Source organism: Corvus kubaryi, unplaced genomic scaffold, assembly GCF_017639235.1.
Source record: "Corvus kubaryi isolate FWS band 111438036 unplaced genomic scaffold, C.kubaryi_AGA036_p1.0 71, whole genome shotgun sequence".
Taxonomy (NCBI): domain Eukaryota; kingdom Metazoa; phylum Chordata; class Aves; order Passeriformes; family Corvidae; genus Corvus; species Corvus kubaryi.
In genome coordinates this window covers 2,545,624-2,617,712 of record NW_024582059.1, presented here as the reverse complement: position 1 = coordinate 2,617,712, position 72,089 = coordinate 2,545,624, and the positions used below count along the sequence as shown (strand labels likewise).

General features: G+C 40.0%; 1 protein-coding gene across 1 annotated transcript; it reads left to right on the top strand.

Annotated features, from left to right (window-relative positions):
* Nucleotides 1–26,579: 26,579 nt before the first annotated feature.
* On the top strand, nucleotides 26,580–67,758 carry DKK2 (dickkopf WNT signaling pathway inhibitor 2). Its single transcript, XM_042049874.1, has 4 exons — nucleotides 26,580–27,445; nucleotides 61,701–61,851; nucleotides 62,520–62,669; nucleotides 63,145–67,758. The coding sequence occupies exons 1-4, from the start codon at nucleotides 27,188–27,190 to the stop codon at nucleotides 63,393–63,395; spliced, it is 810 nt and encodes a 269-aa protein (XP_041905808.1). The 5' UTR covers nucleotides 26,580–27,187; the 3' UTR covers nucleotides 63,396–67,758.
* Nucleotides 67,759–72,089: the final 4,331 nt, after the last annotated feature.

The following is a 72,089-nucleotide window of genomic DNA, read 5'->3' as shown; positions in this document are numbered from 1 at the left end:
TGTAAATTAGTAGAAGTTAAAGGTCCACAGGTTCTTGATCCAACCAGACACTTACTGGTTTCTTATCTCTGAGCATGCAGCCTGGGCAAGCCACACACTCCCTTGCAGCCCCATTGACATCCCTGGGATTCAGCACTGGTGCGTATCTCCAAAGTTTATTGGTGCTTTCAGGAGGTGTAAATTAAAACCAGCCATTCAAACAAGCTGTGCTCAATTCCAGTTTCATGAGCCACATCTCGTCTTTATTCCCTGTGAGTGTTTCTTCCTGTGTGTTGCCTGTATCTCCTGATAGCGATGAACTGTAATTCACTTTGAGAGAGTTGGGAGTATAATTTCATCTCTTGGGCATACTATTTCCCTTGAATGCCATGCTAGGAATGTATTAATATCTCTTTTATATACCAAAGGAATGTGGAATATGCATACTGGCAGTGTGTTTGGAGCCCAGGGGAGGGCAAGTGAGGAGAGAAGCTGGGCTGATGGAAATGCTGTTCCCTGCGGGAGGTAGGAGTGGTGGAATTTGCTGTGCCACGCTTTCATACTGAGCCTCTTCTCTGTTTTGCTAGTAGCATCCCTACGCAATGTTACATCAGCTGTTCCCAGCCCTTCACCAACACCACCCTCTTTGGTGTGACCTTGGGTCAACCCTGGGCGAAATGCAAGGAAATGGATGATGCAGTTTCTTCCTGAGCTTACACGACATAACAACAAGCGTGAAAACAAGGAGGCAAGAAAGACAACACAGATATGTTTCATGCCTTTTTATTTCTTTAATTTCAGCTGTCATTTATGCGTTCACATTTGTGTTTCTCTGGTATTGCTTGAAGCCCCATGGGTTGTTACAAGTTCTCACTAATTAAGAAGATGATATATTTTTCTGGCAATTTTTTTAGGCTCCTTGCTTTGTGTGTCTAACTGAGGGTAGACTTTATCTAGCTGTATGTTCTCTCATGTGCTTTATATTTATGCTCAATAAAAAAAAGCATATTAATATGCCTTTTGCACTCTTTATTCACAACCCTGGGTAGATGTTGGTTTTTTTTTTTAAACAGGAGTATTTCTCAACATTATCAGTGCTATTATGAAAACTAATTGTTGTCTTCATTGTCCTTCTAGCCCTTTTCCACTCAGAGCATTTATTTAATTCACTGAATAAAGTTATAAATCAAGCCATTAGTAAAAATACTGGAAATACCTAACTGAGGACAGGTTCCTTGGCTACATCTATACACACACACACATATATATACACATATATATGTGTGTGCATATATCCAGTTAGTGAGCCATTAATAAGAACTCCTTGAATACAGTGTTTCCTCTAGTCCTCTGGTGGCTTATGAAAATGTCAAGGAAGACAGTATTAAAAGACTTGCTCTGCTCAAACTGTATGACATCTACTGCATCTCCACTAGGCATGGATGCTGTTACGGGAGAGAAGATGGGTTTATATGATGTGTACTTTTGTCTAACTTAATCTATATCTGTAAAATACTAACATTTACATTTAGTAGAATTACACCCTTCCTTTCTCGAGCTTAAACCTTCTGCTTCAAACTTCCTGTCTCACAGTAGTTATTTTAGCTCTCAGTGCTTGCTTTTCATTCCTGTTGAAGTATTGTGATGAGGTAATGCTCTATCTTTCCTGTTTCTGGGTTGTGGTGTTTGTTTGTTTGGTAGGAATTGAATTTGTCACATAGAATTTAAATCTGTACTCGTGATACTTGATGTTGTTGGAAATTATGCCTGTTATTTTTTGAATGTTTTTATCAGTAATAATCAGTAATAATTCAGAGCCTGAAGTCCTTGCTAACATAGGCAAAATCCCACTGGGGTTTTTGGGAATTTTCCCTTCAAAAATGAACAAGCAATTACTGTCAGGATTTCTGTCTTCAGACAGTAGCTGAATGGGCATTTGGACAGAGTGCTATTCAGGTTGCCAATCCCAAGTTTCTCTCCCCACCCAAGTTAGAGAACTGTCTGCAATTACTGCTCCATAAAGGGCTGTGGGATGCTGAACACTCAAAAATCCCATTAATTTGAGAGGGAATTGTTGATCTTGCCCTTTCTCTGGATGAGGCTGTATATGTTTCTAGCTAGATTGCTCCAGAGACCTGGCAGTGAGTCTGGAGGGCATTTTCCTAGGTTGTTACTCAAACTTCTGCATGAAAATATGCAGAATATTCCCAAAGGACAAAATGTTGTTGGTAACATGACACACCCTCCCACCCACCCCAGAGAATAATGTCTATTAAACCCTTTTTAATTAGTTATGGTATTATAGATCCTGAACAGTGCATATTCACAAAACTGTTGTGAAGCCACTGTCCTGTCCCATTTCTCCCAAAGAGGCCTTTGATGCTCTTGGTCCTGTTCCGTGGCTCACCAGTGCTATTCAAGTCATTATTTAGGCTTTGCAAAACCTGCCCTCAGGCTCTCAGCTTCTTTGAACATGCCTCAGCTTTTCCAGTCTCTGAGTCCTTTCTTCATACTCTGTACCATGGAAGACTGTTGTGAAACACATTTTCTGCATTCTTACTCCTTCGAGGGCTTCCATATTGAAATGTTCTCCAAACAGCTACATTTGAGATCTGAAAGCTCTGATTTTATAGACTTGAGGGGAAAACCAAGTAGGACCTTAAAGGGGATCATCTGCAGAGTTTTTTGAACAGCAGGCTTTTGGAATGGTTTAGTAAAAAATAAGATTTTCAGTTAAATATTTGTTTTAAATGAAGACTATGCCTCTTGCAACAATTGCAATAACTCAGTGAAAAATAGTCTGTTTCCATTGTCATCTTACTGTGGGCTTTTAGAAAAATACATTGAAGATATTTTTTCTGGAAAACTGACATTCTGAACAGCTTCTAGTTACTTGATTAGCCCTAGTATTGAGGTGTTGGCAAGAGTCAGAAGAGGAGAGTGGCATTTTAGAGAAGAAAAAAGTTGGGTAGCTGAAACTTTTTTATAATTTTAGTGGGAAAGGAGGTGAGGCAATGGATGGTTAGGAAGAAGAGCTTGCAATTTGACTTGTTTCAGCCACAGAAGGCTGAAATGAGAGGGAGCTGTCTTCAGCTGGAATGCTTGTTAGAAAGGCAAGGATTTAGCTTAACTGAAACAAAGAATTGAGGACTCAGTTAGCTCTTCAGTAGTAAAATTAAAGTATGTTTCATGTTTATACTTAGTGTTTATTTTCTTCTTGACATTTCCCTCCCTTCACAAAACAAAATGAAATACAGTGGAGGAAAGCAGAATTTACCTTAAAATCTGATTTGATGGATCTTCTGAATGAAAAGCATTTGGGTTGCTGGTCCCTTTCTCTCTACATTTGTAGCAGTACAGGATGCATGTGTATAAATGTCAGGCAGCTGGGAGATGTTTGTTTTTAGAGAACTGGAAGCTCTTTGAAACCTGCAGGAGTAGATATGTTTCTGAAGTTTTATTTCATTGTTTAGCTTTCTGTCATCCAGAAGTGCAGTGTTTACTTAAACGTTATACAAGCTCAGTGTTGTAAATTAACAAGTACTGTTGTAAATTAGGAGTCTTGGCTTTAAACTGCTGGACTTAATGTTATAATTGAAAACATCTCTACAAACACTCAGCTGTTGAGTCCTAACTTTATAGAAATACCTTGGTTTCAGAATGTGACATTCCCAGGCAGGTCTGAAAGTATGCTGAACTAAACCTGAGGCGTACATTTGAATTTTTTTGACCAAATGAAATCTGCCACGCAAATCTGAGAAATCAATGCAATCTAGGCTTTGATGCCCTCTTCTTGTGGCTGAGCTCCTGTATAGCTCTGGTGTGTCTTGTTATTAAATGTGTGCACAGTCCCAAGAGTTAGATTTTAATCTACATGGTTTAATTAAGAGTTTCTGAAGGAAAGTTTGTCACATCGGCCTTCATGTTTCAGGTCATGTTTCTCCATCATGCTGCATGTAAACACAGTCACATTAAGACATGGAAGCTCAGAGCAAGACAGAGGAAAATGTTCAAGGTAAGGTAGCTCTAACTCTAAATAAGAGTTAAGCAGTCCCAGAGAGATGTGTTTTGCAGTTGAAATGTGATGGAATAAAAGGAACACAAACGAGTCAGGACATTAACACTGTTTCAAAGAGTACAACTGTGGGAAGAATCAAATAGGTAAGAAAAGACAAAGCAAAGCTGGGAATGTCTTAATAGGTAGGAGAGACTTCAATGTGTACTTTTCATGCTGTGATCTCTGTTCTGACTTCCCTTTAAAAAAGAATGTATACATTTTATCCATATGTGATGGAACTATTTATTTAAGAGGGTAGCAGAGCATGAACAATGGGAGTGGAAATGATTGAGCAGTAACAGGATAAACATTTACCAGACGGAGATCTTACTTCCAAATAGGCCGTGTGTGTTCTGAAAAAAAAAAAAAGATTTCACACAATCACAGAGTTGTTAGGAAGGGATCTCTGGATATCATCTAGTCTAACCCCCTGCCAAGGCAGGGTCACCTAGAGCAGGTGTGTGGTGGCTTTAACAGTTTGGAGGGTGGAGGTGACACAGGAACATGTCCAGGTGGGTTTTGAATGTCTCCAGAGAGGGACTCCACGACCTCCCTTGGGTAGCCTGTTCCAGTGCTTTGCCATACTCAATGTAAAGAAGTTTGTCCTCACATTGCGGTGAGCATTTTAGTTTATGGCCACTGCTCTTCATCCTGTCACTGTGAACCACCAAAAAGAGTCTGGCACCATCCTCTTGGCACCTGCCCTTGAGATATTTATAAGCACTGAAGATCCCCTCTCAGTCTTCTCTTCTACAGACTAAACAGGCCCAGCTCCCACAGTCTCTCCTCATAAGAGAGATGCTCCAGACCCCAGATCTCTTTGTGGACCTCCACTGGACCTGGTCCAGGAGCTCCTTGCCTCCCTTGTACTCAGGAGCCCAGAACTGGACTCAGCACTCCAGATGTGCCTCACCAGGGCTGAGTAGAGGAGAAGGATCACCTCCATCAACCTGCTGGCCACACTCTTCCCAATGCACCCCAGGACAGCATTGGCCCTCCTGGCCAGAAGGGCACTGCTGGCTCATTTCCAGTGAGAGATATAAGTGAGAGGTTTCTTCAAATGATGCTGCCTCAGGGATGGTTTTCCTTGTCTCAGGTATTAAACATGAGGCATCACTTGAAACGTAGGACGTTTCAGAGAGCAAAAACCAGTCTTTCTTGTTTCCCTCCCCATGATGCTAGAGTGTGGGACTTTGAGGTTGCTGCATTTTGGGAAGCAATTGTAGGAAGGGAACATGCCATGTGTTGCTTTATTTGTTTAAAGTGATGGCTCATGCATTTTGCCTCCAGTTCCTGAAGGGATGACCTCCCACAGTTGTGTACATCCCTGCATAAGCTGGGGTAAGCTCTGGGCAAAATTGTTGGTATTGCAAGTGTTGCAATACCCCAAATCATGAGACAAATACTCAGTTTTCATTACTTTTCTGGTATTTGAAATTACAGGGGCAGCTGCTGTCCTGTTTTTCTGTTTGTATGTTAAAACCTCACCAGTTTACCTAAATGTAGGCTGAAACATGCCACGTGACGTCCCTGCTGGTATTCTTCCTCGCTGTGAGCAAAGATGGCATGTTCCCCAGCTGTCTCCTGCTTCCCTCACTACAAGAGCACTCAACTCCCATCCTATACCTTGGAGCAGGATGTGGCTGAGGCTAAAACCGCCAAGGGTGATCTTGCAGCTTGGAATTTCACCGTGGCTGTTGTGTCCATCTTCTAAGTACAGAAGCAGAAAAACATTCAATTCAGCAATTGCTTTTGTTAAGACCTGATTTTAAATGCTGAACACTGCTGCTGTGAACTCAGCTTCATGTCATTGCAATGATGTACCATGATTTGGTTAAGCACCAGGCCTGAGTTCACGAAGCATTTGGACAAGGCATTTAGAAACATGCTGTGATTTTTGGGGCTGTGCTGTGCAGTGTTGGACTCTATGATCCTTGTGGGTCCCCTCCAACTCAGGAAATTCTGTGATTCTATAATAACTGCTCTCTTCATTGGCTTTTGCTGAGAGGTTTTTTGTGTCACATGTGTATTCAGGAGACTAAAACACTCTGTGTGAGCTGCCATACACTATTTTTCAATTTTTCATGGCAAATAAAATGCTTGTTAAACCACAAGTGCCTTCATTAGGATGAAGTTACATGTGGCAATACAAGGCAGTATTTACATGAGTTTTTCATGTGAGTGAATATATTGGTAACTTTATTCCAATAACAAATAAAGTCAAGACCTCTCAAGTGTTAGCCATAAACATAAAACCAGACTTTTTACATCAGGTTGCAGAGGTTTCAGAGTTAAATTCTTGCAAGTCAAAAGGGAAAAGCATTTTAAAGAATATTAGAAGAAACCTGCACCTTTTTTCAAGCCTCTGTTTAAGTATGCTTCTTACTAAAAGAGGTTACGTAATTCTTGGCCTCATTAGATGTCTAGTCAAGCAATTTTAATTTAGCAGCCAATTGAAAAAAAAAATTATTGTGCTTTCTGCTGGCAAATTATAGCACTCAGGTATGGTCAGTTCCAGCAGTTCTAGTCTAACACATCTTAAGAAATGAACTTAAACCTTTTTTTCTTCAACTTCTTTATTTTTTTTTCTTTTTATTTTTTTTTGTTTGTACATGCAACTATGCGTGGCAGCTGACATAGCAAAGCATGTAATCAGGTGTAGTCAAAATTGCTACCAGGGTGAGGAACCGTCATTTCTTACAGCTAGAGATATGATTTTTCATCTTGATTTTTTCCTAAGCAGTGCTAAACATCTTCACAGCCCTCCCAGCTCTGCTTTCAGTGGTGTTAATGGGACTTGATTTATCAATGGAAACAAGCATTAATCTGGCTGAGAGCCTGTGATCACAGCCAGCCTTCCCTGTACCATCCATTGCTTGACCTTCTGACTTCAGCAATTTCTTCTACTCCCGTGCTGGCCCCCAGAACTGCGGATGCTGCTGTCATGTGGCCTAAAATAACCCTTTTTCTGCTGTCATTTGTGTAAGATTGTTTTTGTAAACATTCCTAACTGTTCATGTAAAATTATTTTCTGCTCCTGGTTTTTCACATGGTCCTATGGAAAGCTGAACCAGCTCAGCTGAAAGATGGCATGGGAAGAAGGAAGTATGAGGAAGGAGTTTCCTAAACTGGCTCTGATGCTATCAGTTGAAAAGCTGGAACTGGAGCTTCAGTGTATAGGTCTATAGCATGTTGGCTTAGCTGGCAAAACCAATTTCCTTGTTCCTGCTTTGCCCCACCAGCATTCAGTGACTTGTTCTATCTCATGTGCCCCCTGAGCTAGCTTCCTAGGGTTAGTAATGACCTTGCTACTGTGCTTCTAGACTTTAATAAAGAACATGTAAAACATGAAATTGGTCTGCATTCTTATGAGTTTTTATGTGTGAATTCTTTGTCTTAAATGAGACTTTTCTAAGTATAGGTATTGAAGGGTAGAAGTACCTGAGCTTGCTGGATGTTGTATCTGGTGATCATCCATCCAGCTCTATTTTACATATCAATGATTTTACATAAGAAACTATGAAACAAATGCAAGCTTTGTGTGCACTAAGGACAGCAGCAGACTGGACCTCAGCTATAAGAAGTGGTCCAACCATTGCTGCATGGAGCCCTCTGGGAACTCATTTATCCTGCAATGCTGCACGAAATTTGCACTCTTTTGCCTACATCCTATGCTTTGCTTGTACTACAGGACTAAATATTGACCTTCTTAATTTCCTCTCTTTGTCAGACTTTGTTTATGGCTCAGAAGCAGCACATGGAGGGTGGAGAAGCTCACATTTTTTCCTGCTTGTATTAGCCATTGGGTCTAGATCAAGAAATATGTGATCAACATTTATTAAACATGATCAATTGCAGACATGTAAGTTCATGTCACTTCCACTAACATTTTTCCATTTAAGCTCTTAATTCTCCCTCTTGTGACCTCAAAATGGGAATTTATCCCAATCTGCTAGCATTTGAACATTTCTGACATTATAGACAGAGATTTGTGAGTGTCCAGGGTCTAGAAGATCTCAAGCCAGACCAGCAGATCCCAGATCCTTTAATGTGAACTTCAGGGACTGTTTTTACAAAAAGAAACATTAATTTCCGTGAAAGCTGACTGTATTTTCAGGGTTACAGGCTAAAATGTGTGCCTGTACTGAGCTGTGTAACAAGCAGAGCATGTGGAAACTCCCACTGAAAAAGCCAGAGCAGGGCGACCTCTGCTCCAGTACCGTGATTATTTTATAAGAACCTGAATCATATTATGCCTGGTGATTTGTTAAATTTGCATTCAAATTTGAGTTCAAAGCTGAAACTGTGGCCAGACTAAAGTCACCTGGAGTTTTGCCTTTGACTTCAAAGGGCCACACTTTTTATCCAGTTCTACAATTGCTGAGTGATTTGAAGGAGCTCTTTTTCAGCTCCTCTGCAGAGACAGGTCTATTTGATGTACAGCTCTCTGCCATGGCAGCAAAATCCTTTTTCTATGAGGTTTCTGTGCTCCTCTCACTTATTCCTTCTCCTGAAGTTATAAATCTCTGTTTAGGGCACCAAAATCCTTCTCTGAAACAGCTGGTACTGATTTCAAGGATGCTCCAGGTAAAGAAGAAACATCAGCGGAACAATATAATTCCTGTTGGCAGGCATTTTCCCCATAATATTAAAAAAGAAGAAATGGATCTTTTCTCTCTGTCATGCTTATTTCTTAGAAGAAAAAGCATGCAAGAAATATCAAGTCCGTCCCCAAAGCAGTGACCAGAGACACTTGCCATCACACTCCATCCTGTCCTGGGAAATGTAGGACAGGTAGAACTGCAGAAAATGGTGGTGGGAAGGGGTGCAGGATTTCCCTGTGGAGTGATATTGATGGATAGGATAGTGGGTTTTAAAAGTCACCTACAGTAACTCTTAGAACAATGCTGTCCCACTGCAGTCCTCATGGCTGAAATACCTAACTATGCTAATAGGCAGGATACTTAACAACTTTCGTTCTTCCTTCCTCCCCATCCCAAAACTGTTATGGAGGCCCTAGCTGTTCTCTTAGCTCAAATAATGTTTGACAGTTCAGTAACAAGACAAAAGACAACCTCCTTTTTTTTTTTTCTTTTTAAAATCCAGATAATTTAATACAATAAAGAAGCAAAGACATCAAAGCAAAGAAACCATATACATTGTACAAAGCGTTGCAAATCTGTTCTCTTTTCAGAATTTTGACATGTGCTATGTACTGTGGTTACAGCTATTAAGAAAATACAGACATCTTTCCGTGCAGTCCTCTTGCTATTTAAAACAATAATGTGAAATCTGTTTTGATGCTGCACAGAGACACACACACAGCTTTATTACTGGCTTTAGTGAAGGTGGGTACAATACGTTGGCCTTGTACTTCATTAGAGCAAGAGCGTGGCAGTTCAGTCGGAATGAGAGACATGCATTAGATTTATGACACAGTGCAAGTTTTGTGTATGCAGACTGCTTTCTTGTTCCGTCTTCAGAGCTCTGCTTAACTTCTTTTGAAGCACGTTTCATTATCCTTTATTGCCTGGGAGGGTGTTTTCAGAGACTTTCCTGCCCTACACCATAAGACTTAGGCAGGAATGCTATTGGGACATAACATAGAAATGCACAGGATCTGCTCTTATGATCTCTCATACCTAGAGATCACCACCTGTAAGCCTGTGCCAGCATCATCTCTAATCAGCACAACAGTTCCTGAAACAGTTGGTAGAGAGGACAAATGTTCTAACATTGCTCACAATTTTTCAGAAAATGTCTCTTTTATGGACCAGGTGATGTCCGTAAGACCCCCCAAGCTCCTATTTACCTTCAAGCAGTTAAATTATACACAGACTTGAACACAGGGAGTAACATAATTTAGTCCTCTTGGGAGGAGAGGATGAGCTGTAAGTTATGTCTTCTATTGGGATTCCAAATACAACTGCCTGGCTTGTTTATTTTAGAAGTTGAGACTGAGTTATCTTAGTTACCAAGTTGATTATGCTTAATAGGCTCAGGTTGTTTTAATTATCATCCCCATAAGTGTTTTACAACAGTGGGGAGATGGTTCTAGAAGATTACTAAACATTGAATTAATGAGAAGGGGTGGGGTTTGAGGTTTCAGATGGGGAGGGCTGAATGGTAGTTGCTGTGCTGTATTATTTAGCAGTTTATAAATTAATTGTTTTGCCATATTATGTTGCCTGTCTGCAGGTTTAGGTGAACTTTTAAGTGTGAAAATAACATTTTCAAACAAATTTAATAGGCAGGCAGTGTAAAATTCCAAAATCCCGCTTCTTGCTTAGGTAGGAAGGTGAGACAACAAGACTGATATTAAAAATAAATAGGTATTTTTGAAAATGATGTGTGCAAGCACCAGGTCAAGGCTCCCTCGAGAAGCTTTCCAAGTGCCTGGGTTATCTCAGGACCATGAGCTTTCTAGTTTAGTAGGGATATATGGTAGATAGGAAAATTTAACAGACCATTTTCAATACAGGAGAGAAGTTCTTTCCTATCAAGTATAAACGTAGTTGTACTTCCCCCTGAACACATTCTGATCTCTACTTCTGGGTGAAAGCTCTGGAAATAAACATTCATCTCTTATGAAGGCTTCTAATGTGAACAGTAAAACTTTGTGGGTTTTTTTCCCTTTGATTATGAACCATGATGGGCTACACAAAGAAAGGAGACCATATTTGGTGAGGATCAGACTTTGTTTCTAGCAAATTTTATTAATATAAATAATGTGTCTTATTGCTATAAAGTATTGGCTAAAACAACAGGCTAGACATTGACTAAAGAGATAGGCATCCATCAACAACAAAACTGTGAACCAGACCAAGGAAATATAAGCAAAGGAATGGGGTTGTTTTCGTCTTGAATCTTTAGATGGATTCCTGAGATTATTTAGTGCTCTTTTAGTTGCTTAAGTTCCCATTGAACTTGGATTTGTCTTGATCTAGTCCATTCCAGACATTGTTACTTAATCTTTTACATATTCCAAGATGTTGCTTGGATTACTAACCAGACTTTTTTTATGCTGTCAGCCATAATTTCCCCTGGAATAGCTGCCTTGCTGCATCCAGATAAACATCTTCATATGAATAATATTTATTGTTGCCCAACATGGAGAAATTCCGGCTCCTACTCCAGTTGGAATGACAAGATTTTCAGACAGCAGTAGTAACTTCTAAGTAAACTCTTACATAGAGGATATAGACTCATATGAAAATCATATTTATAATCTGCAGATATTCCCTGTGGAAAGGGGATTTTAGGACTGATGCTTCTCTTTAGTTTGGTGAGCCCATAATGTCAGGCTGAAATACATTCAAGTCACCTGCTAAGTGCACAGCTGAACCTAACACAGCTGAAGGAGGACTTCTTGGAAATGTATGGCTAACAAGTTAATAGCTGGAAAATATGCCATAGTCTAACCATTAGAAAATATATTTGCTATGCTGCTTTTTGGTATGGAGCTGGTAACATGGCAAAGGAGGGAGTGACAGTTACATGTGTTGCATAACTGAATATAACAGTTTCTCATTTGTCACAAGAAAAATTCAATTAACATTTCAAAAAGGCATTTTATACTTTTCAGATGAGACTGGGATTCCAAATGTAATATATGATCTGTAAGTCAGAAGTTCATTTTCCTGATATGTCATTTTTGAGCATATCTAGAGAAATAGGATTAATACTAAACTTTCCTCCCTCTTTTTATTTGTTGCTTCTTTTGGAATAACTGTACTGCAATTTTTATTAATTATGGAGAATAATAATCATTATCATAAAACAGGAACCCCATGTTCTGTGCATCTCTAATTTGTATCATGTGAATAGGATACTTCATTATTACCATTGGCAGTAGCAACAGCAGTTCTTATTCTTTTCATATGAATCAGGCTTTATTAGCATCAGGCCAAATATTATGGATTATGACAGAGTAAGACTCTTTAAGCATGTGGGTAATGATGCATTGCAGGGGCACAAATGAGCAAAAAAGAAACTGCGGTAAACTTTGGGTAACCCCGTGTTTTAATGCAATCCTGTAGAGTTTCAAGCACATGTTAAACTTTGCTCATGTGAATGGTGAAGCTGCTGGCCAAGAGTTGAATTATCTATCTAGAACAAGAGCATGGCTTTAAAGGGGAGCTGCCAGTCTGTGGCATAGGAGGCACATGTGACCTGTGAAATATCTCCATGTATCTAAGGAGAGCCCCCTGAAGGAAGTCACTGAGTATCCTCCAGTCAAGTGTTAGCATGGGACAAACCTGCTTGCTGCAAGCACAATTTCCTGAACACCAGCAGGGCTCCACTTCCAAATAGCTACTGCTTAAATGGAGAAAGATGAGCTCTCCTAAAAGGACATGATGCAGAAGATCCTTGCCCAGGTCCCCATGCTAGAAGACATTCAGAGACATGTGTTGGTCCAGTTCACTCAGTGGTGTGTAAAGAGGGAGAGGTTCTTTCCAAAACAGGGAAGAGCATGTCCAAACCGTGATGGTACTGTGTATATTACTACATTTCTTAAAGCTTCTGGGCATTTATTTATTGGGTTGGAAATCTCTTTTTTCCCCCAAAGAAATATGAAAACTCTTATGAAAATGTTCTTGATACACTGTGTCTTTGATACTTAGCTGAAGCAACAGGGCCTCAGTAACTTCCAAGTCTAGTTTTGCTTTAAATGCTGCTCACTGGACTAGGTATTTCTATTCCCTAATTCAGAACATTTCGTTTCCTGGACTCAGAAAAAAGGAACTCTCAGAAAACAGAAAACTAGAAGATTCAGAAGGCTTGAGCATGAAACACAAGGAATACCATTGAGAGGAAAATAGCACATGGTAGTGCAAAGAAGCTTCTCTTAAATGAGGTGACCACTCTCCACCTACAGAGATGCAGTTGTTATGTAGCTCACTAGAGGGCATGTGGCCGTGCTTTATAATCCTGAAGACAAATTCTTATTAAATTGGGAGGGGGAGGGTGGGGGGAGAAAAAAAATGTATGAACCAGATATAGCTGCATTGCAAACAGAATATGTTAGAATTGCACCCACTTATTTCAATTGCTCATTGGAGTACATGGTTTGGAAAAGAAGTTTATATTAGCCTTGCAGTATGCATATAAGGGCTTTTCTTTACCAGGGAATGGAAGCAGAGGTATGTTCTGCAATTTACTCTGAATTCATTTTATCCTATTCTTTTTTCCTACTGTTTTTTCCTGCTGTTTCTCTGGGAGAAAAATGTAGATACCATAATGATCCCTTCTTATGGAAGCTGCCAGAATAAGCAACTGAGATATTTGCCATAAGGATTTCAGAATATCTAGCATTTTTATTTGTAACCACTTAATCTTGTACACATGTTAAAGGAAATCAATTTTTAAAAACAATTATTTTAGATTTAAGTTTTCTTTAGGCAATAGAAACTAGAGGACCTGGTTATTTTTAATATGCCCCTACCTTGGAGCTTTAAAATATAGAGGCATTTGGGTCAGTTGTTTTCATTTGCTGTATAAACAACCCCTAATCTCCTGAATTTCCTAAGTATTTCCAGTTGTTTTCAATTTTGGGGGTAAAAAAAGGCATAATCCAAATAAGTCTAGCAAAACCAGTTTCCCCCTCATTTTTCTGTTGTGTCTTGTATTAAGCCTGAGTGCAAAGCATTTTGTCCAAGTGTAGTGAGTTTGCATCTGCTGAAGTAAGTGGACACAGGTATAGCACCTTTCAGTTAAGTATGGATGCAGAATGAAATACAGAAGAGGACATTGCTTTGGGACTCCTGGGCCAAATTCTGGGCTTCTTCACTCAGCTTTTGTTTTAGCTCAAACTCTTACTAGTACAAACAGAACTTCATTGAGCAGTGGCCTGTGTTTTTCCAAAACATTGTTCCTCATCATATGCTGACTCTTAAGACCTATATCTGAAAAGGAGCAAACAAAGAAAAAAAGTCCAGCAATTCTTTAGGACTAGGCAGTGAAGAGCATTGCAGAGGGACTCTAGCTTTATTGTTTGCTGAGGTTCTTTGTTGCATCTCCCATCTATGTCTAAAGAGGCATGTGGTGAAATGTTTGTGTGGTCCATGAGTGGCTGCTGGAACCTGTCAGCTCCCCTCTGAAATTCAATTCAGTTGAAACACAGCTGCTAATTTTTTCTCCCTGACCCATGTCACTTATCATGGCACTGCTCTCTGTTTTTCATTTGTGTGCTCTGGGTACCAGTGTCTGGTCAGCATCCAGCCCCACCTAGGCTTCCAAAGCTCTTTAATTTGCCTTCTACCTCTGATGTATGCACTGTTATTTTTCTGAGCTCACTCCTCTGCTCAGCCACTGCATCACCCCGGATCTGCCTTCGCACAGCTCACATGGCTTTTGTCTCCTGCACTGTTACTGTAGCCTTTTTGAAGTGATAGCTCTGAGTTTCATGGGGAAAAACCATAGTGCATCTGAACAGAGAATGTTTAAAACAGAAGGGAGAAAAAAAGCTAAAAACTAGAATACATTACCTTCCTTTATCATTCCTTGAGGTTCTCTTTTGCAACAGTGCCTACAGAAAGAGCTTGAAAGATGCTATGGCTGAGTCAGAGGAGAGTAGATCACACTGTGGCTTTAATTATAGTGTAAAAAGATGTACAGCATAAACATATGAAAACCAGATATCAGTGGCTATGTATTCCTCTCATCATATGCCATTTTGATTGGTCTCCTGTTTGGGCCACAACCCGTGGTGACCCCTGGACTGCAGGCTGGTGGCTTTGAAACAGTGAGTGTGAGGGTCACACTGGTGCTGGTAGCAACTGAGATGGAGCAGCTTTTAGGGCAAAGCACAGAGCCTCTTGGCTAGCAGGGCAGGTTCATCTGCTTTCTGCTGCAGCCAGCACCAGCCAGCCAGCTCACAAATAGCTCTTATTGCTCAATGAAGCACTGCCCTATGCTCACCTTGTCACATCTACCATCTGGAGAAGGGATGTGAAGCTGGGAGGTGGCTTGGCAACAGCAACATCAAATAAAAATCTGCTCTGGGAGATGGGGCGGTCATGTAACAAAAGTCCCTGGGTACATGAGTCTCCATCTCATCTGCATTAAGACAGAAAACAGCTGGGGTGAAGCTGAGGCACTTCAAAATTGCATGTAGAATCAGCTAGTTACACTAATGAAGGGCTGACACCAACCATCTCCCGACATTACATTCTGACTCTGAGAATACAACAAACCTGATGCTGTTCAGCCGTAACTAAGAAAAAAGGAGTAAAAAATAAGAGCAGTCTCTTTGCTGAAGAAAATAAATTTGATGTATCAAAGTAGCAACAAAATTTTTTTTTCCTACATTGTTTCCCTTACTAAAGAGCCCCGTTCTGCATCTGCCATGAAGATTTGGATGGTGGGTTGAGATCACACTGAAAGTCAGGGTGGCCTAGATCACAAAAGTTGCATTTCACAGAACATTTGCTATTGATATGTTGGGAAAGTGTCAGACTTGTGGGAGGACTGGAGAGTATTTGCATGATACATTAATAAGAAACAGTTTAGTATACTAGATTACTAAAGCATGGTTAATTTTGAAGCCAAAGCCCACACATTCTTAACTTTGTTTCCCAGCTGAAGAGCCAGTGTGCTCTCATGCATTGTACAGTAACCGGAGTGTTATTCTTTGAAAGCGAAGCCAGTGTTTAGAAAATCCCAAACTGAGCTAACAGCACAGCATATAGGCATCACACAGGATGTTATTTTAAGTTGTAATGGAAAAATGTCAGTACACTCAGTATCTGTGTTTGCAGCATGTGTGTTTTGAAAAAGCAGGTTACATACATTCTTGCTTTACAAGTCTTGTGAAACTGAGATAGTTGCATTTGTCTTGGGAAGTTCAGTACCTGACAAACTGATGGGAGGTCTGCTCAACAGTTCCTAGAGTCTTTAAAAGATGTAGGGACATATGCACCAGTTTTGATGGGGATCTGCTTTTTGAGATGCATTCCTCCTCCCAGGAGCATTTTGAAACAAAATTTTTTGAACAGCAGTTTAACTGAGTTTAACCGAGTTTGCTGTACAACATCAAGTTTGCTGTACAACATCTGTACTTGTCTTCTGGAAGCATTACTCATCTTTCCCACCTTGAGAAAAGCTGCTGTGATTAGCTGGTCACCTGTAAATTCAATGTTTAGGACCTGAGAGGTAATAATGTTAAAGTCAGAGAGAGACAGCATGTGAGTAAGATTTTAATCATCTTGATTATTTTTTTATTATTATTTTTTGGGAGGGATTTTTCTCTCTTTGATAACAAATGCATGGCTGCAGACAGTGGTTTTTGCTGATGCAGCAGAGCTCCACCACCCAGACACTTCGTGCTGAGCTCTTGCCGTACAGTTAATGTCATTGTTACTCTTGAGTTGTAAATGGTGTCCTCTCAAAAGTGCCTTAGATTCTCACTCCTTTTGTTTGGTTATTTATACCCCTTTCTGAAAAATACCTAGCTCTGAGAGTAGCCATCTGGATGGCTTTGCTGGTTTGTTGCTGACTATGTGGGTTGTGTGTGATAGCAAATGAAAAGAACAGTCTCTTAGCCATTAATTAATAAATAGTACTATGCGATTTAGAAGGGTATTTCCATAGAGAAGCTCCCCACTCCTACCCTGGAGATACTGATTTGATGGTCATCTGTAAACTGGTGGGGACAGAGATAACCAAAAAACATAGTAAAACCATATGCATGTTAAAAAAATTAATAAAACAGATAGATATATCAGTAAACCCAAATTATTATTTCTTTGATTATTCACAGAATCCCTGTGAAGAACCTTCTCTTGCTCAGTTTTAGATAAAGTATTATGATTTTATCCCAGTAGTGTTCTTGTGATGTATGGAGGCATGGATATGAAAGAGTTTTTCAGTAAACCTATACAGAATTTAAATATTTATGTCAGAATTGATGCTTTGCTTTAATAGGACCTATAAATAGAAGTTAGCACTTTCTGTTTCTTTATTCATCATTCCCCTTATTTCAATATTGTGGGCTACTTACTGTTGTTTTGTGAAAAATTCCTCACCAAGAAAGGCTAAGATTTAGCATGTATCAGTACCATATTGTTTTTCATTTGGTATGTAAAACTGGGAAGATTGCATAACCCAGGCATAAAGTACAGGGTAGAAGTGAGATATTCTTTCTCACTAGCAATCAGAGCCAAGTCTAGGTAGATACATAGAAGTAAAAAATTGAAAATTTTGAAAATATAAGTGAAACATCCAAAATTGTTCAGACTGGTGAAGAAAACCAGAGTCAATGTATTCAGCTGCAGGTTTGAAACCCTGGGGGTGCCGTCTGCAGTGCCGTGTCCATCTCTGGGGTCCCCACCACAGGAAGGACAAGGTTGGAGTGAGTCCAAAGGAGGGGCCACCAAATTGATCAGAGGAATGGAGCACTCTCCTATGAGGAAAGAATGAGAGAATTGGGATTGTTCAGCTCAAACCAGTCTGTGATTCTGTGATTCTATGTAAACTCTTCTCACCCCCCGTAAATTGTACCTAGATTATTATCCAGTTTACTTTTTCATGTTGACTGTCTTAATATTTATTCCATTTCTGTAATAGATTTTGCTCTCTTCCTAATAATTTGAATTCCATTGCTTTAATAATTTAATAATTCATTTTTCATTACTGATACATTATACAAAATTGAGATGGCTAGTAGCACCTTTTGTTACAGTCAATCTTTTTGTGGGGATTCCAAAGCTATTGTTATTGAACTGGGCAATATGAATGATTTTAGTACCTTCTGTTTTAGGACACAAGTTTATATTTTAGACTATGAACTAATGTTTCAAACCTCTAGGGAAGAATAAAGGATCAAGTCTGGGCTGAAAGAATCAGAAACATGAAATGAGAATCATTCTAAAACCTAACATTTCCATGTTTCCATTAATTTATTATGTTTTGTTCTGAAAAAAAAAAAAAAGGAAAGTCAAATTCAAAGACCAAAGTCCACATGGCTTTCTACACACAAACTAGCATTTCATCTAGATTATACATGTAAATAAAGTTGCAGCTTGCTCCTAAGACATAAAAAGCAAAGGTCAGATGATGGAAATAAAGGGAAAAACATGTAAGTCTGTTTATTCTGCATTTCTTGGCAGCTAATATATTCAGTATTCTGGTACTTGTTATGTAGAAAAATAGAGCTGCCTATTGTGGATAACAGGAAAAAAGGCAAAGGACCAGTTCTGTTCCTCTTGTAACTCCATCAGTGTCAATGTACTTAAACCAGGAGTTCATTTAGCAGGGGGCTCTGAGTCACCAGTTGAGGTTCAAGTGCTAACATCTTCTAAGACCCAGAAAAGTTATGCTGAGTAAGGCTGGCAAAAATGTTCGATTAACTCCTTCAGCTGGAAAACTCTGGGACAAAGCAGGCCCTGGAGCACAGTGACAGAAGGAGCCAAGCCTTGGGAAGGAAGCTAAGGCTGAGGTTTACATAGTCATTGTCTTTGAATTGCCAAAGGCCGGAGTGAGGCTGGCTTACCAAATGCCAGAATGGGAGTAAATTTAGATGCTCACAGGATTATTTGTGCTTTGAGCAATGAAGCAAGGCCCCTTCTATCAAACTGAGTGGCACACCAAACAGGAGAGCCTCCCTTTTCTTCCCCTTTCTCACCTTTATTTTTCATTTTCTTACACCAAGAGAAAAATGGGGAAACAACTGCAGCCAGGGAGCTGAATATAAATATACATTGGCAAGAGTAAAACTGCCACACATTGTTCTGACCTTCACAGGTCTGAGCTTCACAGTTGCTCTCCATAACCTGTGCATTAACCCAGGAATGAAGCCTGCCTAGTTCACTAAATGGCTATCCTAATTTTACCTTCTTCAAAGGTTGTAGGGAGAAAAAAAAAAAGCTTTTTAAAAAATATTTATCTCTTAATCTTTTAGTTATTTTCTTAAATTGCTTTCTGTAAATTGAACGGTCATACAGAGCAGGAAGCCACCTCCCTTTTTTACAAAGCAGAGGCTCTGCTGTTACTCCGAGAGTGGGATATTTATTACAGCCTCTGATACACCGTCCTAGCTCCAAAACCATTTATTTAAGGTAGGTTTGAAAGCCAAAGGATATGAACGAAAATATTTTTATATTTGGTCTTTAATACAATCTTCAGCTGTGACTGCATTTATCAGAGAACATGAAATAAATGTAATAAACAACAATCAGTTTTTTCAATCCTTATTATAGCTAAGGTTGCACAATGGTTTCCATTCTAACCCTTTTCAACCTCATAATTTTCTACTGCTTTCATGCTAGAGAAGGGAATTTTCCTTACGGTTGTTTTTCTTTGGAAAGTCTGAGTAACTTGGCTCAATATTGCCAAAAATATTGCAAAGAAAATGGGTGTATGTAGGCTTGCTAATTATAGATATTTTTCTTGTTTTAATAACTCTTCAACATATGCAGCTGGGGGAGGGAGAGAGGCTGAAATTTCATCTAGTTCCATATCAAGCCAGCCGTCTTTCTGGGCTACTGTGGATTCATGTTTTGGTTTGTGAGTTGTGATCCTCTGGAAAACCACGTGCTGAGCGTTCCCAGCGTAGCTTTCATACATCCTCCACACGGCGCTTGGTGCTGGGGAGAGCTCTGGTGGGGCCAGCAGCATTCCTGCTCACACACACGGCAGGAAGACAGGGAAATACTGCCTGGCCATTGCTGCTCCTCTTGCTCTGCACATGTGGCCGGCCCCTGTCAGCTCTTGTCAGGGAGATTGGGGGGTTTCGCTTGTAGTCTACCAGGTGTGGGACCTGCACCTTCATTGTGTTCCGCTGAAACTTTCCTTTTGGAAAGTACTTCTTTGTCTGATCAGTGCTAAGATACATACGGATTTGGGACTGTGGTCAGGTGACGTTTATTTCACTGACATGGTGAAGGTGTTTTAGAGAAAATAATGAAATGGCTTGAAATAATTTAAGATGACCTATTATTGCATTGGCTTTTGAAGCAATGTTTATCAATGGTTATTGATTCTGACGGGCTGGGAGTGCTTCCCTTTGTTTTGTCATCCTTCCAAGAAGTTGGTTATTCCCGCTCCAAAGGGTTAATTGTTGTCAGAGAGGCTGACTGAAATCCTGGACTATGAGCAACCAAGCTAGTCACAGCACAGTGTTGTGAATAAACTCTGACACCATCCTGGACTGTTTTAATCAGGAAAATGAGTTATTTATGAGGAATAACTGTAACATTCAGTACTCATCTTTTTCAAAAAGTATCAGCCGGAGAAAAAATATAAATAAGGATTTCAAAACAGTTTTATTGCATCATTTGCCTTCCTGGTCACAAGGAGCATGGCGTTAGGAATTAGACCCAAAAATACAGAAATCAAAGGATGTGCTATTTCTCCTCCTGTTTCCGTGCCCGGGGTTGCACGCTGTGAGCCTGCCTCTCTCCAGGCTGCGGTTGTGCCTCCTGCTCGGGCTGCAGCTGGAGCCACCCGTCGTGACTCAGCCGGGTCAGGCGGCAATTACACCAGTGGCTGTGCTTCCTGACAGTTTTGGGGCGAGGGGAACCTTTGGAGAGGAAGAGGTGAGCTGGGACTGCTTGATGTGGCCGGGCACGACGTCAGCGGGGGGATGCTCTGCAGCCGGCATCAAGCCCCTGCCAGGAGTGTTGCGGTGGCAGCGCAGAGAGTGCTGGCTGGCCTGCTCTGCGTGCTGGGAGTGCCACCGCTGCCAGCACCTCCCTGCGCCCCCCCTGCAGGGCACCGACAGCGTGTCCCACCACACAGAGTCGTAGGAGATGAAGGCAGAGGAGGAGGAGGAGTTTTACTTGTCTGGCACTCTGTCCCAGCACCTGCAGCAGGGTCTCCACGGCACTCTTGGGTCACAGGGTTATGCTGCGGCTTTCACACACCATCTGTCGAGAGGGAAAGAGAAGGAGGAGCAGGGGGACAGTTCCTGGGGCAGGAGTCCCACCTATGGACTTCAGTGCAACAAGGCATGAGCGCTAATGAGGGGATTCGCTGACGGTAATATAGAAGTATTACCTGTGGAGGAGGGATTTGTGGAGGCCACGGGCTGCATTACCGTGGATTCCTGGATACCTGTGTCAGGGCTTCAGGCTCCAGCTTGTCCTCTGAGTGCTTTGCTGGGGCCACAGTCCCAGGCACGAGACATTCAGTGTCAATGCTGGAGTGAGAGCATCCCCTTGCCCTTGGTCCCCATTCTACCACCAGTGTCTGCACACTCTTGCCCTTCTACTGCTATGCAAAGCCTTTCCTGTTGGGAGGGTTTGGTTGTGAGATAAAAATAAAAATGGCAAAGAAAGGGCATCAATGAACCCAAAAGTCGTCCCCAAGGAGAGAGGGACGACAGAGGTGAAAGGAGGAGATCCTTAAATGTACTTTTTTTTTTTTAAAAAAAAATATTGTTGAGCTTATTGTAGCCTTAGCAAAAACTAAGTTATTGTTTGATGGTCCTGATTGAATTTTTTATTTAGAAATTAAATAAAATGGCCCCAGGAGCAATGCTAAGAGAGATTTGGCCATATCCAAATTGTTAAAGCTTATGTGAGGGGCAATGGAAATTCAGTGCAGCTGGTAAACCCGAAAAATAATAACAAAAAACAATACACCTCTGTGTAATAGAATGCCTTTCATATGACAAGTATTCCTAAATGCTTTATATAGAATTAAAAACAGATTTAATTTGAAGAACAGGTAATTTTGTTTGTTTAAGGGAAAGAAAAACATAGGACATTAAACTGAACTAAAGCTGGTGTAAATCAAAAAATGTTCAACTAAAGTCACGTGGCTTAAAATATAGATACTGTAAAATACTCAGGATTGTAATGTGGCCCATAGTATTTTACATTTACAGTGTGTAATTTGGACCCTTTGGAGGAGGTCAGGTAAAGGATCTCCTCACTACATCCTATTTCCCTTTTGTCTTTAAATTGAATATATTCATTTCTTGTGTTCCTTCATTTCTTGCTTTTGTCTCGACTTCTGCTAAATTCTGCTCATTCCAAATATTTCCTCTTTTAAAACTTTCATAGTCAAAGGAGGGGGAAGCAAGAGGAAAAAAGTTACTTGTCTCTTCCATGTCTTTCCTGACACACTCCCCCCCCCCCCGCGCCCCGCCAAATCCTATTCTCCTCCCAAGAAAAATGAAAAAAGGCCTCCAATTAATTTAATGGAACTCCCTGGCAAAGAAAAATAAAGAGACAGTAGAAAAGGAATTAAAATATTGATATTTTTCAAAGAAAATACCCCAAATTTAAATAAATTTTATGCATTTTTTTGTCAAGAATAAATGGTAGAACTGGAAAAATTCTATAAAACCTTTGTTTGCTTAAGGCCACTCAATTTTCTCATTAAATTTAGAAACAAATTTAATTAAAAGAAACACCAAAGCATTTTTGAAATAGAAGTGTGTGTTTGAACCATTTAAACCTCCAACATTTGCTCAGGGTATGAATACCTAGTTTAGAAATTAAGAGAATCTCTGTGGTGTGTCTTCTCTGCATAGGTGCAAATTAGACAAATGAAAAAAACCCTATGTTTCTTACAGAAAGCATGCTAATTTAGCTCCAAAGAGATACAAATACACATTTCTGTATTGAAATAAATATGCCTTTTATCATGAAAGGAGAACTGACCACTTGTGGCCCATTGATGTAGTTCTCAGTGTTTGCACTGGAGGTCTCACTAGCGTTTAATGAGCGTGGCTCTCTTGGCTGTCAAGCTTCTGTGCCCGGGTTGTAACCAGCACAGCCCCTCCTTCTGCCTACTGGAATTCTTCAGGAAGAAATAGCAGTTAATGTGGAACATATCCTGAGTTGAGGGATAAGTCCCACCTCTGTAGGATCCCAGGAAAATTTGTGGTTATGTATGAAATGTTGAGGAGCAGGTTCAGTCCCTGCAGGATGGTACTTGGTGAGAGATTTCTCGTGACCTTCCCACATGTGATGTAGCACATTGACTGTGGTTTTTTGGAGTAGTGCCACTTCCATTATTCTCTATGGTCACCTGCAAAGTGTCCTTTTGGGCACAATGTACTGTATTGCTCTGGGACGTTCGACTAAACACACACAAAGTATGTGGGCCTTAGCTTTTCCAGGACAGGCATCCAAACTTAGTGGAGAGCTTAGAGGTAAACTGTGTTTCTGTGTGGTCTGTAGAGTGACAACCTCTGCTTCGTGCACTCCATGCACTTGGCCACAGTTTTTTGTGGCTGGTTCTCTGGTAGGGGAGCCCCATGGAGAAACAGGATGTGCATTTTAATATTTTAGAAGTTCTTGATGTTTCTCAAAACCTTGACTGTAATGTCACAGTCATAATGAAAAGCAGAGATGCTTCTTGATTTTTTTGCCTCCATACTGTCTATTTAAGTGGATATTGTGAAACAGACTCTGAGGTACATCAGGGTTTGCTGCAATGAGGACCATAGGAAATGTACACCTCCATTTGTAAGTCCGTATTTGACCAGTTTGAGGTAGAAAAGGCATGGGTTGAATGCTAGTTAAAAGTTGGGGGGGGGGGCGGGAACAAAACAAAAAAACTCCCATCAAACTACCTAATAGTTTGTTTCTCTACAAGTATACCTATGTATCATGCTTTTGTTAAAGGGAGAAAAATAAAAGCTCCTCCCCAACACAGATTTAGTGTCCTGCCCATCTACTTCTGCTTTCTGTGGTCTTGACTACCCTGTTGGTATCGCTGCCCTGCAGTGAAGTGGGTTGTTGCTTCCTCTGGAGGGAAATGTCTCTCAGGGTAATAAAGCAAAACCTGTTTCTGTTTCCCCAGAGATGCTGTGAAATATCTTCCCTTCAGAGCAATGAGTCACAAGATAGGTCTTGCCCTGTTGGAAAGTTACCCATTTCTATTCCCACTATATTTAAATTAATGCCTGGAAACTCAGTTGAATACAACTGACTGAGGAACTTCATACTTCACTGAATCTGGACTGATTGACAAAATGAAGTTGGGGTACCTCTTCTGAGATAGCTGAAAAGTTTTGATCATTCCTCCCCAGTTTTCGTCAAATTTCTAGACGTTATGAATATACAGGATCTTTTTCATTTACATCTAAGGACTGGTAATGTGGCTTGCATTTTACATTCATTAACGTAAGTAAAAATTTTAATAAGGTATTAATAGACATACATATAATTAATTTAGAGTCTTCTTACTATCTGATCCTTTAAGTGCTGTGTGCCTCTTTTAGTACCACCCATGTCCATTTATTTCAAGAAGAGCTGTATGATATTTGCATGAGGTCATCGTATTGTGTTTTTATTGTCATGAATTTTCTTTGCATGTCTCATCAAATTATTTTGTTCGCTTTGTCATCTTCCCTTATTCCAAGAAACTCTGGTGGATAATACTCTACCACTGACTTAAAAACTTGTCTTCCTTCCTGGGTAAGAGAAACACAGGTGAGATAACAACTTTCCATGACATTACGTATTAGAGCTTTTCCTGTGAGCACGGATAGCTGTTTGCTTTTGGGTTTAGCAAGGCTGAGGCACCATGAGGGCTGGGTGTCAAAAGCCAAGTCAAAAACAATCAAAGAACACTGGCTTAAATCTCTTTCCTGTGAAACTGCAAATTGCTTTCTGGTTTCTTGGAAACATTTCCATAAAAATGTCTTCAAGCATTACCAAGGATGAAGTCAGAAAGGTAATTTTAGTTTATTTAAGGCTGCACAAAGATAGAAAAAAAAAGGAAATGCTGTGAAGAAGGCAAACTTGGGGATTTTTTTTCATTCTTCGCTCTTTGCCAAGCTGAGTACAGAAAAAAAGTCAAATTTTAATTCTGAACCTAAGTTTTTGAAATTGAGTGCAATAAAATTTCTTCCAGTTTCAAACCCAGTAAACATGAACTCATTTGAAGCCTGAGTCAGAACAAGTGCCATACTCTTTAGCAAAGAGTTTAGAAGTCCGTCTTGGGGCTGACATGTCATTTCAATTGTTACTTAAGAAAAAAAATAATAGTGATCCCCTAAAGTAAGAGATCGTTTGATAAGGAAGATATAAAAACCAAAAGCTGCCACAGGAGATGGGTTTAAATCCTCTCAAACAATTCTAAGGTTTGAGCTGTGGAAAAAGACACAAATGACTCCACTCTTCACAAGATGCTCTGTTTGATATAATACAACCCATAACGTCATGACACATTGCTAGCAGTCACATGACACTAGCTAGACAACATTTGAAATACCTTATCCAAGGTGGTGTGGTTCCTGGAGCATTCCTGCAGAGAGCTCCCACGTCCTCAGGAGGGCTTCCGCTCACTGTGCGGGAGCAGCAACACGGGAGGCCAAAACAGTGCCTGGCTCCTTTCTGGTTTTTCTTGCCTTGGCAGCTGCCGTTTGCACGGCAATTGATTTAGAATAAATGGCATTTCAAGTGCACATTTCTTCTTCCACCCCTTCTAGTGTGCAAAAGGGGTAGAGTAACAGGAAATGATTGATAGATTAGAGGAAGGACCCTTCAGAAGAGGGGAAAAGCATGAAAATTCTCTTCGCTGTTCCCAGACAAGGTAATGTTCATACAAGAACACGTGGGACAGCAAGAACGCTGCTCCCCTCACCATCTTTTGTTCCCTCCGCCCCACTTCACATGTCCAGGAGAAAGACACGGGCTTGTAGCTTCTTCACTGCAGTAACCAAGAGCCGCATGGTGATGTTCTCTGCTTTGTTCTAGATCTTTTGCGGGGAAAAGTTAAGAGCTGTACAGTTCTGTTAAATTTATGCTCTGTGTCCCTGTTTACCTTCCTTTTTCTGAAACGCACCGTTTTGGTGCTGCAGCAAGGTGATGCCTTGGCTGGTGTGGGTGTAGTTCATAGCACTTGGGGATTTTGTGACAATCGGAGTGTGCTTATGCCAAAGAAAGAAGGAGGAGACAAAGTAAATATCTTGCGTTAACGGTGTCTCTGTGGCACTGAAAAGGGTCAGGTGCGGGAGCAGTGCAGCACAGCCTTCTAGGCTGGACATGCCCTTATTTCGGGCAGCGGACTCCGCTGGCTCCGGCACCAGGTTTGGCAGGATTCACCTGCCGGCCCCACGCCCTCCCAGCTCTGCGGGAATGACGGGTTTTGCGCGTCCTGGCGTTTCGGGGAGCTGGAGCACCCCGACACACGTCCCAGTGTGGCAGCCCGGTGCCGAGGAGGGGGCACGGCGGGCCTGAGCCTCCGAGCGGGGCTGGGCAAGGCAGGAGCCGCAGCCGGGAGCGGGGCACGCCTGGCCCGGGCTGACCCCGCCGGAGAGAGGGAGAACCCCCCAGGCGGGGGGGAAGGTGGGACGGAGGGGATGGAAGTCGCTGCGCGGCGTGTCCCGCCCGGGGAGGGAGGCTGCGGAGGGGCACCCGCTGCTGTAATAATAAGGGGGCCAGCGGGAGACTGCGAGACCACCGAGTGCGAGGGGCAGCAGCGCAGGAAGCCCGAAGGGGGCTCTGCCTCCCCTGCCGGGTCCCGGCGCTCCCGCCGCGGGTGGGGCCGGTCCCGGGGCTCTCCCGCCGCCAGATGCCCAGAACCCTTCACCCCGCACCGGCCGGGCTGCAGGAGGAGGAGGAGAGGAGGAGGAGGAGGAAGAGTAGGAGGAGACGGGGCGCTTTCACTCCTGCTGACTGCAGAGGCTGAGGCAAAAGACAGAAAAAGGAGGAGGGGAATAAAAAGTAAAGAGGGGGGAGAGAGAATGAAAGAAAACTAAGCCCAGCTTTTGCCGGTGCTGCTTGGATTGGATCTGGTTTGAGTTTCCTCTCTGCTGGCTTGAGGAGCAAGAGAAGGAGGAGTGGGGGGAAGTAACTCGCTCACTCTTCCTCTGAAGCTTTAGCAAACGTGCTGGTGCCTGCGCTGGCGGGGAGCTGCCCGGGTGCAGTTTCCTCGCAGCTTATTGCTCTCAGTTTCTAAAGAACTGCCTGGACTTCTCGAGGACCTGGAGGAAAAAGACATCACAGACCTGACTGTTGCTCAGTGCCTATAGACTTGACACTTTTTTTTTTCTTTTCCTAGGGGATTCTTTTTTAAAATTATTTTTCTCCCGTGTCTCTCAAAACAGCAGTTCCTTGAGTGGCTTTGAAATCCGTTGCTTCCGTAACAACTTCAGGAGATATTTTTAAAAACTTTCCCCCCACTCCTGTTTTCATTGCCAAAAAAAAAAAAAAAAGGAGAAAAAAAAATAATCCTTTTGGGGGAGGGGAGATGATCGTGCTGATGTGGAATAAGTGCTCCTGCTGTCTCCTCTTACTAGCCGCGGTCCTGATTGTGGAGAGCTCCCAGCTAGACAGCTCCAGCTCCAAGGTGAACTCCATCAAGTCCACCCTGATGGGGGAGGCTCCAACTCAGGCAACCAACAGATCTACAGGCATCCACCAGGGACTGATGCTTGCTAGCAGTAAGAAGGGCAAAATGCTAGAGCAGATGGGAAAACCTCCCAAGCACTATCACCGGCAAGGAGAGGTAGGACATCACTTCATTGCTCGAGTGTCTGTCCATCTGTGTACTGTATGTAAATAATTGCTAGTCTTTCCCCCACATTGTTTCCAGAGCTTTAATGTGCTAAATTAATTAATTTACTACATTGGGCTTTCCTGGGACAATATCATCTCATAATTGGTGTTAAGAACTGTGCAAGTGGGAGTTGGGAGGTTTAAACCATTCATTTCTCTCTAATGGTTAATAACTGATGGAAGAAAGAGCAATCTAAAAAACTGTCATCTTCAGCATTTCTTTGTTTGACTCCTTCAAAAGGCTGCCAGAAGCAAAGGAAGAAATTTCTTGTTGACCCTCAAGACAATAAATGAGTTGAATTTGAATAGGTGAGGAAAATTTGAACGTGAAGTAAAACTTCACGGCAGTGAAACAAACTTGGTTTTAGAAATCACACCTGGCTAGTTGATCTTTGGTATCTTGATCCTTGGTGAGAATAAAAAAGCATGATATGCTAGTGGTATAGTTTAAGGTATAGTCATTTGTTTAGTAAGACAGAAAACAAATTCTAGGTTTCTTGTACACAATATGCTTGTCCACAATATAGTGGTTGTGGAAATTTTATTTGGTTATGAGACTTTGAATGTAAAGAAGAGAGAAAAGGTTATAGAAAAAAAAGATTATGGGGGGGGGGAAAAAAAAAAAGACCCTGACTTGCTTGTGCAGTCTTCTTTCCTCTCTACACTGCCTGGAAACTGAAAGTCTGGTAGAAAATAATCTTCATTCAACTATCTTTGTGCTAAGGTATAAAGCAACATTTTAAGCCATCAGTCCTGTACTTCCCTCTCAAGTCTTAACTTGGATGGTATGAATGTTGCAGGTTGTGATGTGGAAGGAGGTAGACTTCTTCAGAAAATACAGATTTTATTGGGTCTTATTAGTATCTCTAAATGCAGCTGCTTTTCATAAGCAAGAGTGTAACAGCAACAGAGCTGCCAACATTCAGCACTAAAAAGGCAAAATGCTCAATGCCTGAAGGGTCTGTACTTGCTTAAATTTTCCTTATAGCAGCAGAGAAGCTGAAAATTCAAGTAATCCACTGAATTTGCCAAAGTGTTTCACATCAGCTTCCTAATAATTGAATGTTATCATTTGGTTTTGTGTGCAGGCTTAATAACAGTAGTGGTAGTTTTATTTTTTTGCGTGTGAGAAATTTGTTTTTAAACTCCTCCAAGCTTTCTTTCCCTAGCCACTCAACTGTTTTATAATTTACCCAGAATTTGGTTGCCTCTCCTTACCTCTAAGCAAAGTTTAGCAAGAGATGCTGTGATGATGTTTCGTATTACTAAAGTACTGTGCTCTTTTCTAGTTCACGTTGTACTAATTACTCTGTTGAATCACCTTGAGGAGATATATATGTTCTCCTTGGATTTTCTTTTGTTTTCAATGTGTTCACAAAATGTCAAAATACAGGTCCTATTTTCCCACTGAGTGTTAGCAGTCTCGTGAGTTTTGTGAGTCTGTGCTGCACAGCCTTTGCCTTTTGGGGAGGTCTTGCCACCTTCCGCTGTGTACAGCATCCTCAGTGCTTCACTGTGCATTCAGCGCAATGTTGACAAGAATTGATTGTAATTCACCCAGTTCCTGAAAAACAATTTGTGCTGCCCACCGGTTGTATTTGCAAGATTTACCCCTAACTTGCCAGCCTGGACTGGGATTTTCTGGGCACTTTTAGTTGCTGGCTTGAACTCACAAGGCACACTTCAAGTGAAAGACAGCACTGTAAGTATCTGTAGTGGTAGAAGAGACGTCATGCATGTTAAGATTTCATGTTTGTAGCATAAGCAAAGACCCCCAGAGAATTGGTGGCTGTGACTCCCAGGGAGCGAAACCTGACCTCCCATCAAGGGCTGTCAGCACTGAATTTACCCTCTCTCCCTGACATTCTGTCCCCAGATCCTGTGTGGCCTCACAAAGATGTATGTGAAAATGACACAGATTTGCTCCCAATAATTCTAGATGCTACTTTTGGCCATCTGCCTGAAGCAACGCAGTTAACTCAGAATTGCAATAAAAAGAAGAAAAGAATGGAAAAGACAAGGAAAACAAAATGAAAGAGAGGAAAAGAGAGGAAAATAAAAGAGAGGAGAAAAAAGAGAAGAAAGGAAAAGAGAGGGAAGAGAGGAGAAGAAATGAAAAGGAAAGAAAAGAGAGGGAAGAAAGAGAAGGAAAGGAAAGGAAAGGAAAGGAAAGGAAAGGAAAGGAAAGGAAAGGAAAGGAAAGGAAAGGAAAGGAAAGGAAAGGAAAGGAAAGGAAAGGAAAGGAAAGGAAAGGAAAGGAAAGGAAAGGAAAGGGAAAAGGAAAGGAAAGGGAAAAGGAAAGGAAAGGGAAAAGAAAAGAAAAGAAAAGAAAAGAAAAGAAAAGAAAAGAAAAGAAAAGAAAAGAAAAGAGAAAAGAGAAAAAGGAGTATCTTTTGTGAAAATGTTTTCTCTTTGGTGATACTTCCAGCTGTAGGGCTGGTAAGCCGCTGCGTTTTTTAACAGTGGTGTCACGCATATCAACCATTTGACATGACATTTTCATAATCTTTTTTAAAGTACTCTCTTATTATGTTAGTGCTTAATTTGTTTAGATTATGGGACTTTGCACTGAGGTTTACCATGCCACTTGCAAAATAGCAGGCCTATGCTTTTCTTTCTAAAACAATCTGTTGAATTAGTGGAATTTGTAATGTCTCAAAAGTAAGTGTCTTTTGTACCTTGGCAACATTAGATGGTGAGTTGAGTGTCTTGTTTACCACTAGGAAATAGTTTTAGTAAGGACCAAGGATGTGCAAGTTAAAGAAAAATTAATAGAATTTTGCTGTTGTGATGACTCTGAGCTGTGCTTTCAGCTCTGCACATACACGTGGTGGAAATCACCAAAACTGATGAAAGGACCATCAGCCTACAACCTATTTGCTTTCCAATTATGTTAATTCTCGGGACTAGGAACAACTTGGGAGTGTTTAATCAGCAATAAATCAACTGATACAATAGTCCATGGCTTATCTGAAGTGTTGATGTTTTTCAGCTGGTAGTTACAGTGCTTCTGCCCAGAAAGGGAAGATCCAGCGCTCTCTCGTCAGGCAAAGTTCCAGTTCAAATTAATGAAAATACTCACATGAGCAAAGCAAGCTGATCCAGCTTGCAGAGAGACTGGCGGGGCGAATGTGGATTTTAGTAAGACTTAACATTTTTATGTCTTTCTGAGGAATATTATTTATTTTCTGTTCTTATTCCCTTTACTGCCTTGGATCAGCAGAGAATGAGAGGCACTGATGTGTTAAATCAGTGAGATTTCATTCTCTTCACTGTTCTTTACTGTCATTCCTCCTTTTCCTTTTCTGTAAACTGTTAATGTTTCCTCAATTTCCCAGAGAATCAGAAAGTATCTACAGCATTTGCACAAGGGAAAAATATGCTCAGAAATAGTACTGTACTGTGCATGCTAATCTAGGTTACTTTGGGGGGGTCAGGATTATATACTGTCAGCTATTTATTTTCTTTCAAAACTTGATTTAGAGAAATGCTTCTAGGGACATCCAACACGTCAGTTCTCTGACCTCTCTGTGAGAGTGTTCTGGATATATTCCCTCTCTAGATAAATATGATACAGTGAATAGGGTCATAATTGACAGTGAAGATAGATTAATTTTTCTGTGTGTTAGCTATAGCTTCCACTGTGATTGGGCAAACTCTCCCATGTGAGTGCTTTAGCTCAACTACAGAGATGCAACTGGAAAGGAAAAATAGAACATATTGTATGGTGATTGAAAAGCATAGCCATTCCGCAGATTCCTGGTTGATGACTTTGTAGCCTCTTTAATTCACTTCACCATCTTTTGGACTTTTTGCCTCTGGGCTGTAGTGCCCTCTATCCTCTGAGACTTGTCCCCTCTATCAATGCTGGGGTTTGCATGCCTTCACACTCAACCACCTTTAAAGATCTGGTGAGCTGTGACTTTATTTCCAGCTGTTTTCCTTCTTTAATCCATGGGTGCTATTATCTTCTCCCCTTCTCACCTCCTGGCTACAAGCCGTTTTTTTAGCTCATTCCCCAGCAAGATGTATCTCTCATTCCCTTTGTCCCTTTGCTGGTCCATAGCTGTTTGGGTCTGTGCTTCCCATTGAGACAGTCCCTTCCCCATGCACATGCTGGGAGCAGTGGCAATGAGGGGAAGAACTGGGACATCCAGGAGAGGGAACTGGAACATCCATGGGGCTGACTAAGACATAATGATGTCTGGAAAAGGGAGAGAGGAGTGGAAATCCGGGACAAGTTTTGGTGCAGCAGAGACACAACAGACAGCTATCAGATAAGCCTTAGTATTCCAAACGCACTTGGTTTAATGTTAAAGACGTGTTTATTTTTTTTAAACTCTATTGCAGCTTGAGCTAAGAAGTTTGAGACCACAGAAACCAAACCAAAGAGGCATTTATTCAAATGACTAATTTGATACTGATCTCATACCTATTAACACATGGACATACACGCGTTTCTTGGACAGGACATAGTTACCCACAAGGATTTGCTAGAAAATGTTTGGATGATGCTTTGTAGCGAGTAAAACAGCATGAGATGTAGTAATTGAATGCAGCGCCCTGACAATGTTACAATAAACTGTACCAAAGACACCAAAAATGTAACCACATATCTTAAATAGCTGGCAACCAAGACAGTAAAAAATTATTTCTTCATGGGATTAAAAATAAATTAATTAAAATAACTAGAAATTACATCCAGCAATAGCTGCCTTTTGTTCTTTTTTTTTAAATTTAAAAAAAATACAGAATTGCTAAATCTGCAGAGGTCACCAGAGAACTAATTCTTTGCTCTTGCCATTTGGTGTTAGAAATCTGGGTGACATACTGGTTTACTGGCAGCAGTCTTGCTAAATAACCTACTGGCTTCTCTCTTAATTGCAAAAAATGGGATGCAGAGTATTATCTCCTTCCTGGGTCATCCTTGGTGTCCCCTTCAAATTGTTATTATTAACTGACTTCATAATATAGAGCAAAAGCTCCTATAAAGTAGCTTTACTACAAGTATTTCCTATTAGCTTTGCAACAATGCCTAGAAAATTTCTGGAACTTCATATGCTGCTGGGTGTGCAAGTACTTGGAAAGAGTCAGTTTCTATATGGAAAGTCTGTCAGAGCTTAATGACAACATGGAAGATGATGAAGCATGATTAAATTTTCCCCTCAGAAAAGTAAGTCTGATTAACTCATTATGTTTGATTAACTGATGCTTTGCAGATGCAAATATCGCACAAGTTTAATTTTGATCTTAATTATCTCAACACCGGATGTATCTTGCAAGCACTTCGTATCTCATGGCTTGTCAGTAGAGCCTTTGGTCCTTTTACACTTGTACTTACAAATGCCTCACCCTGGAAATGTAGTTCAGGAGGAATTTAACTCTGCAAAGGAGGAGCACCATGAAGCTTCTGCTTCTGTTTGTTTTTCCAGCACTGCTTTCTTCTCCAGGTTTTGTATCTCTGCTGATTTTTTTAAGTATATCCAAACAAGTTTTGTACATATGTAAAAATGTTAATTTGGAGAACACCTTCAAAGCAGAGAACTTTCCCTCCTGCATGTGCTCACCAAAGTCCCTACCGAGTTCATGCTACTGCCCACGTGCACACACTGGTTGTGGCCAGCAGGAATCAGGGTGTGGTGGAACACACTCAGAGCCAGCAGCCCCTGCTTGGCCCATCATTGCCACGGGGCTTGTCACCATGTCCTGTCTGATGCTGTGGAGCTTTGTGTTGGTTTTGGCACCACAGTCATGAAACATTTATGATGGGTTTGAGGAGCTGAAGTTTGTATGACACCACAGACATGGTGGAGAATGCTAGAAGCCACTGTTCTGCTTTTCCTGCATTGGTAAAACTCCAAGTGTATTAAGAATTTTATATTTACTCTTTTTTTTAGTGAACTGACGATGATTCTATTTAAACCTCTGTCTTTTACTGCTGTGTTCTAGGCTGTGTTTCTGGTACTCTTAGGTTGAAACCTATAGCAAGCTTCTATGAGCTTCATATCCATGGATATGAAAGGCAATACAAAAGCCAGGAAGATCAGAAGGTTTGTTTTCCTACTCTTTTAAAATTATGTTTTCCTGCAAAAATTTTTATTTTCATTAGAGACCATGAACCTTCGTCTCTTCTCTATTCATCAAGTATAGGATGTACAATGGCAGTGTGTGTCCCCAAACCATCACTTTTCTTTAGTGTAATTTTTTTCCTTTTTTGGTTGAAGGTCAAATTTATTCTAAAGGAAATTTTAGTGAACATCAAGCAATTTTCAAATTATAATGAAATGTGAAAATAGATGGATTTATGATACTTCCAAGCTAATTGCAGAATCCTTTGCTCTAGAATGGGCTACAGAAAGTAGTGTTAGAGTAGAGAGAGAGACACGGCTTAAAAGGATACATATGTTCATACTAAAGGACAGCATAATACTAAATCACAGCAATCTTCAAATAAAATAATGAGGTTTGTTCATCTTAGTTACAGTTTTCTTGGGATCAACCTTAAATCCATCTATGATTTATACATTTGTGTCCACACAAACAGAACTTGAGTTATGAAAATAAATGGATACAAACACACAATGGGAACATGGAGTTCACTCATTCAGCAGCTATGTTGTTCTTTCTAACGGAAAGAGCAGAGCAATGCTATGAAAAAGAAAAAAAAATGCTTAAAAGTTGTTGGGTTTTCCCCCCTCAAAGCACATAAGCACACAGTTCAGCCCCTTGGGACTTTCTTAAAGCTAAGCTTTGATATGATTGAATTTTCATATGCATAGTAATGAATCTTTGAGACATGCATGTTGCACATGTGTAGTGCAAATGGCACTGGTTTAGCATTTTTAGCAGTAAGCAAAGGCAGACTGCTCTGCACATGCTTGGGAATGAGGTGTTGCTTCACTCTGCAAGCCCTCTGCCTCATTCTCTGTGCATCATGTAAGTGTGAACCAGGCTGTGCATGCTTTTAAAAGCATATTTATCGGTCCAGTGAATGAGAGGACAGGGTTCAGTTCTACGTGTTTTGGCAGCTTGCCTTGAGAAAAGCAGTGACTTGCTGTCAGCATGATCTCCTCTCTGCAATCTGAAATTACTATATTGGAGATCTCTTAAAGGAACTGCGAACACAATACATTTATGTTGCAGTAGGAAACTTCTATTATTGGAATCTCATTCTTAACTAGAACGACATTAGGGAAAGTAATGCATCTGATGGGGGAAGATCTCCTTTATTTTTCCTTTTGCACAGAGCAAGGTAGCTTCCAGAATTGTTCGGTTGTTGGTTTGGTTTTTGGTTTTTTTGCTATATGTTCCAACAGAAAATGGTGCACCCCTTCTTGACAGTCTGAAAAGATACTAAACTGGACATTCTGCTGTGGCCTGACTTGTCAGGGTTAGTATATACTGCAGGGTACTTGCCATATTTCCTTGTTTATTTTCTTTTGGCTTGAAAATGAGAGTGCAGAGCCCTCCCACCCAGTTTGTTGTGGACACAGGATGCTGCTTTCTACCTTAAAAAATAAAAGTTTGTGCTTCTCTCTATCTTTTTGGCTTTTAGGTTGCCCACACAGAGACTGAGCTATGATTCTTTTACTCTCCATTTGGTAGGAATACTGGGTGGGTCCTTTCTTTCTTTTTCAAACATCATCTCCCCGTCGTTCTTCAGGAGGGCAGGAAGGAGACAGGAGATAGCAAATGGTCATGTTTTACCAGACCTGCCATTCTTAAATTTCAGTTTATCATCCACTCAGGTAGCAATAATGGTGACTCACATAACCAACAACTATGTGTGAGCTGAACACTATGGGGTTGCCCAGGGAGACTGAAAGTTGTTCCTTCAGACCTGTTCAGTTGCTGTTACTCCCAACAAAATTAAATTTCCATTTGTATATTATTCACATCCAATTCCTGTGGTAGGGGGGGAGGGTGGGTGTAGGGCAGAAATGAAGAATGGAAATTTTGGGAACCAAGGAAGGACCATGAAAACAGGAGGTTGTCATCCTCTCTCCACACTTTCTCCATGTGGAGCCAAATGTTGATGCTGCTTCGTGTCATCTTACAGGTAGAGAGGAAAACTGCCTAGGCTTAAAATTCTGCTTTATAGTTTGGTGGTAGTACTAAACTGCTTAGCTGCAAAAAGTGTTTTATAATTGTTTAAATAAATACAGAGTTTTTAAAATGCTCTTTAGGAATGCTTGTAAACTTCTGTGCTTGGATTTGTCCCCATTGCTATCTTCCAGACATCCCACTCCTCGCCAGGAAAATGGCTTTTTAACAAGAAGAATCCTCTGGAAATTACTTTCTGAGGGGGTCCTGGCCACAGCAGCTGCAACAAATTGCCACTGAACTTCAGTCCCAATTGGTTTTTATTGCTAAAAGGATAAGTGACCAAGTGAATACTTGTATTATAGCTTCACGACAGTTTATTAAGTATCAAATTGTAGTGTGTGACGTTGTCTAACCAGAAGATTAAGGTTTTCTCTGTGGAGAAAATTTTCTCTCAGACTTTGTACCAATGCTTAAGCTGCAAGAGGGTGGGAAAGTCCTGCCAATCCCAAACTGTTCTGTGGTTAGGCTGGCTTAGGATTTTCCTCTGCTGGGGCTGGTCAGTGATGTCAGCACAAGCAGAGCTATAACGGCACAAGGCAGTCAAGAAGTCACAGCACTGCAATCCATTGCATGTCGATCCCTGCTGAGGAAACAAGTCCACGGGGGGCATTTCCTGAGCAAGAGGATTTTGAGTAGCAGCACAGCTTCAGCATAGCTCAGATTATGCTAACTGGGAAGCATTTTTGGCACAATTTTCCAAGTAAGCAACATGGAGCCCAGGAACGTCAATAAAGGATGGAGCAAAACCTTGAGATGGTATAGGAGATGTGCTTATGTCCTTGAGCAGGATTTGCCACCTGGAAAGGTGGTGCAGGTCTGCTTGTCTTCCTCTCAGCCTCTCTGCTCTAACTTTGAGGATCCTTCCTTCCCCAGACATGCTGGCCTCACTCTCACTGCTGTAGGTTTGGGACTTGGGTTTGGTTTTGGCCATTACATTTGCAAGGATTAAGGCTTTTCTTAAGCACTATCCTCTTAAGTTATCAGTGAAGAATAGATAAGAGAATCTTTATTTCAGGCACACATGTGCACTGCAGGTGTGAAGGGAACTCTTAAACTGTTTATGAGTGCACAAAGCCCCATGAACAAAGAGGGCAGGAAAGAACGTTGTCATTTTAAGGAAAAATATGTTTTAAGGCCCTGTTAAAAAATAAAGCAAAAACAGAGCAGCAAATGGGCTGCAGATTGTCTGTAAGAGGGATTAGAACTCTGAAAATCTCTGATTTTTCTAAACAGGCTTGTGCCACAGGCTGAGTTAGCCAAGATGCCATTCAACAATAGAGGGGGTATCTGCTGTCAGGCTCTTGTCTCAGAGAGTTACCCACAAGGTCCTCTTCCAATAGGAACACACAGGCGAGTAGGATAGCACTGCCTTAACTCTGTTTTAAAGGTTTTAGATGACTACAAGTCAATGCATACATTGTAAAAACAGGTGTGATAGTGGGGTGTGTGTTCCAGATCTGCGGTGCCCTTGTCACTCTTAGGTTTGGTGGGATTGGAGTCTATTTTACAGTTAAAGGGTCAGAAGAGAAGGGCAAGGATGGCTGAAATGAGAGAAAACACTAGTTTATTTAACAGTCATGTGATGATATCTTAATTTGTTTGGAACAGCTTTCAGGTACACTGAGGGTAACATCCATAATGGTGGTGACAATACAGTACCCAAACAAAATTGGTGTAACTCACTCCCCTCCAGCACTGTTTTCCAGCAGATGCATCTAATAAACTTGGCCACAGACACAAGTTCATGCTGCCCAGAAATACTACACTTCAGCTCCTTGCTCTGCAAAACGTGCTGCTTTATTGCCCTTCTTATCTAAAGGTGCCACACAGTTCTGCACAGAAAGCCATCTCAGAGGTTTGGTCTTTTTTATAGATAGGATGAACCTGAAATGTATTTATGTACCTAATTCCCTGAATGTTTCCAGTGGGAATTATGTTTTTCATGCCTTTGGGCGGTGGGGGTCATGGTCTTTTCCATTCACAAGAGAAATTCAGAGGAAATAGTCTGTCTGAGGCTCAGTGCGATGAATGCTCAGGGACAAGGACTACTCTTCTCTTTCATCACCTATATAAGGTAGTCCAAATTTGGTTATCAGAATAATTTGCTACAATTATTATTACAGAAAGGTTAAATCAGAATAATTTATGCTGTTCCCTCAACGATGAAATAATTATATAAAAGATCAGTGATAGATCTGATCTAATGTAGCAGACACAGTTACTCTGGACCTTCTCTCTGGATTCCAATCTTCATCCAGAGTAACTTTTTTCTTAAACCAGCATCTTTTCTTTTTTCTCTGTAAAACTGGACCAGGATGCCGAGATGTTGCAAGGAGAGCTGTAGAGCTTGTCTTTATTGAGCCCCTTCCTGACCCACCCTATGTAAAGCAGTTGACACATCATGTGTTGTGCAGCTGGGACGGCTACCCTGGCACATGTCTCTGATATATGAAGGTATTGACTTTGGCCTTTTGGAAGCCCCGGTCCCATGCTGTTCTCCAGAGTCCTGTTTAAGTCATTTCCCAGATACTGTGGATATAGGGGTGGTAGGAGCAAAAGCTGAAGTGGAATTCATGAGTTCAGATTTAGCTGATTCTGTGAAAACAGATTGCAAAACACAGACTGACAGTTTCTGGATTAGATTTTCTCTCTTTCCTTGGTTTGACCCCCAGTGCTCCTCTCTCAGCTGGTCAGTATTTGGTTCTGAAGCTGTAGAGTTTGTGCGTTTGTGTGTGTGTGTGAGTGGTTTTTTAGTTCGAGCTTTTTCGGGGGTAGTCTTTGTGCTTGTACGCTTTGACCATTGTTAGTAAGATGGTCACTGCTTTAACTTTTGATCCCCTTCTGTCTTAAATGACCCTATTGTCAGGACATTAATTTAAAGAGTAGCTACTACAGGACATTTTGTGAACATTTGCTTCTTCTGAAGTTCATTTTAACAATGTTTCACCTGAATATTTTTCAGAACAAAAAAGTCTCTAAGGCTCTTCTGTCCTGACAACGTGTAAGGCTGAGGCTTCCTTCTTCCTCCCAGCCTACCTCACAAAACCCTCTCTCAATACACAACCTTAATCATACCTGTAAGTGCAATCTCAAAGTTCATCTTTCAAAACAGCATTTTTTTACCAGACTAATAAGGCATCAAAATCAAATTACACCATTTTTGCTCTTCAAATATTTGTGCCAATGGAGGTATAGCTCAAGTACAAAAACTTCAAAGAATCTGAATTGCCAAGGGATGACCCATTTCGTAACTGATTAGAATAACTGATAATTGATCAAAAATAAGCAGGACTAAACTGCTACATTTCACTATACAGGGAAGCTATAGGCAAAGCTTCGCATAAACCTTTCAGGACTGATGCTGTTCAACTTATTGACAAATGTTCTGGAAAATGGGGAACTAATGAGGCACAGTAATTTTTACAAAATTTAGTCACAACAGTAAGAACTTAAGTGGACCGCAGAGTTGCAGTAAATGCCAGTATGCTGACCACCTAAGAGATAAATCCCATGGGTAAAATTCCATTTCTAATAGTGTAAAGCAATATATATGGCAAAAATGTGATGGCAGTTGAGCACATACAGTGATAACTTGTAATTTAGAGTGAATTTAGCTATCTTCAATGGTGAAGCAACAGCAGAGAGACAAAAATTAAATACTAAAAAAAATATAAAAAGATGATTCCACTTGGAAGTGGAATATCAGGAAGTGAAAAAACAAAACCAGGGTATTTTTAAACTGGTTCAGATTTCATGGTGCTGGATAACTGTTAAAAGATATAAAAAGCAGTCAGGATTAGACGGAGAAGGAGGATGGCAGGATCATCATAACAGCAGAACTGCTTAAACACAGGAGACACTAAATAGAATGCAAAGACCCGGTTTGGAAAAGGAATGCCCATGGGAGAACAGGACGGAGAGAGATGAAGTAATGAAGAGTCAGGAGAAGGTGACTGGGGAGCAATCGCTCAGTGTTTGCTGTAGAAGAGCCAAGAGCAGACTGTGTGAAATTATCAGACAGCCAGGAACTACTTTTTCATGTTGTGGAGCTCATTGCCACATGATGCTGTGGGAGCCATATGGAACTGCTCAAATGGAGAGGAGACAGACACAGAGATGAGAGATTGCACTGGTAGGTACTGAACTTTGAGCTTCAAATCTGTCTAAGTGACTGTTGGCTAGAGCTGGGAGAATGCATCTGGGAGAAGTCCTTCTGGACTTGCCTAGGATATTATTCCTTTGAGTATTTGCATCTAGCCTGACCACTTTGCTCTGATACATTACAGCAACTTTTATGGGTTTTTTATCAACATAAATATCAATAAAAATTTGTATTTTACCAGTATCATAAGTAGCCCAGCTTGTTACCTCATTTTATCAGGAAACTTAAGCATATCTGGTTCAATGTAAGCATTTGTGTTGCTTAATGTAGTTCTGTTAAGATGTGCATATACAAATATTAGGCAAAAACTTCACTACTGAGCTGAACCTGATCCTTGGGTCTATGACAGTGGGCACTGATTTTCATATCGTCTCCAATGCCCATGGACATCAGTGCTAATACTCCCATGAATCCCAGTGTGGCTGTGTTATCCACATTTTTAGTCAAAATGTTAAGTAGTCCAAAGAGATTGCTGCAGCAAATGGAAAACATGACTACCATGAAAAGGAAATGGAAAAAAGAAGAGGCAAAGAGGTTTAGAACAGATTTACAAGGAATGTAGCATACACAAGTCATGGGAGACTTTTCAAAGATTTTTGCTGCAATTTAGTCAGCTACAGAAGTAAATACTTTCCAAAAAGGGCAAGATTTTCAAGTCACTCATTACTCAGAATGAAGATTTTTGGGTTTGGGGAGAGCCTTTTTGCTTTTCTTTCTAATTTCCGTAAGAATTTTGCTAATGGGTAAATTTTTCCCTTGCGAAATATCATTGTACACAGGGCTAAATATCTTCAAACTTTTCAAAAGTCAAGGTTTCCGAAGTTGTTACAGTTTTGATGGAAACTACTCTGAAGCCGGGGAAATACAGGGTTGGTTGGCTCTGTCGATAAATAGGTACAAAAAGCTGAGGACAAAGAGCAACTCAGGATTACAGTCAAACAACCCAGTAATCTCCTGTTTTATCTTTGAAGTCAATTTGACCAGAGATTTTAGGAGCCTAAATAGAAGTCACACTGTTATAAGTGCTGGTATGTGTCTGTGTGTCTGTCTTTCCCTGCTTTCACCAGATCCTTCTCTGTACCAGGCAAAAGTTGGAGTTCACAAAATATTGTGTTCCCTCTGCTGTTTTCCCCTTGCAGCAGTCTCTGATTACCATCTCTGACTTAATGAGTATTGATAGAATTAAAAAAAAAATTTAAAACCCTCCTTTGATCTCCTCTTCCACCTGCAAACTCCAAAACTGTTAAAAGTCGTGGTTAGCACACGTTTAAATACTTTGGCATTCAGACTCGATTCCAACCATCCAGGTCCAGTAAAAAACTTGGCAGAGCTGCTGCCTCTCCACTGTGCTTGAGAGCAAGATGTGACATCTTGTGACCAGTTGATTGATGTGAAGGCACTTGTCACATTTATGGCTAATGCAGTACATGATTCTTGGTAGAATCAACCAAGTCCAGTCTGCTCTGCTCCCTTCTCTAAAGCAGATGTGGAAAGGAGCTTGCTGTCCTGAACTTGTCTGCTTGCTAAAATCTCTGATGCCTTTTCTGCTGGTGGAAAAAATCCCAACTAATGGTGTGTATTTGTTCATTCTGCTGTTTTTGTGCATATAGTATATTAGCTATCTGAGCACAGTGTTTTTAATGGCTGTGTGAAATAGTATTTACAAGGGCCACAAATGCTTTGTTGGTTGGACTTCAAGCATAAGGTTTGGTTGGCTCAGTCATCAGTCATGCTACATTTCTATGGCATTGATTCCAAAAACCTGTCATTTAAAATGAATTTCCCTATCATGTAAAATGTTCCTCTTTGAAACAACTATATGATATTTTAAAGAACTCAAAACATTTGGAAGACGATAACATAGATGACCAATCAAAACATTTACACAATGGGGAGTATTTTTAGAGAAGAGAAACACAGAAGAAATTAAATGTCATAAAGTTTAATTGGAAGTGCACAGGTTGAAGATGATCCTGCTTAAATCAATATGCCTTTAAACAGTATTTTCTAAACTTGCCTTGGAATATTTTTTTTTAAAGGTGCATACCTAACATATTTTCTACTTTTGGAACTACATTTTTTTGACAAAATATTCTGCTTCCAAAACACCTGGTAGGATCAGAACTTAGAGAGTGCTTTTAGTGCTTAAGAGAAAACAGACAAAATTTTAATGGAAACTTCATAACTTCCTTGAGACTGTTCCATTTTCACATAAAAATTCTTGGAATAAAAGCTGTTTTTTTCTTTTTAATTGTTCAATGTAATAAAAAGGTGTCATTTTCACAATTGGTACAGGTTCAAAGCAGAACAATATCCTAATATATTGCAGATAGGAAGAATATTTGTTTTGGGAACCTGCATTAGCTCTTGAATCAGCAGGTTACTGCTGCATTCATTTTCTGTACTTCTCAGCTTTCATGCTCTCTTATCCATCTCTTTCTGATATTATATTAAACTCTTGAGTGTATAGAAATTTAGGTTCCCAGGACTCTGAATTAGACTAGAACTCAATTAATCTGACAGACTTTTGAAACTGGGTCTGTAATTCCCAGTTCATTTAGATACGTAATGATCATTTAATCTTCTGTCTGTATTTCTATTTGCTCACTCACTTTTTTATGCAGTAGAAGTCAGTCAATCTTCAGATCAGAAGCATATGGTACCCCTCCAGCAGAAAAACTTTTTCCACTAACATTTTGAAGAGAAATCTAAATAAATAACCCCCAAGGCTGAAAGCAGCCTATTCACCAAACAGTAATTCCACAGGAAAAAGAAATGTTCAGCAAAGTGATCTTTCATTTGAAAATTGGATCCAGACTCTACAAACCGAGAAGGGTGAGCAACTGTGTCATATGCAGTGCAATGCAGTTTGTCTGCAAAGGGTGCTGCCACGAGGTACTAATGTTCTGCTTATGGGGAAGTGCAGTCTGGGCAAAAGTTAAACAGTTTGTTTGTCAGCAAACTGTTGAAGTCATGGTGCCATGAACATTATCCCTCATGAATTATAAACAATGCATATGGACCATTCACCAGCTAGTTCAGAATGATGCAATTCAGGACAGATTCATCTTTCAACACTTTGTTTTGAAAATGTAGATTTCTGTTCTTTGAAGAAAGATGGTAAAACCATTATGTCTGGAAGGAAACAAAAATTAGTTTTTTTGAAAGGTCAGGCACACAGTTCCATGTTTATGTTTTGGTCTAATATTGTAGTTTCTTGGTAAATTAATCATTGCTGCCTTTTTTTTCACAAGGATAAGAATTCACTTCTTCCATGGAGCTAAGTTTAGTAGTAGTAGTAGTATCTTATTGAGGATGGAGGGAGGAAAAGTAGTGTAAGGACTTAATGGCCAGTTGTCCTGTCAAAATGCAGTGTTATAACTCTGCTGCCTCTTCAAGCAGCTATGTGTATTTCAAATCCAAGGGTTCCTTTCTGAAAAGAAAAATCACCGTAAGCTATTAAAACTTTGAAAATCTCTTTTTTCCTGAGTTACACTGAGTTTTTTCCACTTGCACAAGTGCTCTGAACTGAAAGAAAATTTCAGCAGTAAAATAGCTGTAAGTTTGTGATATTTATGTAAGAGCTACATCCATTATCTTTGTGCTCCAGTCTCAGGTGAATTTGTGCTTAAATTGATTTAGAAAGCAATCACTCAGAAAGGGATTTTAGGTGGCAACTAAAGCATTTCTACCTTTAAAACACTTCCAGAATTTTAGCCAAGGACATAATTTTGGGGTGGTATAGTAAAGAGCATGTCTATTGTTTCCCTACTGTAATACCACATCCTAATTTGATATTTTTTATATTATATGAGACTTATATATCTGTACATATGTGTGTATATATACTAAGACCATTTATGATATGTGGATTAAGCAGGAAGTTTATAATTTATTTTCTGGGGTTTTTTTTTACCGATACTCTTGTTGTTAGAACTGCTTTTGCAGTCTCTAGTATCAGGAAAAGGGAAAACATCATAAAAGAAGTTCAAGAAATTTTTGTAAATACCCAAACCCTTCAGTTCTTTTTAGGGAAAAAAAAAACCAAACCCTTAAAGAAATTAGATCTCTTGAAAACTAAATTATTTATGATTTTGAATTTAATTATTCAGTTTTATTCACTGCTCAAAGAATAGCAAATTTCCTTTTCTAAATAGTTTTGAAGGTAAGGTTGGAGTTTGGAATTAAAGTAAAATTATTATAAAAGAGGTTGCTTTAAAAAATGGTATAATGTGCTTTCATGTGTATTGTTTTCCAAAGTTTAAATTTAGTCAGTTCACAAACAGAATGAGGATTACTCTATCTCTTGGAGATTAAACCTTTCCTGGGATCAGGCTGTGCACTTTTTCTGGTTCACTCATTACCAATAATAATAATAATTTTGTGATTGCCTTTTGGTCAAGAACTTTGCTGTTGATGCACATGCTAGAGGAGATTAAAATTATTTATCTGGATTAAGTTTAATAGGTGTGATAAATGAGGGGAAATGTTTACTGTGTTAAGAAAATTTAGAAAACAGCTGATTTTAGATGAATCTGATGGCACCATTTAACATATTCCTTACTTCAGCAACCTGATTTTGGGTGGAAAGACTAGTTAAGGCATTTGTAGCACAAAACTAGTGTTTCTTTGATTAAAGAAGTATTGTTGAAGCATAAACTAATTTCAACTTGAAGGGACTGCTTTGACTCAGGTCCCCCCCAAAAATAACCACAGTAATAATAAATGTAACATTGATCTCATATAGTTGTACAAGAAATCTGAATACTGTAGTACAACCTGACTAATTGGTACTGCTTGTCATTTTCCTGTGGAAATTAGTGGGAAATTACCAATTTCCACCAATAGCAAAGCTGGCCTTGCAAGTAACTTTATATTTTTTAAATTCCTATCACTTCAAACTACAGTGGCACAAAACAAACCTGCATTAATTCTTTCCTCTTATAAGTGTGCATCCTGGCATATCTGACATCTAGAAGTAGTTAGGAATTCCAGCCAGCCTTCTATGTCTGTTCTTGTAAAATTGTATGTCAGTTGAAACTGCCTTACAAATGTATGTTGTCTTTGTCTTACTCCTCAGCTTCAGTCACATTTTAAAACATGGCTATACTGCTTGTTTGCTTGTATAGAAAGATCTGTTAGCTGGTGTTTCTGTCTTGTGTTTATCATGAAAACTCACTGGAAAACTCAGTTGGTTACATAGAATTATTTCTAAACCACTTCCTACTTGGTAAGGTAAGAATGGGATTGATAAAACAAAGAAATGTTCATTTGATGTGTGGTTTTGTGACTCACTGGATAAAACTGTTTATGCTGTGTGACTCCAGTAAGTTTTCAAACAACATCAAGGAGATATTTATTGGCACCGCTGTTTTTGTGGCACTGAGAGAAGAATAAATAAGTGTAAAGGAACAGCTGTTTGAAGTTCTTCTAGGAGAATTTAAATCCCATATTGTCCAACAATGTGAATGAGTCTGCATTTGAATGCTAAACCAGAAAGGTTTATAGTGCATATGGTACCTATTTGAATTTTTTAAACGTCTAATTTCTGCTGTGGAAATGGAGGCCAGCTTGAGTTATTTATTGTGGGATGCAGAAGGAAATCACGACCCTTTGCAGGGACATGTTAGAATCCCTGCACCATTCAGCCAGTTTTCTCCTGTCACACCTACTTAAATTTTCAAAGAGAAGCTTTAACGTATTGAGTGTGCTCTGGATCTTACTAGTTCCGAGCACTTATGACAGCTTTCAGAGATTGCTGGTGGCTCCCAGTAGATTGTAATTCTAGAAACAGGAGCCTGATGCTAAGCATCACCACCTGTTCTCCATTATTTTCCTTCAGAAGAAAACAATGCAAGTATAAGATTACATACTAATGGAACCCATTTTCACTAAATAGGTACATTTGGTCACATGTTATTTGGTGGCCCATAAAAGAAAAAGAAGGAAAATAGTAAGCTGTTTTCAAAAGGGAGAAGCAAATAAAACTTACGAGTTTCCTAACCAGGATAGCTAAACTGAATTCTTCCACAGCAGGTATACCAATATGCAATATGTAAGTACATACAGATTGCTTGTTGGAATGGCTGTGTTTTCAATTTGATTTGTTGACATATCCTAAAAGGCTTTGGACTTCATTCATCTCTTTGTAAATCCACTATAGAACTAGATTTGAACCTTTTTGGCATTTGCACTGAATTCCTATTGCTACTTTGCTTAAAACAATACAGGTCTCATCTCTAACCAAAGTTTCTCTACTGCCCCTCAGTAGAAAAAATTGTAAGCAGATATAGCATGGTTATAATGATACTTGCAAATTATGTGGTATCTGTTATATTCTGTTATCATTTTCCATACACCAGCATGGTCCCATGTTATATCTCTGCTATATGCTCCTGAGACATATATCTAGATAAGTGAAGGAATGTTTAAATGAACTCATCACTGCTTTTATTACAGGTGTTAGCATGTGCATGTAGGCTGCACATTTTTCAAGCATGGAAGCATGTGTATGTCTCCCTCCCTCGGAATCCTGAGCACTCCAGCATTCACATAGAACCTGTGATGGCCTGGCCTGCTCGGGGTACTCACCAGTCCTGGACTGAGGTGCAGGCCAGCCTCTAAATTGTACCTATATATCTACTTCTTAGCACTTCTTGTTGCTGTTTTTCCTTTTGCTAATACCTTATTCCCAAGACCATTCTAAAAAAAGCAGCTTTTTTTTAAAAGAAGTTTTTCCTGCTTGTGACACTTGGTGATTCTTCTCCAAGAGTCCATGTCAGACTGTTGGTAGCCTGTAAGTAGTTCTGCTTCTTGTAAACTCTTCAGTAAAAAGTGGTGGGTTTTTTGAGATGACATGCTTTTTGAGGCATTTTAGTTCCTGATTTTTGAAAACAAGGTTCAGCAGTTAATTGAATGGCAGCAAATGAAGGGTGACTTTACCCACTTCTTGCACCTTTGGAGAGATGAGGTGTTATTAGCAGTGTTTCTTTGCTGTGATCATGCTTGGGAGACAAACCCCTCAGTCAGTAACACCATCAGAATGAATGGGGCCGTGTGTGTAGGATGCTTTATAGCTACTTTAAGTCATTTCTGGAGTAGGTTTGGTGGCTGTATGAGGCAGCCTAAATGGAAGGACTGTCTCAGCTCTAATTACCAATGGAGAAAGACTTAGGATCAAGCCTTTGATCTGGTTGATTCTCTCAGATGTGTTTACCCTGTAGTATTGGACTGGAGTCTTAACTGAAGCTGAGGTTTTGCTCAGAGGAAGCAGAAGTAGATTTATGGAGTGCTCTATGGCTGCTTTTTCTGAATGAAGTACTGGTCTAATGACTTATTTTCATGCACTTGATTTGTCTTCAAATCAGATTATTTAAGCTTTGTAGGAGTTTCATTTCAGATGTACAAAATGGATTTTGGTGGACATTGTCAGACCATGACATTACTCAGTATACAGAGGAGTGGATGTGGTGTTTCAGAAAAAACGACAGACATGGTCTTGGCTTTTCTGTGCTCAAAACAAAGCATTTCTATGCCTCATTTCAAAAGTTTGTCCAAGTTGCTCTAAGTAACTGGAAGTGAATGCTTCCAACTAACACAAAATCTACATTTCGTAATTTTTCTCCTGGTATGTATTGATGACTTGCTCTTCAAATCTTTTCTCATGAGCTAAGTCTGTAATGAGTAAATCTATTGTGAAGCTTAGTAAAACCATGGGATCACTGTGAGGACTATTCATGTTAGGGAGAGATAGCAAGATCATGGCTTTTTAGCCTTTTGATTTACCAAATAACTTTAAACCTTCATTCTTATTTTGGCTGGGAAAGCCCCTTTGTTGGCCAGACACAAAATTTCCATTTGTTTACATCAGGTTTTTTCTCACAGAGCAGATAACAGCAGTGATGGATTCAACATCTAAAAGGTCTCTGGCAGGATGGGAGCCTGCACCCAGCCTGCTGAGCACTGTACAAATAGCTTTGCTGTTACTCATGCAGCTTGCTAATAAAAACAGTGATCTGGGAGAGTCATGGACAGAGTTCTGCCTAATGGAGTCTCATTTAAGCTGCGGTTTGCTGCTTTTCTTTTGAACTTCTCAAAAGTCCTTCTTGAGTTACACTTGATAGGAATGATAAGGATACTACTGCAAGTTCCTCAGCAAATCTGTAACACACAGAGCGTTTTTCCATTTAGATGTGTGTGTATTTACATGAAAGTTGGGTCTAAGATGGAGTCTCGTTTCCAGACTAGATGTACTTTGACTTGAAGACCTAAGATCATAAACTTTGATTTTTGGTGTATTGTAAACAACTGTGGCTTAGCCATCAGTGAAAAACAGCTGACACTGAAAAGAAATGAGGAAAGAAAGTCAGCAAATGTTTGTATAAATAGCTGAAAGTGGTGCTGGGGAGGATCCAGGCATTTGTATTTTTTTCTTAGCATGCTCTCCGTACTGGCCATCACTCTACAAATGGCTGGGTCTTAGTGCTGTGACAGATTGTTTCACTGCTGCTAGTGCTGATATTTGTCAGTGCCTTCCATCTCCCTTCACTGAGTTTTATAATGAAGGCTTAAAACTGCAGCAGAGAAATAGGTCAGTGATTGCAAGGGTGTGTGTGTAGACCTTTGTCCTCTGTTTAAAGAAAAATGGGCTAACTGCACTAAGATGTGCTTCTTCCTTTATTTTGCCAGGTCTCATGTTCAAGCATGGTAAGTCTTGTTAATACAAGATAAGGAAAAATAAGAAAATACTTGGAAAGGGATGTTTTGGAGCAGAATGATTATGTTCTCTCAGAACGTGTTAGAAAAATATCAAAATAGCAACGTAGTTGTATTTTATGTTCAAGAAATATTCTGACTTATACAGAGGCCTAACTGATGGACAGTATACTTAGGACATGTTTTACTGAGGGACTTCTCAGTATCTGTGCTTATGCTCTTTCACATAGTCAGTCTATAGGCTTCAGCATGATTGCATTGGTTTAACTGAGGAAAATATTTTTTTGAATTGAATAAACCTGGCTAAATATACTTACATTAGATAATAACTATGTAAGTACGCTATGTGCTATCTAAGGCTTGAGCTAAGTATTGAGTAATTCATACACCCTATTGTTGCAGCTGAAGATAGCCTGACACCCTCAAACCAAGAATTTTGACTGGTCATTTATTTATAGTGATGTAAACGTATGTTTTTCCTTTATGACATAGTTTACCTCTCTAAAATATGTTATCTCCTGGTTTTTAACCCTTTAAGATAAGCAATGTCTTGCCTTCAGGCCAGGTCCTGAAAGGGACGTGCTTAAGGGAGGTTTTGTTGGTTAAAATGATAACAGTGCACCAAAACAATCAGTTCCGGGTTTTCAGGCAGCAAGTAGCAGCAAGACTGCACCCCAGGGCCTCAGTTTAGAGAGCTCCTCTTAGTAGGCAAAGTGCTGATTGCCCCTATCTCATATGAACCTTTGAATTGTTTTCAATGAAAATCCACTAGATTTAGTAAACACTCTAACTTTTAAAGACTGGTGCTCAGTTACTTTATGATTTTCCTACTTGGGAAAAACTTCTTAGGACAATGGGAATTGTGCCCGTTTTGAGAATGAGTGGTCTGTGGGAAAGTGGTCATTTTCTGTTTGGATTTTCTCCCTGTGTTTTTTCACAAAACATGCAAACACTCAGGTGAATTTAGTCACTTTGGTATGCAAGGAGCTGCCCGGTGGGTTTTGCAGCTCTTTCAGCAGAGCAGGTGTGTAACCACCACTGATGTAACAGTTGGTTCAGTGCAGGTGGAGAGAGATCCTCAAGGCCAAGTGCTCGTCAGAGCTAAAGACATGACCCACAGGGCACCTTGCCAAGCAAATGTGTTGTCTAGTTGTTTTAATTCCAATGTATTCAGAGGAGTCCTGTCTCCTGGAGAGTTAGAGGAACAGGAAACTGAAAGGGAATTGCTTGACTTGGGAAATACCCTTCTCATGACTAAGGAAAACCACCCAGTGTTCATTACTTTTCTGTGATGAAGTACTTTTAATTCATGTCAGTCTAGTCTGCTTTTCTGCCTCCTTGACATGTAATAGGAAAATAATCTGTTGCCCAAGAGATGAATCATGTTTTGTGTACAGTAAACTGTTACAAATATATTATCAGAAGCATAAACATGTAAATAATGTCAAGCATCTGAGTAACTTCCCTACTGCTAGTAAACTACCCAAGACTTAGTTACAAATATTTTTATCTGTCTAATTCAAATTCTTTTTTTTGCCTCTGGCGTGTCATGTGAAGTATAGGAAAACAATAAATCCTTTCTCCATATCTTCTAGGAAACACTCTAGCAGGAAACCTTCCTTTGTGATAATCACATAGCCATGGTCAATATTTGGTTTCAACATGAAGTTTAGGGAGAACTCTGAACATAGCCATGCTCTAAAAGATTTTTGCCAGTTGTTAAATAGACTAAGTTTGTCTGTAAAATATGCTTTACAAAATCGAGATGTTTCTATAAAGTATGCTTCCATGGCTATCACTCAAAAGTAGGACACATTTTTTCCTACTTGGCTGGTAAATGTGGTCATCTTGATTTGTGTCTCTTTATAAAGGAGATAATTGTTACAGTCACTATCACTTATATTTAGCATGTCTGAAAGGAAGGGTACAAATTCAGAAAAAAAGAAATAATCATGCAGTTAAATTAATTATTTCTGTACTGTGCACTTCTTATGTGGCCTTGGCACAGCAAGCCATTTAAACCCCACTACCTTGGGCCCATCTGCTTGAAAGAAAGAAGAAAGAAAATAGAAAAGGCAGACAAAACCAATGAAGTAAAACACTTAAAATCTTCTCTGCCCTTGTTGGTTTTGCTATGTAGGCTATCTAGCAGGTAAAGAACTGATCATGTAGAATTCTAAGGAAGCACAGGACCTAGACACTGCCTCTGGGCAAGGTTACAATGCCAACAAGAGGAACTCATATATAGATTGACTCTGTGTTTGCACTCCAGGGCACTTAAATGTGAAAAATGCCTGCTAACGAAGCACGCAGTACCCTAGGAAATTTAGCTCATGCAGAATAGAAGTTGTCAAGAAGGTGGTACAATATTACCATAGTTCCTGCTTCTTTGCCTTTCCTAACACGAATCAGATATGCACTGAAGTTTTCACTATAATAAAGATGCGAGAACTAAAAAGTAGTATCAGGTTGCTGCATCTGGCTTAGCTTTAGAAGTGGAAATGTAGTAACGGTAATGGGATAAACGAAAGGGCCACCCACTATAAAATGTGGGTGACCAGTATAAGGAAAAAGCACCCCCCCGGCCGCGGCTTTTAATGCGTATTTATTCCAAAGGCTGTTACAAAGAAATTGTTCTCAGTCTGATGTAGTGCCAAACATAGGGGATTAAACTTTTTAATGACTTTTTGTTGACCAGCATCCAAGACATCTAGGAACAAAGCAGAGATTCTGTAACTCCACATAAAGAATATTATTTTCAGACAAGAAGAGAGTGCTTGAAAACATAAGTTCAGAAGATAGGGTAAAAGGTAGCAGGGAAGATGATAAATGCAAGTCTCAGTGGCAGAACCATTTATTTTGAGAGAACAGATTTATAGCTAATTCCATGTTAAATGCCAGAATTCTAGGTAATTGCATGCTGACAATGACTAGAATAGGACAGTGTCCATTTTGGCTTGATTCAGAAATTGTGTAGGATTATTCTTTCTTTTCTTTTCTTTTCTTTTCTTTTCTTTTCTTTTCTTTTCTTTCCCCTCTCTTTCTTCTTCCATTTCTATCAGATTAAGTCAGGCTTTTTTCCTACAAATTTGGTGTTTTCTGAAATCCTACCATTCTGTCTCTTTTGTGTCGTGGTCCCTAGCACTGAAGGAAGTCTTGCTTGAAAATGCAAAGGGGCCCATAAGATCGAGAAGAGGGTGTAGTCAGAGTACAGTGTCTGGAATGAAAGATAGTCCCCCAGTGACTATTCCAGACTGAAACCAAGAGCAGTCTCCACTAACTCAGGGACTCCAGACATAAATGTAGTCTGAAGCCACCCTGTTCTTGCCTCTTGGACTACATGTGCTCATTCTCTCTTCTGAGAATTGGGGGTCTGGGTTTGTTTGAATTAATAGTGAAGTCATTACACTATGTAAATATGTTAGTCTTCATCTGGTTTTACTCACAAGCTATTCTTGCCTTGCTGTGCTGTTCCCGTTTTCTTGTTTGTGCAAAATTAACCAGGAGCATTTTAAAAGAAAAGGGGGGAAAAGGGTGAATAGTGTTGAAACCTTGATTGCTACGTTATTTACCACAGGCTGAAGTTTGGTAGGCAGCTCCAACTTAATCATATAATAAGAGTACAATGGCATTTTTAATGAAGCTTTTAGGGATCCTTTCTCTTTCTCATCTTTGGCCTTCTTTGAGTAAACTGTGATAATTTGCCTTAATAGCCTAGTATTGCAAGTTTTCATTTTGCTCTTACTGAGGAGTCAGCTGAGCAGCAATATGAGTGTAAGCACTTCAGGGAGGTTGCCTGTGCCCTCAGGGGGCTGTGACCAAGTGTTTTCCCAGGACAGCTGATTATTTGCAGGTAGTCCCATTGCATAAGCACTGCTGGCTCCTCATCCAAGCACAACTGCTCGTAGAATGAGTCAGAATGAGGAGCTGCACTCTCATATTGTAATTCTTCCTGTTGCTATGAAAAGGAAAGCCCCAAGCTGCATTATTGACTTGTCCTGTTTCTCAGTCTCACTCATGCAGACCAATTGTAAAAACTGAAGAAATATTAACTTTTTTTGGTTTTTTTAATTTTTCCTTAAAACTCGTGGACTTCTGTGGCAATGCCTCTGAATCACCTGTGGTACAAGAGACTGGAAAGTGGGAGGTGGTGCACGTGCCCCAAAGTTGTTTGTTTGTTCTGACATTAAAGCTGGACTGATGGATTTTTGATGTCTGATTTCATTCTCTGTAGCTGCTTTGGCATTCTCAGTTCCCCTCGCAGTGGAGCAGTCACAGCCGTCACATTGCAGAGGGCTCACGTAAAACAGGAAAAGAGGGAAGGTGTTTGGAATATCAGATGACAGTGGTGGTTTCTGATGCATAGAGAAAGAATTGGGGATTGAAAGAGGCATATGAGCCAGGTGTTCTCACATAAATGACCATAAGGGAAGGAGACAATAATACTGACATTTGGTAATGATGTTAGGTTGTGGTCAGCAGTCTTCTGCTGAGGTGGAGACTGCAGTTCATCCTTCTCAGACATATGGCATCTGGCTGTCTCTCCAGCTGCCACAAAATCATGTTTGCAGGGCTGTCCTTTTAAATATGAGAACCAGAGAAAGTGCATTTTGAAAAATGGTGTCTTAAATGCTTCGTATTCTGCAATGCAAACTGTATTCTGTAAGGAATACCAAAAAGTCATTTCCAGGGTGAGGATTGCAGATGCTGAACAAATGTTTATAACCTGAAAACACTCTCCAGGCAGTGTAGCAGACAAAGAAGAGTTTCTGCACTGACTTCAGTAAGACAGGTTTTCCCCCTTGTTTTTCTAGATTTTATGAATGTTTGAAAGCAAAGGCAGTTTACTCGCTTAGCAGGAATACTAGAGAAGGTAAAGCTGTCATCTCATTTTTCTTGCTTTGTATATATGCTTACAGAGATGGCTCCAAATTAAAGCTCCACCTTGAAAGTGTGCCATGATTTGTGGATGTTCAGACCCAGGTGTTAAACAGTAACTTGCTGCCTGTTCCCAGCAATGTTATTCTACACCCAACCACATCATCTGTTTATTTCCCTTTGGTTTAGTGCCTGGTACTTCAGGAGCCATAGGGTCTGCTAGCTGTTTTCATCTGGGTAGTATTCTTAGTATTCCAACTGCTCATCCATCGCAGTAAACATATTTATCAAAAAGCCAGAAGAGTCTCATGCTGAAATGGATGATAAATAGCCAATTAGAGACAAAACTAAAAAGCAAAACCATCAGAAAAGGGGTGGGGAAAAGGCAGAGATAAAAGAGCAAGAACAGTCTGTTGAAAAGACTGGACATAGAACAAAGCACATGTTAACAAACCTTCATTTTTTGAGCAGCCTTTGGTGGTGCATTTGAAAATGACGTAAAATCAAGACCTGGAGGTTTCCTGTCACACTGATTTAGTACTACACTGTTGACTTCAAAGATTACGTAATATTGTTTTGATGCTCTGTTGTGATGCTGCTGCTGGTAGTTCACCAGACAATATGAATCATACACATTGTGAGACAGAGTCTGTAACATTTGGGGTCAAACTGACTGTTCCCCAAATTTTTGTACCTTCTATAGCCATGTCTTCTGTAAGGTCCCAGTTCTACAGAGCAGGAAGCTGCCTTCAAAATCAAGTAGAGTAGGTGGCTCATTATTTAGCTGATGCACTTGTAGTCTTTCAGATTACCTTCCTCCATATGTCCTTCTGAAGCCAAGGCCAGCTTTAAACAGACACTACGCCCTCCCAGTAGGACACAAAATGTAGGTAGTTCTGTAACAGGTGTAGAATTATGAACTGTAGAATAACAGGTTGGAATGATCTAGATAGTCTAGATCTAAAATGCTTGTTGAAATCCATGATGTGGGCTGGGAGATCCATAGGGTAACAGTGTGAGTGAGATCTCATTCAGGAAAAATCTTTGGAGGTTATTTTTCTGTCTGCACTGGGAGAGTCACCGCTCACACTGACTAGTGCTGTGTGAAATAGGGCAACACAGCTCCCCTGTTCATTTGGAGGTGTTTGTCTCCACCAGACGCAGCTACACACTCCCCCTAAGCACAGCTCCATGCACAACTGTCTAGGGCTTGCAGAACAGGATGTTGTTTTCCATGGCATTATTGTTTGGTCAAGGAAAACTTATGAGACTGTCCCTGTGAGTTCTGCCTGTTGGTACAGAGGGACCTCAGTGAGGTTTGTTTCCTGGTTAAGATCGGAATTTTCTTTGGCTCTAGGAAATCATGAGGGCTGAACTACTGCATGCTGTAGAATTGTTCTTCCCCTGGTGGTCTAGCAGTGGATTGAGAATTCCTTTGAAACATGAATATTTATTGTTTAATAATGCAGGCTTCTGGGACCATTATCCACACAGTTTGAAGGAAGGATCTTTGGAAGCTGCAGTACATGTATCCATGATGTAGCACTCTGTGAATCAGACCTCATGTTAGAGCAGTGTTGTTTTAAATTGAAGAGTTAAAAATAAATTATCTCTAGAAGAAAGTGCCTATGATTAGAGGCTGAAGATGGTGCTTTTCTCTTTAGGTCCGGCAGAGAAATGGGTCAGAGATATATTATTTTAATGAGAAGGAGGTTTGGTGAGAAAAATTGAATCATTAAACTTGCTATGGCAACCGAAAGAAGTAAATCTGTTTCATTGCAACTACTGTAAGTTTTTCTTTCAGGAACGGTCTGTGCCACAGCAGTCACTGAGAATTGAGTTTCTGGTTTCTCAGTCTGAGACAGGATCCATGTCTGGAGCTGTCTGAGAGCACAGCATGATTTCCTCTGTGGGATAAATTAACCATGGCTTTGTGCTTGCACACAGTGAGATCCCTCACTATCATCTATGCCTATGTTGAGCTAAGAATAGAAAAAAGCAACATCAGCAGTGCTGTGGGAAAACTACATCGCTCCAGATGACTGCTGATAAGCTCTTTTCTTGTTTGGGATTAACAATAAAATAGTAGTAAATAATGGTCATTTCTCATCCACATCTTAACCTACACATCTGCTTAGCAGCTAGGAGAAAGTTAGGCTGAAGTCTGTCAGAGGTGGATTTTTCTGGATACACCTGAGAAGCCATCAGTAAGTAGTTTAATTGCCTTGCAGGGAAAAAAAAGACAACCCACAAGGAGCAGGGAGTTTGCTTTGTTAGTTGGTTACTAAAAAGATTTGAATTCCCCTCTTACCCCCTCCATTCTGCTTTATCACATTCATGTGGTTCAGAATAAAGAGCTCTTATTTGCATTGTTACTAAGGTTTGTATCCTGTGAAATTATGTTAGGATTTCTCTCAGACTTCATAGAGAGGTTCTTCACTCTGTCTCCAAAGAGGCGAGTGGGACAAATCCCACATGTGATGTATTCATTTAGCTCTATAGGCCACATGTTGCATACAACTGTCCCACCAATGCTGGTCTGTTAAAAGCCAAAACAAATCTGAGATCCCAACTCAGAATCAGGCCCAACTGGGGAGCCAAACAATGACTTGCATTCTTTGTAGTTAGTCTTGACAGCGGGCTATTTGGTTAAAGCATATGTTTGCATTTCCTAATTTATTGGCATGCTTTTAATTTGGATTACTAATTCTTCAGAGAAAGAGAAAAGAAAAAGAAAACATGGCACCCCTGTGGCTATTTCATATGTTTGCTCCATGGGGATCAAGTCCTTGCTCTGAAAGATAGTTCTGTCCTGTCCAAAGCAGGATGGGAAGGAGAGACTCTCACCATGATTGAGCCAGTTAGTTGCTTCATTGTGCCTGATGGCTTTGGAATATTAAGCAATATGCCCAAGACTAAAGGGCAAACAAGCTCTTTTGTTCATCTCTCAAGTGGAGGTTGGAAACTCTGTCCTCTTGCCTATAGTTCAGGACAGTTTTGATCATCTAGCCGGCATACTGGCTGCAGAGAGGCCAGCTTCCATGTCCTTCACAGTCATTATTTTAAAATTTACAGAAATATGATTAATTGAAATAGAGAAAATAACCTTTTTTCCTTAAGTAACAAGTGAGTAATAGAGTGAGTTGCAGTACCAATTCATTTGTGGTAAGCTGTCTCATGGGCACTGTGTGAATATAAAAGATTGTGTAGATGTGATGTAGAAGAGATTTTGGCAGCAGCAGAAGACATGTCTGTAGTATGTGGTAGCATAGCCTAGTGGCACGGGTACTTGCACAGGATATGAATAAATAGGGATAGTACGTACAAGACCGAGTAAGAGCCTAAATTTGTTTTCTAACATACGGGTACCTGGGAAGCAAGGCCATTCCTGGGATAATGTACGTGTCCATTTCCTTGTCTCACCTTTGCAATATAGCTACTGCCTCTTGGCCAAGTGAGAGAGGATGACAAAGGGCTGACCTGGTAGCTCTGGAGAGCTCTCACTTTCTGGCTGTACAACTGGTCGAGGCTTTTCCCCTCTTCTTCAGTTCAGTCCCCACTATCATCAGGGGATGATTGTGTGGACCAAATCCGGCAGAGTGTCCAGTACGGTAAGTGCAGTGATACTGTCATTTTTGTGATGCATGAGACTTCATCTGTCTTACTGAGTGCTGCTTGGCATCTGCAGTGAAAGGCTAATGGACAACTTCCATGCTGTTTCTTCTGCTGGGAGTGGTAGTAGCCATGGTTTTCTGCCAGGACTGACTCTGCACTTGGACTTTATGACGTGTTTAAAAAAAAAGTTAACTGCTTCTGGGGGAATCACTACTGATATCTGTTCCATCAGAACACATATTTAGGCACAGCTCCTCTCAGCGTTGAAGGTGAGTGTGAAGCCAGCGGTGTCTAGGACTGCTTGTGCTGGATAAGTGATGACACAGCCTAGGTAAATTTCACTGACATAGTTAGCTAGTATGGCAGGGAGTACTTCAGCATAAAAACAAATGAGACCTCATAATACGAACAAATGAGAGCCTGGTGACCAAGACCTGGCTGGGAATATTGTCTTCAACTATTTGCTGGAAGCCATGCTGAAATTCAAGACCTTATCTCCCAAAGCTCAGTAAAGTATATTTGCCATCAGTCTCCCCACCCTTCAGCACATTACAGCATCTGTCTTACTCTTCCCCTGGAGTGTTTCTCCATTACTTTTTATAGTGCCAGACAGAGAGACTCAAACTGTTTGACTTCTTAGCACAGCAGTCTCACCACTTAGTATTGCTACAGCTTGCAGTGAAACTCTGTCGTGCCTATAAAATACGTGTGATAGCAAATGACTCCAGAAAAAATATCAAGAAAATGTCATTGCACTGAGAAGAGGGGCTAAGAGGTCCTCTGTCAAAAGGGGAAGACAAAGGTAAACACAAACCTCACTGCTCAAATCATGGGAACGACATTACCCACTTAGTCACAAAATCTAGACAGTCAGTTCCTTACTCAGCCTTCCTGGGAAGTCAATAAAAAAAGGAAGATCTACAGTAGCCTGGAAGGACTTGTTCAACTATAAAAATCCCCAACTTTTCTCCTCTATTGTCTGCATAATTTCCCTTGAGTACTTCTATCATGCACTCATGGAATTTTGAATATAAATTCAGGAAGGGAAGGAATATTCTCTCTCTTCAAGAGAAAAGTTCAACATTTCTGTGTTGTTGTGACCTTACTGGTAAAGGTTAGTCGTGGTGGACTGATGCAGGTGACATTTTGGCACAGCACAAGCAGCACCCATTTCAATACCTAGCCTGAATCCTCCAACATTGCAAAAATCCCTTTGCTGTAAATTTTTGGACAAGCAATCAACAGTGTCTTTTATACAAGGATACAAAAATAATTGGAATGGCTGAGGAAAAAACATGTCAGTAAACAATGCTCCTAATCAGACAACACATTCTGAAAATGTGACTCATTATCACAGGCAAATCTAGTTTATGTCATCCTACGGGTGACTTGATTGCCTGTAACTGGGATAAAAAAATAAGATTGTTTAAATGCAGCTTCAGGGAGTGCTACATATTTTATCTCAGTTTCATCTGGTTTCCCATGATATCAAAGCTATGTTTAGTGGATAGAGATTTACAACCAGAAAATGATACGTATAGCTGAAGAATGTGAAGGGATGATGTGCCTTATAGAATTAGTTATCATTGCTGGGGAAGTAGAGCTGGTTTACAGCTTGCTTCTTCCCTCTGCATCTGGGACTGATCTGTGTCTTTGTGTTGTATATAGGAAATGTTCTCCACAATTCTCTGAACGTAAAGACTCTGTACCAGGCGCTGTGGTGTAGGAGATTTTGAAAACCTTGACTTATGCATAGACAATAGTTAACATGCACATTTTTAAAAGTGTGTTTTCTTTACCCTGTATTTTAAGAAAGAAATATGCCTAGATTGACTCAACTGACAACAAAGGAATAATTATGGATGCATTTCCCTCCTGCTAGCAAAGGCTATGTACACAATATATTATTTTGTTTTATTTTTCTCTTTTAATAATGAATGCTACTCAGCAATAGAAATTACTTTCCTGAGAGCAAGAATTATTCCAATGAATGTCTAGTGACTAGGAAACAGACACAAGGCTATATAGGCATTTTTGTTTCAAGGTCCCTGTGATTGATAGCCAGGCTATAAATGCGTGGTGGTTTTGGCAGATTGAAACAGTTGATGGCATCAGGCATTTGCAAGATGGTTTTATATATGACTGGTTCACTGGACTTGCTAGGTGTTGTCTGAGCTACATGTAACAGAATTTTTTTTTTATGTGCTGCGTTCATTTGCCTAAGGTAGGTTAGTTTTGGCTTATTGTAATTCAAAAGTATTATTTTTATTTAGGAATGGGCTCTAGATTAGGAAGAAAGGCTGGGTTGTGTTGATTTCCCTAGCAGTTTTTGAAGTTGTCTTTTATTACTCTTACCATTCTCAAGGACAGAGCTTAGAACTGACAATTAGATGCATATCTTGAAATTTCCATGTCACTCAGCTTAAAAGCCAAAAGTAAAGCAATCACTAGATAGGGTATCTGAGAGCATTCATTAGCACCATTCAGGATCAGGGAACTCTTTTTTTTTTTGAAAAGCTATTTGAGGAACCAAAATAAAACTGCAAGTAGGCTTCTTGCTGACAAGTTGCAGGTGTATACCACATGCCCATATTGGAAAAAAGATGTGGTTATGAAGGTCTTGATGACAGACAAGGGTCTAAAATGCCTTCATCTCCAGGTTTTAGCCAGTCCATCTGTTTTTTATTTGCATTTTCTCCAGCTAGCAGAGTTAATATTATCTAAACCCAGTATAACCATGCACAAGTCTATATAAAATCACTTTATTTTGCATTGGAAGATCCTTAGGTTAGTAAGGTATCATTTAAATCAGGGACGTCTTACTTTTACGGTAACTGTATAATAAATTTTAAGTCAGTTTTATTTATTTATTTGTGGAAAAATGAGGGAAAGGAGTGATGAGATTGAGGGAAAAGCACTTTAGCTCTGCTTCGCAAGAATAAGTAGAATCGCTTATGCCTTAAGAGTACCAAAAAGGTGAGTGTTTGCATTTTTCTGTTATTAGTACTCCTAGCTTACAAGATCTGTCCTTCTTTGATGTTCATCCTCTTGAGGAAATGTTCGCTCTTAAGGCTAAAAGACTTCCACATCCTTCAGATTACTCCAAACAGCTGCACCCTGGAAAAATTCTCAAAGCCACATATTCAGAGGGCAGAAGTAATGAGACAACAGCACTTGGGAAATATCCAGCCAGCACTTCTGGTACTGTGAAGTAAATTTTGACAAAGAAAACAACTCATGAAGTAACATGAAAAACGGCTTAGTTTCCCCTCCAACTACTGACATTAGAGAAATTTGTTTGGTTTATTAGAAGACCTCTTGTTTCTTATGTGATTCTCAACAGAATGGTATGAAGATAGATAAATAAGAGTTTCTCCATATAAAGGAACAATTTTCAAAGTGAATTGTCAAAGGCCTCGCAGTTTTTCTTTTCTGAGAGCAATATAAGTCTTGATTTAAAATATGATTACAGAAAAGTAATCATTCTACACTGCAATGATGATGTTGACCTTTTTGTTTGGGGTGAACAATTTATTGAAAAATCATTTTGAAAAGCAGCAGTTTTATTTCTTTGAAATACTGGAGAAAATTAATTGAGGAAGTGTACACATAATTTTCCAGGAAGTGCACAGAATTTATTGTCATCTATTTTATCTCAACAAATTCCTCAAGTATAATTTTGAGGAATGGGGAAAAAAAAATCTGTAATTAATTTAATAGGCAGTAAAATTAGATTCAGAAAGATAGCATAGTTGTAGCTGTGTGGGAGTCAGCAGAAAGCATCCTGGAATGTGGCAGTTATGTGTTATTACGTCTCCTTCAAGCAGCTTGTCTTTTCCTTTTGTAGGAACAAACTTTATCGGAGAATGCAGTGCTTTTGCATCCTTTTTTAAAAAGGCTGTTTTCCTGTGAGTTAATGCTGGCTCTGATGAATATAGAAGAATTGTATACCCATGTATCTGCTTGCAGGGAATTATATGTGCAAGATATTTTGTGCTCTATAATATATTCCATGCTGCATACCATAGGGTGTTGTTTAGCAGGTGGCAAGTTTAAGGAGTATTCTAAGACAGTAAGTGAACTAAAGATTATCAAAGTGAAATGGTGACCAGTGATATTTGTTCACTTCCAAGGAGTCCCACTGGTGTGGGCCAGGGACAAGTGGTGCAGTTGCAAAGACATTTGAATGACTGCAATGCAGATAGTCACTGTGACGACACTAAGCTTATTATCAACCAGTGTGTTTGACAGCTGTCAAAGGAAAAATGTCTCCTTGGAGTTTCAAATGAAATGTTGCCTATTGGAGGGTGTGTTTCAGTATTTTTACGGCTTTCATGACCCTGTTGATTCTTCATTGTGGAGTTTTAAGCTCTTGTCTATGAATCCGATCCCTGAATCCACAAAAATATGAGATCTCTTGTGCCCACATACATTTGAGATAAGGAAAGATTAAATTACGAGTGAGCAGGTTGTATCTCTCTTATTCTTTAAGCAATGGCCAGCAGTTGTGTGAGCTTAAAAATTGATCTATGGCTGCAGTGGAGCCTCCTTAGGTGCATCTCCTAGCCCCATGAATTGTTACCTCAGGTATCGTTTTATTTTGGAGGTTTTGGTGATAGTTTGTTTTCTTGTTTTTTTGTTTGCTTGTTTTGTTGGGTGTTTTTAATGGGCTGCATCCGTTCCTTGTACAAAAGAGTGCCTCACTGTAAACCTTTCTGTTCCCCACTAGGCCTATCCTTGTACTAACGACAAGGAATGCGAGGTTGGGCGGTACTGCCACAGCCCTCACCAAGCCACGTCTGCGTGCATGATGTGCCGGAGAAAGAAGAAGCGCTGCCACCGGGATGGGATGTGCTGTCCCGGGAACCGCTGCAACAATGGTATGGCTGCCAGCTCTGGGCTTTTCTGCAGAAAATCAGCCTTTTGACATCATCTGTTTCTGTGTGTGTGCCCAGCAAGTGTTTTTTCCTGGGTGATGGCACTTCTATTTCTAAACCAAGAAAATTTAGTCGTCTACTTCATGCCAATCTGCCTAATTTTCTTGAATAGTATTTCTATGTTTAGGGGTCAGGTACTACCAGTCTTTTTTCATATTTTGTGGTGGGAAAACACAAAAACACTGCTGCTGCTGCCTAAAATTACAGCTCTATATTCAATGTGGTTTGATCCACTGGAAGACTGCACAGAAGTCATATTTTAAGGAAGCAAAGGAGACTTCATGAATCCTGAATCTACTCTGGCTGGGGAGGGTTATAACTATACTGTTTGCATTCCCATACTTTCCTCTGGAGGCTGGAGAGACATGTCTGTAAGGAGGTCTCCAGGGGCTCAGACCAGAAAGCCAGAGTGATAGAGAGAGCATCTGACAGTGAGTGAAGCAGAGCTGTTGTGAAGCTAAGTGCCAGGAACCAGAAGTGAACGTGTGATTGGAGCTGAGCGTCACTGAGGTCAAACCCCAGTGCTTTCATCATCCTGACCTGGTCAGTGCATGTCTCTCAGCTGCTTTTCCTCTTATGCAGATCTTTGAGTGACTGTCTTTTCCTTGCAGGTATTTGCATTCCAGTAACTGAAAGCATCCTTACTCCTCACATCCCTGCTCTAGAAGGGCCACGCAACAAGAAGAATGGTCATTATGCAAGCAAGGATTTGGGATGGCACAACCTGGGGAGGCCCCGATCCAAGCTGTCACACATAAAAGGTAAGATCACACTTGGGCTGGACTGCTCTGTTCCTTCATGTCATGAATCATATTATTGCTGTTCAGATACAGTGGTGGAAACCAGAAATAGGCAGTAATTTCACAGGGAGTGAATGTCTATTGTGAGAATTCACAGCATGACTCAGAAAGTGATGTAATGTCAACCGACATTCCTGTGATTGAAACAGCATCTGCTTTCTTCTCTGTATCAGATGTGGACTGACAATCATGTTATCAGTTGTGCAAGACTGAAGACATCCTCCTCTTGTAATAGCCATGTAATTGAACACTTGTAATTGTGCTTACAATCCTGTAGCAGAATTTCTCCTTACTAAGTCTTGTGTTTACATCCTTCAAATAGCCACAGGTGGAAATATCACCTCTCCTTTTTCTGAGTTTCATTTGCATAAGTCTGCACTGAATCTGTACTTTCATGTTTTCCCATGAGATAAAATAATTTGGTTGCTCTTTTTAGGACATGAAGGAGATCCCTGCCTACGGTCATCAGACTGTATTGAGGGACACTGCTGTGCTCGCCATTTCTGGACCAAAATTTGCAAGCCTGTGTTGCATCAGGGGGAAGTGTGCACCAAACAGCGCAAGAAAGGGTCCCATGGACTGGAGATTTTCCAACGATGTGACTGTGCCAAGGGTTTGTCTTGCAAAGTATGGAAAGATGCAACCTCCTCTTCTAAATCAAGACTTCATGTGTGCCAGAAAATCTGAACAAGGATTGGGAAATAGTAAAAGTGACTGTGGCTTTATGTGTTTGATGCATTATGGCATGGTGGAAAAAGGGGACTGCAAATGAAAGTGGAATGGCTAAAGTAACAGTTAGAGTAGGAGTAGAAGTCACACCAAATGCATTTCTTTTTGAGCTGGTGGTAAACACAAGTGTAGCTGGGGTTCGCCTACCGCCCAGTTCTCCTGTAAATAATTCTACAGTTTGTGGGAAATGCTAGTATGCAAGCAAGTAGAGTGGAAATGAATGTCACCTTACCTTGCTGTGTTGTCCCATGATGTTTCAGGGGTTCAGTGTTAGGGCTACAGTGGGTCTCCAGCGTGGTAAGGATTTGCCACAGAAATTGTATACATTGTACTCCTATAGGAAGCAGTGCATGCCAGGAAGACTCATCTGTCAACACATTATTGGCCACATTGCAGGTGTAAGAAATGAAATAAAGTTACTGTGAATGTCCACATGCCCTTGTTATTCAGGGCTGACACTTCAGCAAAGAAAGCACTCCTGCAGGACAAGAGTGCTATGTTTTGCGGGCCCTTATGAAGAAGGTGAAAACTGGCTATCTCAAAATTTCAAAATAGCAGCAGTTTATCTAAGAGGAGGCATTTAAAGAGGTTTTGTTTCCTATACATGGGTAAATTGAAATGCTTTATGTAGTTCAATGTCATAGTAAGGCACTTAATCACTTGTATTTGCCTCGTTTACTGCTAATATACATTGGGTAGAACAGATGAAGCAAGTATGTGTGCATGCTGAATCCAGAATTATATACAGGCAGTTCCTCATTAGTCCTAAATATACTCTCCTTGCCTAAGCGTTCTTGCATTATAGACATTTCCAAAAGAAATAGCAGAGTGTTGAAGTGCTTAATATGAAAAGCTTTGAAGTTGCTTCTCTGTTGCTGTAATAATAGAGGATATAGACATTTGTTGAGGTGTTTCGAGCATACTGCTACAAGCTCAAATTTTTACATTTTATGGGACTCTGCAGCAGTATAATGGATTTGTTCTCAAGACAGCAAAGAAAAAGGAGTTGGATCTTTTGAGCACCTCGTCTCCTGCAGAAGAGGATGTAAGAAGATGGTATGATCACAAATGACTTGTTAAACATCATGTGATGCCACAACATACCAGCCACCAGCACATATTTGGCCTGAAATTGAAGTCCTCTCACTCTGGAGTGTTCTGCCAGCAATGATGGAAATACACAGACTGTGGAAACAGCTGCCAACCCTTCATTGTTTGTGTCCTGGTTAAAAAAAGGACAACCTCTGTTCCCTGACTTGTCTCCCAGGTCTTTTCAAACTTCTAAAATTTTACTTGTTTGCAAATATTCTTTTGTATAAACTTTGGTAAAGAGACTGATATTACTTTAAAGAAGTCTGATTCTATAACTGACCTACTGCTAAGTTGTAATTACCCATTTATAATTACCCATTTTCATGTTCTGTAATACAAGAGACTTTTCTGTTTATTCAGTTCTGAACAACATGGGCAGACCAGTATGTAGTTTAACTCTGAAGACCATGCCACCATTACCTGACACCTTTTTCCACCAATGGGATGCTTTAAAGCTTTAGCTTAGCTACACCACTTGACTCAGCCTTCCTAATTAGAGCACAGACCTCAGCTACATTGCCCTTATGTTTTGCAAAAGTCTGAAGATAGAGTATTTCACACACCTCTTTCCCTACTGGAGTTAGTTTTTATTGACCTAGAGGGACTGCTCAGAGACAGGAGCTTCTGTTTTATAATAGTCTGAGTTCTGTCTTGGAGTCCTATCATCACAACTCTGCTTACTCCAGTGTTTTCCAAAGTCACTGGAACAGGAATAAGGCTCAGAAATTTCAAGATACTAAAAAAGTCCAGGAACCAATTTTGCAAGTTTTATTTACACTGACACAGCACATGCTCAGCAGAGGAACTCAAGTGGTCTCATTGTCACTATATAAAAGAAATTGATACCCAGCATGAAGAGGGTGGTTGCAGAAATGGGGTCTCAGCAATTTTTAGCTCTTCTTATCATCGGCCTACCCACCATCTTGCTCTTGCAAAACACAGTTACTTGGGATAATTTATTTACAGGAAATGTTTAATGAGATGTATTTTCTTATAGAGATATTTCTTACACAAAGCTTTGTAGCAAAATATATTTGCAGCCTGTTGACTTTAATGTAGAAAAATGTATAATAAGATTAAATATATTAAATTTCCTTTCACATTTCTCCCCAAATATTTTATCCATATTCTTTTCCTTACCTGCTGCTTAAGAAGAATAGTTTTTTTTTCCAGAAAGCCATGCAAATCAATTGAAAAAAAATTGTGTATCTTAGCTATGCAAGTAAATACATCTGATTCTACTTGTGTCTCTTTGTAGGCTGACTTTTGGTAAAAAACATGAAGGTCATCTTAAAATCCCCATACATCATTTCTAAAAGCTGCTTTAATTGACAACTACCTGTATGCTTCTCTTGGGTCAGTTTACACCTAAACACTCAAGAACACATTTTGAAAATAATGCACCTGATTGTGTAATGTAAGATCAGCCAGGTTAAATAGGAAAGGTGTCCAGACACAGTTCCTGGGCAGTGATACATACCAGAGGGACATACCAGATGGATAAGGGTGGTATTCAAATTACATAGTGTTTTGTGAGAGGCTACAGCATGCAAATACACTCCTGCAAAATCTATAACTAGCAATTCTGAAATGGCAAGTTACAGCATTCAGCTCTAATACCATGAAACAATCCATGTGACACAACTGAGAATACTGTTAATAAAACCAGCCAAGTTTTGATCCCAGGAAAACTCCTGCAGAGCACAATTAAATATTGCAAAATTATGGCTGTGGTTATTGAGCAATGGTCTTGATATCCCTGTTACTTGTTTCTGGTAACCCTTTGCTCCAACAGATGTACATTTGGAGGACGGAATGGTCTCCAACTCACACGAGTGATGGTATAAAATGAAAAGGTTTAGCTACTGTCATTTGCAATATTTGGTTGGTGGGCCTTTGAAAATTCCAACACTTTTAACATCAACATAATAAAGTTGTGAGCATTTTGAGAGCCCAATGACTTCAACAGAGGCTGCCAAAGCCTTCGGAGATTTAATCTGGGAACAAAAACAATAGGCACAGGCAGTTCCTTGCACACCACAAATACTGAGCCACATAGCTGAACCGAGTAGCATGCAAGCAGTTTCGTAAGACTGAACTTTGGTTGTTTAGAAGCCAGTCAGTCAATGTTTTGTGGAAATATACATCAGTTTGAGAATAAAAGAACAGCTAAATCTGGGGATAATTGCTCTCACTCACTGTGTCACTCATCACGGGAATTAAGAATGACTTTGGTTCAGTAACATTTCAGAAATCTGCTGTTATGACACAAGTACACAAGATGTTATTGCTGAACAATTCAAGTAATTTTCCTATTAGCCTAGAATAGCCTCAGCAGTGCAACAGCTCTTTGGAAATACTTATTAACTTTCCTAAAACTAATGGATTTTTACTCTATAACAACGTATATTTGATTTACAGTATAAATGTGGGTGTATATCTATTACTGTATTATTTGCTTAGTCTCATGTTGTTTGCAACCTATAGTATTTATGATTTTAAACATTTTTTAATGAAAACAATTAAAATAGATTTATCTGCTTACTTCTATAACACTTTCAGCAACATACATCCAGCACCTGACACCTAAGCCAAAATTCACCAGAATTTAAGCCATCTTTTGCATATTCTGACTTTCCAGCTCATTGTCTAAGCAACAGCAAAAAAGCCCTCACCAAACACCTTCTTAGGCAGAGGCTGAGAAGAGACATTCCTAAACTATTCCTTGTCACCAGCCTTCTCTGCTTTCACTTTAGAGCTCTGCATCATCACCCCCACTAGCAAAAGTAAGAGCTATCAAAATTTGTGTCTTTCACCCCTTCCAGTTTCCTTTCCTTCTAGGAAAGCCATTTAAGAAAGAGATCCTGAAGGCCAAAACCAGTGGAAACTCACATAAAAGAGGCTCTAAGATCAGGCTTTTAGGAGCTTTGAGATCTATCCTCTAATTTTCAAAGACTTAAGAGAATTATGTAATATTGAGACCACATTTGCAAAAAATAAAGAAACCTTGTTCTTTGGATTGTCAGTCATGTGTTCTGAAAATAGCTGCCCACAGTGGGGGAGAAAAAACAAACTCTTCCTCCTCATCCAGGCAGCCTTACCTGTAGTGCCTGACAAAGGGAAAGCAGTTGTTTTGGATTTCTTTTGCTCTGGGCACAGTGCACACAAAGGCATCATTAATTTTGTTTTTAAATCACATTAGTAATAAAGTTATGGTTTCTTACCTTGATCACCAGTCTGAGGTATGGTCTCTCTCCTTTGCTGCATGAGACAGGAGCAAAGAAACAGAGTTAGCTTCTGTGCTCCGTCATTTAAATCCTAGTGTTTCACTGACATAGAGACTTTCAGCTCAAGTGCCTTATCAGCAATACAGTTTTTCAGATGCTCACCACTACCAAAGAGTGTTTACAGTACAACACAGACCCTATATCCATTCTTACCATTTGTTTAGGTTCAACTTTACATGGCTTCTATCAGTTACTGAAAAGCCCCAGATGTCTGCTGCAGCCCCCCCCAACTGCTCTGCCAGCTTTACACAGCCCTGCTGGTGGCAGCAATGCAGGAGGTAAGGGGAAAGCACAGAAAAAGCTGGAGGTAGCAAGGGTGGGAGCCAGCCCAAAGCTTGAAACAGTGGGTACAGGGCACAAGCTGCCTCAAAACGTAGTTAAAAGCTATTTGCAAACACCATGACCATTAATGGTATCCCACACAGTAATTAAGAGCAGGGGAAGGGCAAATGCACTCTGTTTGTTCCTGAGCCACGACCCCACGACACTGACCCAAAGAGGGGAGGCATGTTTTAGTGACTCAGGTCCCTCAAAAGCTGAAGTGTTGAGCCTATTTCCCCTGGAAGTAGTATGCCTCTCACCTTGGTCCTCTGTGTATCCAAATCCTGGTTATTCCAGAGGTTTTGGATTCAGGCGTATTCTTTGGATAACACTGCTATAGCTCAGAGCCTGCCTGTGCCTAGGGATCCCACTGAACGTCTGTGCAGAAGGAAGCAAGAGGCAAAAGCAGGAGATGGCTGCTCTTTACAGAACTCCAGCTGGTCCTGGAGCTGTTATTTTGACCACCACTGATGGGACTGACCCTGATGGATATATAGCACTGGATAGAGCTCGTTGCAAATTTGTTTATTCTGGCAGCTCCCTGGTTTTTTTTGGAATTGCTTATTGTTATAGCATGAGTGTCAATTACTTATTTACAAATGTCTGGTACCAATAAACCCTGCTTTTTACAGTACCGGCTTGCAGCTTGATTTAGAAGTGGTTTGCTGCCTGCCAACTTCCTGAAGCAGAGGAAATAATCTTTTAGGGGAAACTAAGATTTTAATAAGCACAGGGGTGGGTTTTGTTTAATTTTTTTTTCTTTCCTTTTTAGGAAAAAATATTTAGAAAAAGAGAAGAAAATATCATTAACACACAAAGACTTCTTGACACAAATTGTTGTTTTAGGGACCTTGGCAAAGCTTTTACTGTAATTCTCCACTGCTGTTATCAAAGTTGGCCAAAGAGTAGTTAACAAATCAGAAATGTATACCAGTGTGGTTGCTATGGTATGGTTGTTCCCACTTTCTATTCCTCAGAAGCTATTTATTTCTGAGAGTATCTTATTCAGCAATATTCACTCCAACTTGCAAACTTTTTTTTTTTAGATCAAGTATTAAGCATTTAATAATTCAGTACAATTTTAATTCTAGCGCCCACAAGTATTGTTTCTTTCCTTAGTGACAGTAATTTTTAATGGAGCCATTGAAGTATATAGATACATTGAAAGTAATGAATGACACAGGTCTGGAAGAAATTTGCCAGGAATTTTGGAATGCAGCACACTAATGAATCCAGTGACCACCAAAAGCTTTAGAACAATCCACCTCAAAGTTATTTGGGCAATGTCTTTTTCTTAATATCTGAGAAGAGGGTGAAAACTGCCCTTGTCAATGCAGCACACTGCTAGCTGGTAATATTTAAAGTTTGGAGACCTATTGGATTCAGTTATAAAAACTTTTTAATTACTTGAAAGCTAGTGCTCTTTATCCTGGAGTTTCCTTCCAACCTGTGTGGAGATCAATGATTATGGAGGGAACAGTCTGCAGGTTGTAGATGGTCTCCAATAGAAATTCATCAGGATAGCTGTAAATAACTCTGAAGCAAGAGGCCTTCCCTCTGCTACCACACCTTCCAGTGAGAACTCAAAATGCGTCAAAACCTATGAATTCATCAGATTAATTTTCATTTCTTTGCATCTCTGGATTTTTAGTTTTGGCAGACTGAGATGTAAAAATGCCAAAATACAATTCTCATACTGTCTCCAGCCTGACAACAATTAGAATCTCACAATAATAAGTGCCATTGCAGAACTTGTTTCCATGAAATTTGCAACTCAAAACATAAGTCCAAAATGTCCAGAAGCTTTGAAGCAGAATACAGAATTCCTTGTGTTTGTTCAAGTACCAACTCTGAAACATGTTGAGATTCCCATGTTGAAAGCTCTTGTAGAAATGTATCCTAATATGATTGCAATTGGATATCATATCGTGCAATGCGCAAAGTACATACTCAAAAAGCAGAAAAATTCAAATGAAGAAATTTTCTTTCCAAAGTTTGATGCTGAAAACTAAAAGTTACCCAGGACAGAGTGCAATCATTTAGCACTCAGCTTGTATTGTACAGGGACTATACTAATGATCCAAACTATAAATAGGGAAGTGTGTTAGTACAACTCACCTGAATGCTGGAGCGACACTGGGACTGCAATATTGTCATCACAGCAGACATTGCACTGCTGTACACCTTTCAGCATTTACAGCAACAGGATTTCACCCATGTGAAAATTACTTATTGAAAATACGTAGTTGTAAACAGGCAATTCCCATCATGGTGCCAGAAACCTGTCCATACAATTTGTGCATTGACAGTCATTACCGTTAGTGGCAGTCTCTCTAATTAGGCAAATGGGAAGACACTTGTATGAAGAAATGTTGCTTTGCATGCATTCACTTTAACCAAAGATGGAATTGCTTAAGTTGTGTCTTACCTATAAAAAGGGTCAACTTCCCTAGTGTTGCCTTTCCCATCTGGACAAAGAGGTTCATTTATACATGACCAAACACAGCTCCTCAGCTGTGTTATCAGAGTAATTTTACGTGTCGTAGAAAAAACACAGGAAATTAGTTTTCATCTATGAGTTCGAATCTAGTTTTATTTTTTATTATTGATTCACATATCTGAATTTTTTAAAAAGATAAACTCTAATAATTTCCAGACTGTTTCAAGGTTATTTCACCTCTAACCCAATTTCAGAATGTAAATCAAAGTAATGGCATGGAATGTAGAAGAAAGCAGAACTGAATGATCATTTCTAATTTCTACTGTGCACTAAAAAAATCAAGTAGAAAAATTGTCAGGGAAATGTGAGATGAAGCCTGCAACAGCTTGAAATAAATGCTAGAATTCCTGTTTATTTCAGTACCTTCTAGGTGTTTCCTTAAATACATCTCTGATATACAAATACTTTGAGTATATAGAGACTGATTTAGCAACGATCCAATAGGCAGAAAGTCCTACAGAAGCCAGTTGCAGCAGCTGAGGTGCAGCACTTCGGTAATGTTTCCAAGTGTCCTTGTGTCACAGGTCACCTTGCCTGAAAAATAAAAGCAAACCCAGCAAAAACTCAATGAAGAACTGAAAAGACTTCAGAGATCAGTGTAACAACATTATAGGAACAGAAAACAGTTGCAGGAAAAGATTCATGGAGGGGAATAAGGAGGTTTGGTTCAAGGGTTGAGGGTTTATTGACTGTCTTAGAAAGAAAATTACTGTGAAGATAATGATGGAGTGCTATAAAGTAATGAGAGGTTGAGAAAAGGTAACCTGACACAAAAATTCTTCATGTTAGAAAGAAGCAGTAGGTCATCAGAATACTCCTGTGCATAATGAGCTACTGTATTTTACCTACTTAGCCCATTTAAACAGTCAAAACCACTGTCCTAAAGCACAGCTCACACGTGGTATCAAATAATATATCCCTCAAAGTCATTTCACTTTGAAATCACTGAGATAGAAGGTGGGTTGTTTCATATTTAAATACATTTGTTTTTACTGTTTGGATGAAAAAGGCACCTCTAGCCGTTCATATTTCAATGAGGCTTTTACATCTAGGAAAATGGGTGAGACTGAGACATGCACAGAAACTGCTAAGCTGAACAACAGCTCAAATCAGCTTCATTGACACTTAAATTAGTAACTGTGGAGACACTTAAATGCCATAGCTTAAAGCTCATCAGAACTAAAACTGGTGGCAAAATCTATGGAAAAGTTTTCATTTATTCTTTTACTGCTTCCATTTGAGGATAGAAAGCAGGTTTTTATCAGGGATTTTTATTTTTGGACAGCTCTAGATAAAAATTCCTTTTGAGTACTCTGTCCAGCTCTGGGGCCTCAACATTAGAAGCACATGGACCTGTTGGAGCAAGTCCAGAGGAGACCATGAAGATGCTCAGAGAGTTGGGACACCTCTTCTCTGCAGACAGGCTGGGAGAGCTGGAATTGTTTAGCCTGA

Bases quoted from the DNA above. Each gene is read 5' to 3' on its own strand.
- DKK2 (XM_042049874.1), top strand. From the start codon at position 27,188: ATGATCGTGCTGATGTGGAATAAGTGCTCCTGCTGTCTCCTCTTACTA. The intron at 27,446-61,700 runs GTAGGACATCAC...GTTCCCCACTAG, and splicing joins ACTATCACCGGCAAGGAGAG to GCCTATCCTTGTACTAACGA. The intron at 62,670-63,144 runs GTAAGATCACAC...TGCTCTTTTTAG, and splicing joins CAAGCTGTCACACATAAAAG to GACATGAAGGAGATCCCTGC.